The sequence below is a fragment of the Anomaloglossus baeobatrachus genome, chromosome 1 (genome assembly GCF_048569485.1).
Source record: "Anomaloglossus baeobatrachus isolate aAnoBae1 chromosome 1, aAnoBae1.hap1, whole genome shotgun sequence".
NCBI lineage: Eukaryota > Metazoa > Chordata > Amphibia > Anura > Aromobatidae > Anomaloglossus > Anomaloglossus baeobatrachus.
In genome coordinates, this window is record NC_134353.1 from 7,518,140 (window position 1) to 7,590,228 (window position 72,089).

The 72,089-nt window shown below is 49.0% G+C and overlaps 1 protein-coding gene across 1 annotated transcript; it reads left to right on the plus strand.

Moving 5' to 3' along the window:
* Nucleotides 1-10,087: 10,087 nt before the first annotated feature.
* Nucleotides 10,088-51,285, plus strand: LOC142252901 (vomeronasal type-2 receptor 26-like). The gene is made up of 3 exons (XM_075325061.1): nucleotides 10,088-10,498; nucleotides 37,635-37,758; nucleotides 50,372-51,285. Exons 1-3 carry the CDS (start codon nucleotides 10,088-10,090, stop codon nucleotides 51,283-51,285), a joined length of 1,449 nt encoding a protein of 482 aa, XP_075181176.1.
* Nucleotides 51,286-72,089: the final 20,804 nt, after the last annotated feature.

Below are 72,089 nucleotides of genomic sequence, written 5' to 3' on the forward strand. Positions count from 1 at the left end.
GGCATCAGTCCATTTTCTTTACCCAGCCTTTCCTCAGCTCCCGCCCTCAGGAATTTCTTGCATTCCCACTTCAGATGTCCGGGTTGGCCGCAGAAAAAGCACTGAATATTGCTCTTTCTGTTACCCCCCCCTGAATTCTTGTTTTTAGAATTCAACACCGGTTTCTTGTTTTTGATCTGTTTTTCCTGGGATACTAATGTGTCAGTGTTCCCTTCTATCATGGCTATTTTTGACTTTACCTGATTTTGCTTCATTCGTCTACGTATTCTATCAATAAATGACGTGGCCTCTTGTAGACTTTCCATCCTAGAAGCTATTTCGAATGAAGCAGGGTCCAAATATTTAAACTTTTTAACAAAGGCCTTGACCATGGAAGGCGGTTCTTGATCAGATCCGATTTTCCATTATCAAACGATACCCTTGTTCAAATTTGACTAAAAAGACAAATGGATCCTCCTGTATGTGTGTTTTAAGGTTTTCTAACAATTCGACTGTTGGGGTAGACTCTCCTGTGGTAAAGAGAATTAACTGTCTCAGCCTATCTTCCTTTGTGTCATCGATCAGGTCATCGTGTTCGTTTTGCCTAGGTGTTGCTTGTAACCTTTTTGCCATGTGGGAGGGAAGCCATACCCTGAAAATCTTGTTTCTCTGTTCATTCGTTAGATTATATTTATCTGAATGTGACTCAAAAATGTCCGCATTATGAAAGGCGTCCATTTTATCATCATATTTGGGTATGTCTTTAATGATTTTCATTAATTGGTCATGGATTTTAATGTTAAGACGGGCGGCCTTATCATGTAACTTCTTTTTCCGAAGTTCCTCCTCATTCAGACTCTCGTCCTCGGCCGTATTCAGCCCGTCCGGTATGTCTGAACCTGAGGCAGGTGACTGGGAAGCATCTGTCTTGTTCTGTCTCGTATTAACAGATACATATTTAATATCTTTCCGTAATTTTGATATTAAATCTGCTCTTGTTTCCAACTGATCTTCCAGATGTTCGATATGTTCTGCTAATATCGAACAATTTGGACAATCTGTTGTTTCTGCATCTGTGATGTGTGTATCTGTTGTATTGGATGTGTCTATTGTATCAGTCACCATGCAGATGGTGTGTGCATATGGCTGTGCCCCACCCACCATGGAGTTGTAAGTGTAAACCATACCCAATACATTCTGTATCTTTTTCTGTAACCGTTTAACAGTAAAAAACTTCTTATCTAACTTAGTATTCTCAAGTTCACATTGCCGGTACAGATTTGACCATAACTGTGCGTCAGTGTGCCTCTGGTCAAATGTATACTCTACATGACTGTTACTAGAATAATCATGAATAAAATCCATTTCTCACCAATATGTGATGCGTTGTCCTGGAATGGCTCCAATCGTCTATGGATCAATTGTCCTGGAATGGCTCCAATCGTCTATGGATGGATGGTCCTGGAATGGCTCCAATCGTCTATGGATCAATCGTCCTTGAATTGGAAGTCCTCAGATGTCCGTCAAGGCTTTGACACATACGACCTCCGTGCAGCTTGTCACGTTAAACCTCACCAAGGTTCGTGATGTAGACACAGTGTATCGTCTTTGCCTGCAGCACTTGGACAGAGATTACTCACAGAACTCACAAACCCCCCTTCTCGGACAAAGGGCAGGGAATGACGTGAGAAAAAAAGTCTTCCAGCAAAAGGCAGCGTGAAAGAAAAAAAAAATCACCACGCACAGAAAACAGCTGTGCCTCTCAATCATTCAGGCTGATGCTCGCCAAATATGTTAAAAAACGGTTTGACGTGACAAATGCAAAGCCAGTATATTAATGATTGGAGCAAAATAGGTGCAAAAACATATTATGGATTTATTCAGATTAAAGTTGAAGTTACAGTCATTACAGAAAAGTTACTGGCTTGGCTTGAGTTACAAGATGGATAGACAGATAAGTAGAGAAAAAAACAGTTCATTTGTCTTACATAGCTGTGATGTAGTAAGCCGTCTCTCTCTGTGGATCGTCTGGTCCTCCCTTCTTCCTCCTCCTTCTCCTTCCCTTTGAAGTGTGGTCTGCTTTTATAATCCAAACCCCACCTCCTGATTGTCCTTATCTCTTTACATGGTGTTACAAAAAGTAACTATCCTTTTTAGTTCTAACTTATGTCATAGCACGTATTCTTATTTTCTGCTTAATAAGTGTCTTGCGCAGTAGAGACTTGTAAAACTAAACCTACTTCGACATATATATAACTCTTTTGAAGCTCGCTGAACTTTGACCCTAGTGTAACAGAAAGAAGATTCTCAAAGCTAATTTCAGTTCTTCGCACAAATTCCAAACAGAATATAGCAGTATGCTGAAAGCTTTGACAAACAATAGCAGATGGCTTTGGTTCTACCTTGTCAAAAGACCTTGGCTAGTATTTCCAACATTCACAAAGTCACTCTTAAAGGCATGGGCAAAATACATATATTTTATGAATATATGTACTCCAGTTTATGAATCAAATCTCCATAAACTCACTATTTTACAGGGTCCACTCTCAATTATCGTTACTGCAGCAGTAACGAATTTGTTCCTCGTTCCTGCGGCAGCATACATCGCTCCGTGTGACACCGCAGGAACAAGGAAGCTCTCCTTACCTGCCTCCCGGCCGCTATGCGGAAGGAAGGAGGTGGGCAGGATGTTAAGTCCCGCTCATCTCTGCCCCTCCGATTCTATTGGGCGGCGGTTCTTTGACGCTGCTGTGACGTCGCTGTGACGCTGAACGAACCGCCCCCTTAGAAAGGAGGCGGTTCGCCGGTCACAGCGACGTCGCAGGGAAGGTAAGTAGTGTGACGGGTCTGGGCGATGTTGTGCAACACGGGCAGCGATTTGCCCGTGTCGCACAACCGATGGGGGCGGGTACACATGCTGGCGATATCGGTACCGATATTGCAGTGTGTAAAGTAGCTTTAAGTTCTTTTTCATTAAACAAGCCATTAAAGGTTGGAAAAGGCTTCAACCGAGTCAGGAATGTCGTCGCCCCATGTCATTGAAATTACTACATGACATTATGGCAATATCCCCCCTCAGTATGCAGGTCTCAATAGGAGGCGACCCTCATATCAACAGCCTTCGCTATCAATTTTTTTCGGCGCACTGCGCATTGGTGAATTATTACCGAGCTGAAAAGCAGCATCTGAAGGCGGGTTACTCAACGAAGATTTAGTCATATGCAGCAACACCCAGCACATTCGCGTGCGTAAATCCAAATTCGACCCAGCAGATGGCCCAGTATGCCCGCTAAAAATAGTCAAACACTACGCGCTGATAAGACACTCAAGCAGATTTTTGCTTTCCTATGCGGACGGGTCCCCGCTTACCAAACATCAATTTCAAGCAATGTTTAAGCAGTGCTTAGCAAAAGCTGGGGAGAATACGAAGGAATACGGGACCCATTCTTTCCGAATCGGGGCAGCCACCGAGGCAGCTAGGGCAGGAGTAACGGAGGCTGAAGTGCAGAGAATGGGTCGCTGGAAGTCCGCTTGCTTTGCCAGATATATAAGACCGGATTGATTTGCTGAAATAACACGTTTATCTATTACATGCGAATGCACCAGCAGTCTGGGTAGTTGGTCCTTCTTATGTTTACTGGGCAGCAAAAAGGACCGTGAATCGTCAAGGAGGAAAGAACCTGGGCTTCAAAAATGTAGAGGTCAATTGGACAGGTTTTCCCGGAGGTGGTCGACATCTCCAGCACGGCCACGGGGTTGTTAGTATTCGTGATTCATGCTGGTGGCAATGATTTGGTGTAACGCAGTACGGTTGAACTACTAACTATGATGAAGATGGACATCGAACGTTTTACCTACCTCTACCCGGTGTGAGGCAGTGACAGGGGTAATATTTGAAGACCGCTATGTGTCCCCCAGAATGTGTCTGGAAACCCTCTGAGTTTGCTATAGCTATTACTGGGAGTATAGCACAAAGGGTAACAGGGAGACAGATCCCTCCTCCCAGTCCAGGTTTTGTAGCAATCCTCATGTCCGGCATTTTCGTTTAAATCATGCAGAGCACAGCAGGGTGTGTCTCAGTTGAGAGCCAGGCTTGGTGAAGCTAACACATGCGGTGTGAGCTGGGCTGGCTCTGTGTGGAGTGAACACAGGCCAAGAGAGTGAGCCTAGGAGAACCTTACACAGATCCCTGCGGTTATCGGGGTCCTAAGGTAACAAGACTTTTTGATGCAAAGAATTTGTCTATATGCAACGGCTGTGATCCGGAAGAGACTTTGACAGTGGGAAATTGGATCTATTTATGCTGCAACAATAAATAGACTGTTGGTGTGAACACGCTGCTGCCTCACTGCCTCACGTTTTTGCCCAAACAACGCTGCTACCTCACATTATGGTGGAGAATGAGGGCATGGCAGCCTGGTTGCTAAGGGCAATGGCCTAAGAGGTACTTACCCGGAAAAAAAAAAAAAAAAATTTCTACTGACTGTTTGCGGTGGATCGGCGGGTCCACGAACGAAGCCTGCAGGCGTTGCAGCCTGGTTGCTAGGGGCAACAACCCAGTTTTCACATGCTTATGATCAAGCCTGCAAAGTTACAGTTCACCTCAGCAGCCACTATGGAGGATCTTGTAAAGCAGCTGGCCCAGTCTACTGCTCAACTACAGCAGGTTTTTGCACAAACCAGTGCACAACAGCAACAGGCTAATGCTCAGCACCAGCGGGCGTTAGCTCAGCAACAGGAGACAAACAGCTTGTTGATTAATCAGCTTTCTGCTCTGCGAGAAGCGCTCCCAGCGGTAACTCCAGGTCATCCAGTCCTTCCTGTGGCCCAGGACAGAGTAAGGGCGGCACTTACGAAGATGAGTGCAGAGGACGACCCAGAAGCCTTTCTCTCCGTGTTTGAGAGGACCGCTGAGCGAGAGAAATTGTCTACCGACCGTTGGACTGATGTCGTGGCCCCGTTCTTGGTAGGTGAACCCCAAAAAGCCTACCTGGATCTCAGCACGGAGGATGCCAAGGACTATGGCATACTGAAAGGTGAGATCCTTGCACGAATGGGGGTTAACACTTATCTCCGGGCCCAACGAGTGAACCAGTGGTCCTTTGAGGAGGGAAAACCTGCACGCTCACAGGCCCATGTCTTACTGGACCTTGTAAAAAAATGGCTGCAGCCGGAGACCTTGAACCCCGGACAGATGATTGAGCGGGTGGTGATTGAATGGTTTGTGTGGACTTTGCCAGCCCCCATTCAACGGTGGGTGGGACAGGGGGACCCCGGTACCCTAGACCAGCTAGTGAATTTGGTGGAACGCTACGCAGCTACCCAGGAGTTAGTCCGGGACTCTGCTTCACGGCGGGCACTCCGTAGGGATACGCCCCCTTCACAGTTGGTAAAAGACTCCCGTCCCCCCTCGTGTGCTGTCCCACCTTCAGCCCTGGCAGAGAGTAAACCCCAGACTAAGGTTAGCCGGAGTCCCGGTTCTCCAAAGTCAGACACCCGAAACAGGGACACCTCTGCTGTTATGTGCTGGCGGTGCCATCAGCTTGGGCATGTGATGGCACAGTGCCCACACACATCAGACCCCATGGACTGCCGGTACGCTCGCCGGGTATCAATGTATGCCCATACTGTTTGTACCGCAAGCACTGTTACTATGGGGGAGGAGCCCCATCTCTGCAAAGTACGTGTTAATGGCTATACAGCAGAGGCTTTGTTGGACTCAGGAAGTGTAGTGACTCTTGTACATGCCTCCTTGGTCTCCGGGGAAAACCCTACGGGACATAAAGTAGGGGTACTTTGTATTCATGGAGACCTACGGGAATACCCTATGGAAAGGGTCACCATTGCTACCTCGTGTGGAGAGGTTCAACATGAAGTGGGGGTGATGAAAAGACTTCCATATGCTGTTATTTTGGGAAGAGACTTGCCCCTGTTCTGGACATTATGTGGGAGGCGACCTAGCCCTCCGAGGTGTATGATTGAACCAGGCCCTGAGCCGGACAATCCCGACTCAGGGATACCTGCCGTAGGGGTCACCAGTATAGGGACAGAGTGTAATCCTGCCAGGTTCCCCCTAGAGGTAATGGCAGGAGAGGTTGAGCCACCCGAGGCAATCCCGGAGTTGAACGTGTCTCCAGATAATTTCGGAACCGCACAGCTCCGGGACCCCACATTGGCTCCTGGACGTGGAAATGTACAGGTAATTGATGGGGTACCCCAGCGGCCTGGTGCCAGGCTGGAAACTCCCTACATGGCTCTAAAGCGAGAGTTGCTCTATCGGGTTGATACAATCCGAGGGGAAATAGTGGAACAGTTGGTGGTCCCTCAGCCGTACCGCCGTCAGACCTTGGAATTGGCTCATAACCACCTAATGAGTGGGCACCTAGGTGAACAGAAAACGCGGGAACGCATGTTTCAGCGGTTTTACTGGCATGGGGTCGGCGCAGAAATCAAGAGGTTCTGTGAGTCCTGCCCAGTTTGTCAGTTGACCGCACCAACGCACCGTTTCCGTAGTCCTCTGATACCTTTACCCATTATAGAGGTGCCTTTTGAGCGGATTGCTATGGATCTGATCGGACCCATTGTAAAATCAGCCCGTGGTCACCAGCACATCCTGGTAGTGATGGATTATGCGACACGTTATCCGGAGGCCATTCCACTACGTCACACCTCGGCGAGGCTTATTGCTCGGGAGTTGTTTGCTATGTTCTGTCGCGTGGGGTTACCCAAAGAAATCCTGACCGATCAGGGCACTCCCTTTATGTCTAAAATTACAAAGGAACTGTGCAAACTCCTCCAGATCAAGCAGCTACGCACGTCAGTGTACCATCCCCAGACTGATGGTCTAGTGGAACGTTTTAATAAAACTCTAAAGGCTATGTTGAAAAAGGTGGTCGCCAAAGAGGGGAAAGATTGGGACATGTTATTGCCCTATTTAATGTTCGCTATCCGCGAGGTCCCACAATCTTCCACCGGGTTCTTGCCATTTGAGTTACTGTATGGCAGACATCCGCGGGGACTGCTGGATATAGTTAAGGAAACTTGGGAACAGGAGCCCACCCCTCACAAAAGCACAGTGGAATACGTTATGGGTATGCAGGATCGTATCACGGCAATAATGCCCATTGTTAAAGAGCATTTGCTGGATGCTCAGGCAGCCCAAAGTACTCAGTATAATAGAAAGGCCTCCATTAGGTCTTTTAAACCGGGAGATCGTGTCTTAGTCCTAATACCTACTGCAGAAAGTAAGTTCTTAGCCAAATGGCAAGGTCCCTATGAGATCCGGGAGAAAGTGGGGGAAGTAAACTATAAGGTGTATCAGCCAGGTAGAAGAAAACCAGAGCAAATCTACCATGTAAACCTGCTGAAGGCGTGGAAAGACAGGGAATGTATGGTGGCTGACGTAACGTTGGACTTAACCTTTTCAGATGCTTTGACAACAACAAAGGAGGAGTCCCCTGATGATGAATTAGGAGTGAGGATAGGGGATTCTCTCTCAAAACAGCAGAGACGGGAGTCTCGGAGGTTAGTGCAGCGGAATACGGATGTGTTCTCAAGCCTACCAGGCCGAACAACTGTAATCCACCATGATATTGTCACCGAGCCTCAAGTAAGGCCATACCGGGTACCAGAGGCTCGTAGGCAAGCCATTGCGGAGGAGGTAAAAAAGATGCTCCAACTAGGGGTTATTGAAAAATCCACGAGCGAATGGGCCAGTCCCATTGTGCTGATCCCGAAACCAGACGGTTCTTTAAGATTCTGTAATGACTTCCGAAAGTTAAATGAGGTTTCGAAATTTGATATGTATCCCATGCCCAGGGTCGACGAGCTGATAGAGAGACTGGGACGGGCCCAGTACTTCACGACTCTCGATCTCACTAAAGGTTACTGGCAGGTGCCGCTGACAGAGGCGGCAAAAGAAAAGACCGCTTTTGTCACGCCAGGGGGGCTCTATCACTATGTCATCTTGCCATTTGGTTTACATGGGGCTCCAGCCACGTTTCAGAGATTAATGGACATAGTGTTAGAACCCCATCAACCATATGCCTCCGCATATTTGGATGACATCATCATCTATAGCAGTGACTGGAGCACCCACTTATCTCAGGTACAAGCGGTAGTGGATTCGCTCAGAACTGCTGGTCTGACGGCGAATCCAAGCAAATGTGCTATGGGTCTCAAAGAAGCCCGTTACTTGGGGTATGTGATAGGCCAAGGGGTTATCAAGCCACAAGTAAACAAAATCGAAGCCATTCAAAACTGGCCTCGTCCCCTTACCACAAAACAGGTAAGAGCCTTTCTGGGTATAATGGGGTATTACCGACAATTCATACCCAATTTTGCTGGAAGGTTGGCGCCTTTGACCGATCTCTTAAAAGGGAAGAAGTCGGTCATGGTCCACTGGACTACACAAGCAGAGGAAGCCTTTCAGGCGCTAAAGGTAGTCCTATGTTGTCAGCCTGTCCTTGTCAACCCTGACTTTCAAAAGGAGTTTATAGTACAGGCAGATGCCTCTGAGGTGGGTCTGGGTGCAGTTCTGTCCCAGGAGGTAGATGGAGAAGAGCATCCGGTCACCTATTTGAGTAGAAAACTCACCCCGGCAGAGAAGAACTATAGCATAGTGGAGATGGAGTGCCTGGCCATAAAATGGGCTCTGGAATCCCTACGCTACTACCTGCTGGGGCGACACTTTCGCCTGGTGACAGACCACTCCCCTTTGGTCTGGATGAGGAATGCTAAGGAGAGAAATGCTAGAGTCACCAGGTGGTTTCTCTCCTTGCAGAACTTTCACTTTTCTGTGGAAAACCGGGCTGGTAGGTTGCAGGGCAATGCGGATGACCTGTCCAGAGGTCCCTGTATGTTGGCAAAAGTTCAACCCCGCCCGTTTGAACTGAGGGGGGGATATGTGAGGCAGTGACAGGGGTAATATTTGAAGACCGCTATGTGTCCCCCAGAATGTGTCTGGAAACCCTCTGAGTTTGCTATAGCTATTACTGGGAGTATAGCAAAAAGGGTAACAGGGAGACAGATCCCTCCTCCCAGTCCAGGTTTTGTAGCAATCCTCATGTCCGGCATTTTCGTTTAAATCATGCAGAGCACAGCAGGGTGTGTCTCAGTTGAGAGCCAGGCTTGGTGAAGCTAACACATGCTGTGTGAGCTGGGCTGGCTCTGTGTGGAGTGAACACAGCCAAGAGTGTGAGCCTAGGAGAACCTTACACAGATCCCTGCGGTTATCGGGGTCCTAAGGTAACAAGACTTTTTGATGCAAAGAATTTGTCTATATGCACCGGCTGTGATCCGGAAGAGACTTTGACAGTGGGAAATTGGATCTATTTATGCTGCAACAATAAATAGACTGTTGGTGTGAACACGCTGCTGCCTCACTGCCTCACGTTTTTGCCCAAACAACGCTGCTACCTCACACCGGATACAGTATTGGTGTGGTCAGAGATAGTACCACAAGCTGTATGGCATGGAGCAATAAATGCAAAAGCCATAGAGTGTTCAAGGAGAAAGATCAATGTGAGGATGGCGAAATTTGTAAGAGGAAGATGTGGTATCGTGGTTCATCACCAGCAGTTGGAAGGCGATAACTCTGCACTTTTAAGAGCAGATGGAGTGCACCTTATGGACATTGAACAAGACATTTTATTGTCGGGGATACAGGATGGAGTGAATCAGGCCTTCAAGGTGATGGGTGGGGTCGAAGTCCTGTGAAGGCGGTACACATGATCCTCCGTGGCGGAAAAGGTGGAGACGGGCGAAGGTCGTACCCGCTCGTTGGCTTTTCACTTGTCGGTTGCAGACAAGGTTGCGGCGACGAGCTTGTAATTATATTGAAGTGTCCTTCTCTACCTATGAAATTAATAAACTGTGACCGACCTGTTTTCACCCCATCAAAGCCTGGCCATATTTTCATTTTGGGGACTGGTGGGAGGAGGGGTAGGCACCGTTTCAGACATGCGGGTCTCCACAGTCGCGGAATTCCCCATGCAGTTTTACAATTGCCGGCAGCGTCCCAGGACAGCATCCAGGACTATGCCTTGAGGCTACAAACTGCCCTGCGCACCCTGAGGCAGACTCCATTACTGAGCCGGAGAGCAATAAGATGCTGGTAGAGCAGTTTCTGCAGGGGCTGGGGTCAGCCGAAGACCGTAAACCGCTCCGTCTGCAGGCCCTAGAACATCAGGACTTAAACTTTACGTTTCTTAAGGACCGGGCCATTAAAGCTTTACAAACATCAGAAGCTAGTGACCATATACCATCACCCTGGCTGGCTGATACTTCTAACGTGTCTGTGAAGCCTCCTCTGTTGGCCCTACCGGCACCCGAAGCACCTCCCGGAGCCCCTGATGACCTGTCGTCCCAAGTTCAACGCCTAAGTAAGGAAGTCGCTAGGATCCTCGCGACCCTACAGCTCCAGCCAAAGACCAAGCCTCCGGAAAGGTTCCAGCTCGCCGACAGCCCGGAAGACGTCCTGTGGATGCAGAGAAGGAACAACAAACGGTATGGAAAACCTGTTTGTTGCAAATGCAATAAGACTGGCCAATATTCTCGCCAGTGTCCTTTAAACGAGCAACCCCTGAGGCCAAGGCCCAGCTGATTGGCGTGAGCGGTATATTGGAGATCGCCCCATTATCTCCCTCGCTGTGAACGGTATCCCGACGTTCGCACTTCTGAACACTGGCTCGCAGGTAACAACCATACCCTATGTACTGTATAAGCCCTACTGGTCTGGTGATGATCTCACCACACCAGACTCTGGCCTTACTATCATTGCGGCCAATGGACTCCCCATGACCCAAGTGGGGTTCAAAGAGGTGACTCTGAAGGTGAGGCGAGTGGAGCTAGAGCATCAAGGACTCATTGTGGTGCAGAATGACCCTAGCAACCGTAACCCAAAAATGGTCCTAGGGACTAATGTTATTGAGAATTGCATGGGAGAAGTGTTGCATTTGCTACAACCGCTGTCTGCAACTGCAAGAGCGGGCCGGCAGTGGGCTCTGCAATCTTAAATCTGGGCCCTCCTGCAGCGGCAACAGGTGAACTTGTCTGGTGGAGAGATTGGTGGTGTACAAGTGATGGATGTAGCGCCTCTAGGGCAGCAGTAGGTATCCGTGGACAGGATTACCTGGCAGTAGTAGTGCCTCTGCTGTCAGAGCACTGGCTCACAGTAATGGCAGCCAGAGGAATAATTGATGTCCAGAAGGGGAGAGTGCCCGTGAGGTCTCTTCTCCACTTGCGATTTCTATGTGCGAGTGCGATCAGATAGAAAATCGGATCTCACTCGCACGAGTGTTAATCAATGAGGACGTGTCCTCTTGCTAAATGTTTTACGGCACGTCTCGTGCTCTCGGTGAAATCGCAGCATGCTGCGATTTCAGAGTCTCAGCTCTTGCACTCCCATGCAATCCTATGGGAGCGAGAAAAAAATCAGAATCCGGGTGGCATGCGCAAGTCATACAGATGGCAAACGCATGTCACACGGATCCTTGACACTTGCATACCGCATCAGACTGGCTACCGGAGGAATCTCCAGTAATACCAGGCCTGGCCGCGGTTACATGCACTGAACTCCGGAGCTGTCACTTGAGCTCCAGAGTGCAGCCTGAACAGCGAGCGCCGATTGATGGATTTCCCGGCGATTGCTGTTCAGTTCAGCATAGCTGCAGACAGACCGGGCTGATCTCTGGAGCTCAGGTGACAGATCCAGGGTTCAGTGCAGGTAACCGCAGCCAGGCCTGGTATTACTGGAGATTCCTCCGGTAGCCAGTCTGATGCGGTATGCATAAACACTCACATAACACTCGCACGACGATCGCATGTCATACGGATGCTATGTGAGGAAAAAAACACACACTGTACGCAGACCACACGCAGGACACTCGACTCACATTGTATCCGAGTGTTGCTATGAATTCGTAAACGCAAGTGGAGAAGAGCCCTGAGAGTGATGAATTGCGGAGAGGAAGAGGTTAAGCTACCCCGATATGCCACCATTGCTATGTTATTCACAGTAGACACCCATGTCATCCAGACAACAGCATCCACCATCACTGCATCCCAGTCGACCAGTGATAGTTCACCAGAGCACCTAGAGGACTGGTGTCAAGAACTACATGTAGGCACTGACTCCACACCTGCACACCACAAGGGGTTTACAGGGTAGTGCAGGAGTATGAGCAAGTCTTCAGTAAACACCCGTTAGACTTTGGGAGGATCAAAGGGGTCCAACACCACATTCCCACAGGTGCGCATCCACCCATCAAAGAGAGATATAGGCCCATTCCACCCACACATTACCAATGCGCCAAAAACATGTTGAGGAACATGAAGGAGGCAGGGGTCATCTGTGATAGCTGCAGCCTCTGGGCCGCTCCATTGCTCCTAGCGAAAAAGAAGGACGGCACAATGAGGATGAGTGTGGATTACCGGAAGATTAACCGAATAACTCATAAAGATGCATACCCTCTTCCCCGTATTGAAGAATCCTTGGCTGCCTTGAGGACTGCTAATTACTTTTCTACTCTCGACCTTACTAGTGGTTACTGGTAGGTGTCTGTTGCAGAGGAGGACCGGGAGAAGACCGCTTTCAATACTCTGATGGGTCTGCGAGTTCAACAGCATGCCCTTTGGGTTGTGTAATGCACCAGGAACCTTCCAGAGGCTGATGGAGTGCTGCTTGGAACATCGCAATTTCGAAACGGTCATGCTATACTTGGACCATGTCATCGTCTACTCCAAGACATATGAAGCACACCTGGAACATCTGGCCGAAGTATTCAAGGCCCTCTACAGGTACGGGATGAAACTGAAGCCATCCAAATGCCATCTGCTGAAGCCCAAAGTTCAATATCTCGGGCATGTGGTTAGTGCAGAAGGTGTAGCAAAGGACCCGGAGAAGATCACAGCCATCCAGGGCTGGCCAAGACCTACAATCGTCAGACAAGTGAGGCAGTTCCTGGGCCTGATGGGCTATTACCGCCGCTTCATCAAAGGCTACACAAAGATGGCAGCTCCCATGCAAGATCTCCTGGTGGGGCAACCCAAGCATGGCAAGACTTCTGGTTCCCCATTCGTCTGGAATAAGGAACAGGAAGAATCCTTTCAGCAGATGAAGTCGGCCTTGACCGGAGAGGAGATCCTGGCCTACCCCGACTACGGTCTTCCATTCTTCTTATACACGGATGCCAGCAACGTGGGCTTGGGTGCTGTCCTGTCCCAGATGCAGAATGGCAAAGAGAAGGCAATAGCCTGTGCAAGCAGGAAGCTCCGTCCCACGGAAAGGAATCCTGAGAATTATAGTTCCTTTAAGCTGGAGTTCCTGGCCCTCGTCTGGGCAGTGACCATACAGTGGTAAGCAGAAGGCAGCCTTCAACCCATTACCCCACCATGAGTGGCAAGAGGCCCAGGATAACGATCCGGCAGTCAGGCTGGTTAAGGAGATGATTTCTCAAGCTGATGCCAGATTGGGGCCCACTGCCCCAGCAGAAGCCCAGTGGCTTTGGAAGGAAAGGCTGGCTGTATCTGCAATAAGGCAAATTGTATAGAGGGCTCATTAACCCCAAGATGCATGAGAGGATCTGCCAGATTTTGGTGCCACAGACATACGTACCCATGGTCCTAGAGGCTTATCATAATGGATCTGGACATTTCGGCTGGAAGAAGTTGGAAATGCTGCTGAGAGAGCGCTTTTACTGGGCTGGGATGAGAGGATCCATTGATATATGGTGTAGGGATTGTAGTCCCTGCATGCTAAGAAGAAAGGATGGCACCAGCCAGAAAGCCCCGTTACAGCCAATTGTCTCCCACCAGCCACTGGAACTTGTCGCTCTGGATCATGTTAAGCTCACGCCGAGTAGGAGCAGATATACCTACACTCTCACGATAGTGGATCATTACTCAAGGTTCATGGTGGTGGTACCCATCAAGGATTTGACAGCTCGCACGGCGGCAAGGGTCTTCCAGGCATATTTATGCGGCCACACAGCTACCCGGAGGTGCTTACCGATTAAGGCCCTGTCTTTGAAGCCGAGATCTTCCAGGAGTTCTGGAGTTTGTATGGGCATAAGAAGATCCGTACCACATCATATCATACCCAAACCAACGGTATGTGTGAGAAGATGAACCATTTGGTCCTCAATCTGCTTAAGACTTTACCCTTAGAAGAGTGGAGCCTGTGGCCTGAAAGACTGCCCGATCTTGTGGACATGTATAACAACATCCCTAGCAGTTCCACCAAGTGTACACCAGCGTACCTGGAAGGTTGCTGGTGGATGTGGACATGGAAATAGAGGTTACTGAGACCATTTCGCGAACCACGGACTGGGATACAAAATGCCAGATACAGTTTCGGCAGATCCAAGAGTATGGGGAGAAGAATCTGAGCCAGAGCAGAGGAAGGCAAGAGCAGCGCTTTAATAGATAGGCACAAGCTGCCCTATTTGCGCCCGGAGATGTGGTGCTGAAGAGAAAAAGAAGACTGCACAAGCTGGATTACCAGTGGGAGGGAACCCCCTATGTAGTTCAACCCACTGACTGGGAGAATCGGAAGACTTACATTGTCAGCCGTGACCACGAGAAGACCACGGCCACCACTCAGGTACAGAGAGACCAGAATGTAGTGAGTGGTGTCCGTATGTTGTGTATATAGGCAGAAGCTAATCAACCGTGCCTTTAACCTGATTGCATTACAATTAACCCCGTTTTCCATTTGCAAATGGACCAAGACCTCGGGACTGGTGAGGTCACCCCAAAAACTTTCTTGGGTTCTGTAAATACCCCTACCTACCTTCTTGTTATTCTTCACCTGCACGGCCTCTATAGAGGTAGATTGGAGATAGTGCCTGCGGTGGAGTAGGCCGAGGCCCAGCGACTACTGAAACCAGTGGCTAACCTCCAGGCCAAGGGTCCCCGGACTTGGGGCCCTTGAGATAGACTGCCTGGTAAGGAACTTTTTACCCGGACTGTGTAGGTGTTACCCGGAACCTCTGTGGACTGGGAAAAGGGGTGCCCACCATTCTTAGCGGTGGCACCATGGAACCAGGTTGTTTGGGTGGCAGATGAAGAAGAAGGGAAAGTAATGTGTTTTATGTTTGGCAACGTTAAAAAAATGTGCCTCCCATAAAGGGAAGAAATGTTTGTTTTTCTATTTTCCCGTTTCTTATAGAGCAAAATAAATGTCAGTGGTCGGACAGCCCGCGGACAGGCTGTATTCGACCAAGGGGGAATGTGACGCCCTGGCGCCGCCAAGTGGTCACAGAAAAACATTCACCCAATATAACATCATCCCACAACAGGTACCATCAGCCACAAAATCCTAGCCACCCCCTTAGGGTAAGAAGGACACACCAGTGGGCAGGACCAGGCGGATTGGGGCGCCCAACTAGGGGTCTTGAGGATCCAGGGGTGGGAACACAGTCAGTTGATTTGAGTTCAGGTTGGAGTTCAGTGTAGAGTCGAGATCAAGACTGTGCCTAGTGGAGGGTAGCAAGGGTAGGGGCCCTGGCCTACTGGCTAGGTAGCAAGCAGTGGACCATGTCCAAAGGCAACGGGAGTCCGGTTGAGGGAAATCAAAGTGGACCAGGACAGGGTTGGAGCCCACCAGTACTGTGGCGCCCTGGACTCGCCAGGTCATCACAGGTACTGCAACACACACACCCCCACCCCGAGACAGGCACATCAGCCAAACACAAAACCCTTGTTGCCTCCCTCCAGGGGCTGATGTCCACACCAGGTGGGGTGGAGCCAGGCAGTTGGCCCCACCCACTGAGGAGTTCACAGTCCTAGAGGCAGGAACAGCAAGCAGTTTTAGTTCAGGAGGTCGAAGTGGAAGGAGTGCCTGCTGGTGTCTGGGTGTGTGGCCCAGGCACTGACAGCAAGGTTGGCAAATGGTGGTGGCCGTCTGCAGGAGAGGCGAATCAACGCGGAACCGTAGGACCGGGGTCCGGCGGTGGCCCGCCAGTACCGAACCAGGGAGCGAAGTGAAGCCAGCACACACAGGCAGGGCCTGCGGACCCCGACCAGGCTTGGAGCCGCCGAAAAGGTCAAATTCGTTAGTGACCGGAACCCCAGGGGTTACCTAGCAGCCAAGACCCGATAGAAGGCAACCTTCCAACCAGCAGAAGGAAATACAGCTACCGCCAAAGCTAGGATTCCAAGGGTCAGAGCCTGCGGGCAAAAGAGCTCCTCCGGCACATATACACTGGGGAGCGGGTTACCGGTGGGAAGCCACCGAAGCCGAACAAACACACAGGTGCAGGAAAAGGCAGCCATCACCAACTGTCCGGGAGAAGCCACAGCAGCCGGCTGCGGGACCCGTCCATCCAGCCGTTTGGTTTACCAGAGACTTTGCGTGTATTTGTGGCTGAGTGAGTACAACCGTGCCATCCGGCACCTCGCTGCGCAGTCCCTGCGACCCTGCACCTCGCCAACCCTGCCTCCCCGTCACCTCACTGGGCCCCGGGACCACCAACCCCTACCCACGGAGGGGGAAAACAACATCCCAGCTGCTCCCTACCATCGCTCCCGGGATCCCCGTCACCAGCAGCGGTGGTGCCCATCTTCACCACAACCCGTGGGTGGCGTTATGGACTCAAATCCCCAAACAAACTACCCCTTTCACTCACGGGCGAGGAGCGCCGCGCGAGTCCCCAGATCCGGCCAACGCTCAAGCCACCGAGCAGCAGCAGCTCCGGACATGAGCATTAGCGAGCGCAGCGCCCCGCCGCCCGCGACAGTACCGACAGCAGAGATCCGGTCCGGAGACCATCCACAGGCGGGGTACCTGGACCCTAGTTAGAAGAGTGTTGCAAGCCCCTTCTCTAATTAACCAGGCCGGGAGCAAGGTTCCATACATTGTTTCAGAAATGGTAGCCCAGATAGAGTGAAACAGCAGCCCACCACGGGGGATAGGGTATCTGCAAACACCCACTGAGATCCCAAGGGTCAGTTTTCGCGGGCACCACTCCCAACCACAACAGCACCGGAAGTGGACTTCCCCGTTCCATATGGAGTTGTCCAGAATTGAGAAAATTACAGAGTGCCAGAGAAAGGAAAATCAGTACACCAGCTGGGTGTGGGACCCGAGTACACCCGGACGTGGCAGCCGGCCACTTACACCATGGTTTACCAACAGACTTGAGTACAATTATTCAACAGTGACTACACCAACATTTCCCAGTCCGGCCCGGCACGCCACCTCCGGCCTACATCACTCCCTGTGTCCTGGACACTGAGCCCCGGGGCATCCACTCCTACCCACGGAGGCGTTAAACAACCAGCTGCCACTCCATCGCCCCCGGGTGCTTTCCAACAGCAGCGGTGGTACTCCATATTACCACACACCGTGGGTGGTGTAACAAAGTATCCACAGCAATCCCCGTACATATATGCCCCCTTTTATTTGAGTGTCTGCGCGACCCCCGGGTCCGGAAACCCCTTGAGCCACTGCGGATCTGGATCTGAGCAGCACGGCTGCTGCTGACATGGGGGCAGCACATAAATATTCCTTCTTTTCAAAAAGCACCCAGGGCACGGGAGCGGACAACGGCCACCAAAGTGACATTCCCCAGTGATTCACCGACCGAGACCGAATACCCCATAGCCCTGGGCGACACACGTCCTCCTGCTCCTCGTCATCAGGCCATCCACGATGAACAGTCTGGATGTAGCTGGTGTAGATAGATCCTTCTGTAGCGCAGGCAGCGAAGAAGTGCACAGTCACACCAGCCAGCAATCACGTCATAGTCTGAACACACTGCTGTTCTATTACTGTCTTTCCTTAGTATTTTGCTCTTGTTTAGGGTATATTTATATGTACCTGCTGATTCTGTTATTAATATAGCAATGTGCTTGCATTAAAGAGGACAAACCATCAGGATTTCATATATACAGTAAAGCCAGTGTATCCTGGTGCTCGGAGGCTGAATGTAAGCTGAGCTTTTATTCTGAGATTGGATGTTTTATTTCAGAAATATCTGCAAGTAAAGTTACAGAAATGCACTGCTGTTTGATTGACAGGAGCTGCTGAATAGCTAATACGTGGGTGGGGATTTGCTATCTATCCCCACCCGTGTCTGCTGCCCGGCCTTGGTAGATGTTAGACTGTATGGGCTGTGTTTTGAACACGCCCCTATCACATGACAGAGAGGACTCATACCTAGAAGGAGCCCATACAGTACAGCATCCACCAAGACAAATGGTAAGTTCTCTTTACCTTCTATTATAATGTGGCGGTGTCTGTGTTCACACTAAGCATTTTATAGCCGACAGCCTCATTCTATACAAATGCATTGCACTTTACACAGGCCCTGTAATAAGCTTTCTGCATATTGGGATACTCTGCTATATCCAGTGTTGTCGTTGTATAAGGTGAATGCATATACGTATAATGTGGCGGTGTTTGTGTTCACAGTAAAGGCTGCTTTACACACAGCGATCTCGTTAGTGATGTGACATGCCCAGATCGTTGTTACGATTTGCCGAGATCGCTCATAGGTCGTTTTGTAGCGGTCACACGTACACATCTCACAATTGACGCTACATCGTTCAGCGATATATTGTTTGACCAAGGCGGTCATGTGGATGTTGTTCGTCGTTGGCAGAGTGTCAAACATAGCAATATGTCTGCTGCGTTCCAAATGACGAACAATATTTTGAAACTGAACGATGTGTCAACGATCAATGAATTTCACCCTATTTGCGATCTTTCGGAATTGCACGTAAGTGTCACACGCAACGACGTCGCTAACGATGACGGAAGTGCATCACGAAAACTGTGACCATGACAACATATCGTGAGATAAATCATAGCGTGTAAAGCGGCCTTAAGTATTTTATACCCGACAGCCTCATTCTATACAAATGCATTACACTTTACACAGGCCCTGTAATAAGCTTCCTGCATATTGGGATACTCTGCTATATCCAGTGTTACCGTTGTATAAGGTGAATGCATATACTTATAATGTGGCGGTGTTTGTGCTCACACTAAGTATTTTATACCCAACAGCCTCATTCTATACAAATGCATTACACTTTACACAGGCCCTGTAATAAGCTTCCTGCATATTGGGATACTCTGCTATATCCAGTGTTACCGTTGTATAAGGTGAATGCATATACTTATAATGTGGCGGTGTTTGTGCTCACACTAAGTATTTTATACCCAACAGCCTCATTCTATACAAATGCATTACACTTTACACAGGCCCTGTAATAAGCTTCCTGCATATTGGGATACTCTGCTATATCCAGTGTTGCCGTTGTATAAGGTGAATGCATATACTTATAATGTGGCGATGTTTGTGTTCACAGTAAGTATTTTATAGATAACAGCCTTATTGTTTACAGATGTATCAGCTCTTTACAGAAAGCCTCTTACCCTCTGTACACAATTGGCTGATCCATATATGCGCCATAGACACAATTTGCCCCTTATATGCTTTAGCTTTATTTTACTCTTTCCAGTGTTGTTGATCTTATGGCATTCTGAAACTTCATGAAAGATGGCAGCTACATATAGCAAACACCTGTCTATACAACAAGATCAGACAACGCCTGCTTCACCATAATAACAGCGGGAATCCCTGCAGTAATTGCAGGAATCATGTGACTGTCTTTACCTAAAGAAAGTGCATAGCCTTTATGAGTTTAGCAGTCCCACTAGGTAACCATTATAACAGAATATGTATGAGGCCCTCATCTACGTCTCTTCCAGGGGGTATTGCAGTTGCTCTCTCTGTGGTTTGGCAGCCTTTGCACATAGTGCATATCCTTTTATGTGTGTCTCTGTCCCCCTAGCTAATCATTATAACAAGAGGTGTATGATGCCTGATTTATGTGTAATACAGGGTGTATTGAAGTCCCTCTTCCTCCTACTTTTTGGCAGTTCTTGTAATGCCCGCATAGGCTTTGTGAGGCTCAGAGTCCGTCCTTCAGGCCCAGATAATTGACGAAAATGTTACAATTATATTTAACAGTAACTACCAGTGGGTGTACTTATATTTACACCTATATTATGAAATATACTGTAGTCATAAGTGACTGGGAATTACGGCACGTAATGACTTGATGATTAACGCTATGTTCACCCTTTGCATTTTTGCTTCAGTTTTTCCAGCATTTTTTCATGACTTTTATGCAAAATAAAAGCTGAAAATTTATGGGATTTCATAAACCTCATGCACACAATTCCTTTTTTCGGAGTGAAATGGAAAACTGCTGCATTTTCTAAAGGAGCAGCATGTCAACTCTTTCAGTATTTTGCAGCTTTTTTGCAGCGTTTTTCCCCTTTGAAAGCAATGAGAGAGTAAAAACGCTACATGTGAAGGGCTGGAGGAGGAGGAGGAGTCATTTTTTCTGCGTCCCCTATGTCATTAGTGTGAAAGTTAGAATGCGTACTCCAAAACACTTTACAGAGCTATTACCAATGTGGCCATTTGGGTGTTGGCCTTGGCCTCCTCCTCCTCCTCCACCAACACCACCGGCTCCAGTGGCCCTCTATTCAAATAATATTCAAATTACCCATCCTTAAAAAGCCCTCTCTTGACCCATCCTCTGTGTCTAGCTACCTACCAATATCCCTTCTCCCCTATGCCTCAAAACTACTGGAACAGCATATCCATCTCCTAATACCTCTCCTCCTGCTCCTTCTTTGACCAGATATAATCTGGCTTCCGACCACATCACTCTACTGAAACTGCCCTAACTAAAGTCACCAATAACCTACTAACTACCAAAGCCAAGTGACACTACTCTGGACCACTCCCTCCTATTACACATTCTCTCCGCTCTGGGCATCACAGACTTGGCCCTATCTTGGATTTCGTCATACCTAATCGACCGAACTTTCAGCATCTCCCATTCTCACACCACTTCCTCATCCCACCCTCTAGCCGTTGGTGTCCCCCAAGGTTCAATTCTTTGACACCTGCTGTTCTCCATCTACACCTTCGGCCTGGGACCGCTTTTAGAGTCACACAGCTTTCAGTATCATCTCTATGCCGATGATACTCAGATCTACCTCTCTGGACCTGACGTTACCTCCTTACTAACCAAAATCCCACAATGTCTCTCTGCTAGGTCATCCTTCATCTCTGCGCGGTTCCTAAAGATTAACATGGACAAAACAGAATTCATTGTCTCTCCTCCTCCTCATTCAACTCCTGCACCAATCCTATCCATCAAAGTTGATGGCTGTTCACTCTCCCCAGTCTCACAAGCTCGTTGCCTTGGAGTAACCCTCGACTCTGCACTATCCTTTTAGCCGCACATCCAAGCCCTCTTCACCTCATCCGACGACAACTCAAAAATATCTCCCAGATCTGTGCCTTCCTTAACCAAGAATCAGCAAAATCATTAGTACATGCCCTCATCATCACCCGCCTCGACTACTGCAACCTCCTACTTTCTGGCTTCCCTTCCAGCAATCTTGCACCCCTCCAATCTTTCCTGAATTCTGCAGCCCACTAAATCCATCTTTCCTCGCTATTCCACAGACTCCAGTTCAAAACATTAACCATGACCTACAAAGCCATCCATAACCTTTCTCCTCCTTACATCTGTGACCTAGTCTCCCAGTACCTACCTGCGCGCAACCTCAGATCCTCACAAGATCTCCTTCTCTGCTCCTCTCTTATCTCCTCTTCCCACAATCACGTACAAGATTTCCCCCGTGCCTCCCCCATACTCAGGAATGCTCTACCCCAGCATATCAGACTCTTTCCTAGCGTGAAAGCTTCAAGAGAAACCTGAAGATCCACTTCTTATGACAAGCCTGCAACCTACAATAATCCTTAGTCCAGTAACCACTGCGCAACCAGCTCTGTCCTCACCTATTGTACCCTCACCCAATCCCCGTAGACTGTGAGCCTTGCGGGCAGGGTCCTCTATCCTCCTATACCCATCTGTTTTGTACTGTTAATGATTGTTGTACTAGTTTTTATATATACCCTTTTTCACTAGTAAAGCGCCATAGAATTAATGGCGCTATAATAATAATTATTCAGTAATGTATGTTTTATGGACAAATGAACGCCACGCTGGGACATCAAAGCTGATGTCGCTGATGATGATTGCATCTGGCTAAAAGCAGGTTGGGAGCAGGCGGCATCATCCCGTGCTTCCTAGACCGCAGTTTGTGAAGCATGCAGCACCGTGGAAGTGGCAGTTGTTTCACTCTGGAACTCAGGCTTTATTCCACTAGCTAACACCGAGGATTTAAAAAAAATCAGTTTAAAAAAATTTCAAAATTCCCCAGGGGGTAATGGTTCAGACACCATGGAGCACAGCATCAGAAGGTACTCCCAACTGCTTTTTTTTAAAATGGGAGAATTTGCAACAGGGCATAACATGCCAAGGAGTTAAAAAAGTTCTGATTCCGCAGGGGGCCATGTGTAAGGGTGGAAACACATCTATGCGAGTAAAATCGGTCCGACTGGGCTGAAAAAAACTCGGCTGATTTTAGTTCACGTTAGGTGCGAGTGCAACGCAAGTGCGATGCTATTTCTGAGATTTTACTAGCGTGTGTAATGCGTGTGTAATGCGTATTTTTTACTATGTCATCTGCCATTCAGCTCTGCTACATGGCCGCTGACAGCAGACACAGACAGCCATGTAGCAGAGCTGAATGGCAGATGACAGCAGATACAGACAGAGCCGCACAATCAGAATGAACTCGGGTGAACTTCACCCGACTTCATTGTCATGCTGCGGCTCTGTCTGTGCCGCGTCCTGATTAGCGGTCACCAGTGAAGGACTCACCGGTGACCGCTAATCTCCTAAGTTACTGAAGTTAGCAGCCCTCTCTCATACTCACCGATCCCCGGCGCTGCACGGCTTTCTCACTGCTCCGGCGGCTTTTACTATTTTGAAAAAGCCGGCCGCTCATTAAAGAATCTCGTATTCCTGCTTTCCCCGCCCACAGGCGCCTATGATTGGTTGCAGTGAGACACGCCCCCACGCTGAGTGACAGGTGTCTCACTGCACCCAATCACAGCAGCCGGTGGGCGGGTCTATACTGTGCAGTGAAATAAATAAATAAATAATTAAAAAAAAATGGCGTGCGGTCCCCCCCAATTTTAATACCAGCCAGATAAAGCCATACGGCTGAAGGCTGGTATTCTCAGGATGGGGAGCTCCACGTTATGGGGAGCCCCCCAGCCTAACAATATCAGCCAACAGCCGCCCAGAATTGCCGCATACATTATATGCGACAGTTCTGGGACTGTACCCGGCTCTTCCCGATTTACCCTGGTGCGTTGGCAAATCGGGGTAATAAGGAGTTATTGGCAGCCCATAGCTGCCAATAAGTCCTAGATTAATCATGTCAGGCGTCTATGAGACACCCTCCATGATTAATCTGTAAGTTACAGTAAATAAACACACACACATGAAAAAATCCTTTATTGGAAATAAAAAACACAAACACATTCCCTCATTACCAATTTATTAACCCCGACAAACCCTCCATGTCCGGCGTACTCCACGGTCCTCCAGCGTCGCTTCCAGCATGAAGGTGACAGGAGCTGCAGAAGACACCGCCGCTCCGGTCACCTCCAAGCAGCAACTGAGGTGAGTAGCGCGATCTGCTGAGGTGTCACTGAGGTTACCCGCTGTCACCGCTGGATCCAGTGACAGCGGGTAACCTCAGTGACACCTCAGCAGATCGCGCTACTCACCTCAGTTGCTGCTTGGAGGTGACCGGAGCGGCGGTGTCTTCTGCAGCTCCTGTCACCTTCATGCTGGAAGCGACGCTGGAGGACCGTGGAGTACGCCGGACATGGAGGGTTTGTCGGGGTTAATAAATTGGTAATGAGGGAATGTGTTTGTGTTTTTTATTTCCAATAAAGGATTTTTTCATGTGTGTGTGTTTATTTACTGTAATTTACAGATTAATCATGGAGGGTGTCTCATAGACGCCTGACATGATTAATCTAGGACTTATTGGCAGCTATGGGCTGCCAATAACTCCTTATTACCCCGATTTGCCAACGCACCAGGGCAAATCGGGAAGAGCCGGGTACAGTCCCAGAACTGTCGCATATAATGTATGCGGCAATTCTGGGCGGCTGTTGGCTGATATTGTTAGGGTGGGGGGCTCCCCATAACGTGGAGCTCCCCATCCTGAGAATACCAGCCTTCAGCCGTATGGCTTTATCTGGCTGGTATTAAAATTGGGGGGGACCGCACGCCATTTTTTTTAATTATTTATTTATTTATTTCACTGCACAGTATAGACCCGCCCACCGGCTGCTGTGATTGGGTGCAGTGAGACACCTGTCACTCAGCGTGGGGGCGTGTCTCACTGTAACCAATCATAGGCGCCTGTGGGCGGGGAAAGCAGGGAATACGAGATTCTTTAATGAGCGGCCGGCTTTTTCAAAATAGTAAAAGCCGCCGGAGCAGTGAGAAAGCCGTGCAGCGCCGCACCGGGGGATCGGGGAACGGTGAGTATGAGAGAGGGGTGGAAACTGACCGACAGACTGTGAGAGAGGGACAGAGATAGTGACGGACCGACAGAGAGAGAATAGAGACCGAGAGGGAGAGACCGACTGACAGGGAATAGTGATTGACAGACATTGGGAGACATCGCTCGTTTCCAGTGTTTTAGGAAACATGCGAGAAATGTATTTAGAAAATCGGATGTCACTAAGATGGTGTGAGTGCCGTCCCGTGACATCCGATTTTTTACACGCTCCCATAGACTTGCATTGGAGAAACTCGCAGTAGAAACTCGCAAAAAAGCAGCATGCTGCGATTTTTTTCTCGGTCCGATTTGGACTGAGAAAAAAATCGCAGATGAGAGCTGAATCATTCACTAACATGTGTCCGATTCCAATGCGAGTTTTTCTCGCATTGCTCTACTGCGAGAAACTCGCAAGTGAGAAGCAGCCCTAACACACTGTGGAGCACAGCATCAGAAGGCACTTCCAACTGCTTTTTAAAAAAAAATTGGGAGAATTTGCAATAGTGCATAACATGCCAAGGAGTTAAAAAAAAAATCTGATTTTGCAAATTCCAACTTCAAAGACCCTCCTCCCCATCGCCATTTGCTATGAAAAAGTACAGAGGTACTGAATAGCCAATACCTGTAAAATAACCGATAAATCCTTACCGATCTAATGGAAATTATTATTTATTTTTTTTTAGTTAACGTGAACAGGATGAATTTTCCAAAAATAGGGAGGGTGGGTGGGAGATTTCTCCGTTTCTGTGCCTAAAATGAATGACCCCACTAACTGACAAATCCTTATAAATCCCCTAATATTCCCTCCTCCTCTTGACTACGCCCCCAATTCTATTTCAAATCCCTTATTTCCGCACCCTCTAAATATCTTTACCCCTTGCCTAACCACAATCACTTGTTCCCAATTTAATTCCCGTCCTAACCCAGTCATGTTGGCCTCCCTTTTAAGGCAGGGCCCAGTACGGACTCTCTGGAACGCTATCACAAGGCACTGCACTGTCACTGGCCCTATAGCTGGGTCCGCATTCACAGAGTTGCGGTCTGGCGATTTATAGAACTGCTAGCAGCTACTGGACACTGTCTTTAGCCCTTAGAAGGACTATTTATTAGTTGGATCTAAGAACGCTCTGCCACACACAATACAGTCTATCTACAGCGCCAGCTCCCTATCACTGCGTGTTCACAAAATGGCGGCAGCCTTATATAGTCCCTATGACGCTGTGCGGCCAAGTCAATCACAGTAACACCACAACAAAGATGCCTGCGGCATTACTGTGAGGGCAAGCAACGTCAGATGTGTTCATTGGCTGGAAAAAGGCGCCAGGAAGTCAGAAATGAAAATGGAAGTATTGGAGCGGATGTTGTTTATTAGTTGTTGACTGAATGGTGCGAATAGCCTGTTATCCATCAGGTACCGAATAGTGGCGAATACATTCGCTCATGCCTAGTAATAATCTGACAACATTTCCCAGCAGCGACCTGGGTGTCAGAGATGTGTCCAGGCATCTTCCCCATTTTGTTCTCATTACATTTTCACACTGTCTCCATCCATTTCAGTGATTTCCCGGCCCCCCTGAGACCTCCTGGGGGGTCTGTCTGATAAATCCTCAAGTTCCCCATTGACTTCCACTATACTCGTTCCTCTAATCGAGCCCATCAGAGCGCCTGGCCTGCTGGATTCGAGTAATGAGCACCCAAGAATTTTACGCTTGCTCATTACTACTGTTTTTTAAAAAATGAGACACTCTCTTATATTATTTTTTTCCCCCAAAAAAGCGCTAGGGCTTATATTCCAGAGAGGGCTTACTATTGGAGAAACATGGTAGGGGCTAAGCTTAGCCCCCCAGAAAGGCAGATCCACCCCCCCTTCCCAGGAGAATCATACTTACCAGACTTTGGACATCTGCGTGCCTCCCAGCTCCTGCTGCGATCTTCGGCGGGTGCTCCCAGCAGGAATGCTTCACGTGGTCCTCCCCTGTTTCTTCTCGACATACATCAGATCGCAAACACACTCATACACATGTGCCGTCCCCGCGTCAGCAGCTGGGCTGCTCGGATCTGGATCCGCGGTGGCTCAAGGGATCTCCGGACCCGGGAGCTCGGTGTTGGGGTCGCGCAACCACTCGGAATAAGGGGGGGGATATTTACACAGGGTGTTAAGTTTGAAGTTCATGACACCACCCGTGGTGTGTGGTAAGGTGGAGTACCACCGCTGCAGTTGGGAGTACCCGGTGGCGATGATTTGGAGAGCCAGGTGTTTAACCCCTCCATGGGTAGGGGGAATCCCCTGGAACTCGATAAGGGGACGGTAAGGGTCACTTATGTACTCACTCAGTCCCATAATGCTGACACCGACAACTGTGGTAAACCAAAGATCTTGACACCGCTGCTGCTGGGAGGGAGCACGCCTGGATCCCGTGCCCATTGGTGTTGCCTGTTAGTCTGTGACCTTTGTCCTTGGCACCTTGTTTTTCTGATTGGTCCCTTGAGTATAAAACTAGTCTGGTCCCGCTCACCAGTATGGCTAACTGGGTGAGCTTGCTCTCAGGGTTCACGCGTGGGATTTTCTGGACCGTATAGTGGAAAAGTCCTATCCCTCTCATTGTGCTAGTACCCCGATTTTGGAGCGGATGGAGAACGGATCTTGAAGGCTCCGTCCTCATCGATTAAATTGTCAAGATGCCTGAAGCTACTTCCTGACCCAGGGTCCACGTACCCCGTCGTGCCCTGGACCCTACGCGGTGATGGCACAAGGCCGCCGGCTGTCCTCCTCGACAGTCCGTGCCCCTTGTCACAATCCCCTGCGACCGGGGTCCAGCTCCTACCTGGCCCAGACCAACGTCTGCCACCTAGTAGTTCCAAGGAGCTCAGCTCCTGATCTCTCATCTCGAAAATCACTGCTCAACTCACTGTCTACTGACATCCTGACACCCCCTTACCAACACCCCAAGTGGGCGACCCTATTCCACTCAGGCCGTCCACTAGTGTGTCTGGTGGGTGTGGTGCAGAGTGTTCCTAGGATTTTGATAAGCTGGTTTTTGGCAACACCAAAGGTCAGGGACCCGTAACCAAGGAGGAGGTGGATACTGTGCAGAAGGGCAGATTGCACAATACCCTGTGATGACCTGATAGGCCAGGGCGTCACACACACACATCAGATCACAGCCACAATCACACATCAGATTGCACACACACTCACACATCTGGCTATACTGATTGCTTTCAGCCAGCAGGGGAAGATGGGATGCATGGCAGTGGAGTGTGAGGAGCTGTGGTGGAATGCATAAAGGATCTGCAGTGGAACGCATAGAGGACCTGCAGTGGAATGCAGAGAGTACCTGGGGTGGTAAACATTAATGTGTTCCACCGCAGGTCCTCTATGTACCACCTTGCATTACCCCATGCATTCCACCGCAGGTCCTCGAGCTCCACTGCACTGTTTCCCAGGTTCACCTGCTGGCCAGAAGTTATCGGTATCACCGGATGTGATGAGTGTGTGCTATCTGATGTGGGATTGTGTGCGGGATCTGATGTGTAAGGGGTGCCTTGCACGTTGCGACATCGCAGGTGCGATGTCGATGGGGTCATGTCAAAAGTGACGCACTTCCGTGCATCGCTCCCGACATCGCAGTGTGTAAATCCTAGCTGATACGATTAATGAGCGCAAAAGCGTTGTAATCGTATTATCGGTGCAGGGTCGGGGAAAACCATAATTATGCTGCTGCGACGGTACGATGTTGTTCGTCGTTCCTGCGGCAGCACACATCGCTGTGTGTAAAGCCGCAGGAGCGAGGAACATCACCTTACCTGCCTCCAGCAGCTCACGCCAACTATGCGGAAGGAAGGAGGTGGGCGGGATGTTTACGTCCCGCTCAGCTCTGCGCCTCCGCCACTATTGTCCGCCTGCCGTGTGACGTCGCTGTGATGCCGCACGACCTGCCCCCTTAATAAGGAGGAGGATCGCCGGCCAGAGCGTCGTCGCACGACAGGTGAGTGCATGTGAAGCTGCCGTAGCGATAATGTTCGCTACGGCAGCTATCACAATGATATCGCACCTGCGACGGGGGCGGGGACTATCGGGTTCGGCATCGCAGCATCGGCTTGCAATGTCGCAGCGTGCAAAGTACCCCTAAGTGTGCGATCTAATGTAGATATATGTGATCTGATGTGTATGAGTGTGTGATTTAATGTGTATGTGTGATCTGATGTGTGTGGTTGTGCAATATAATGTGTGTGGGTGTGCAATGTGTGTGGGTGTGCGATCTGATGTGTGTAGGTGTGCGATCTAATGTGTGTGGGTGTGCGATCTGATGTGTGTGGGTGTGCGATCTAATGTGTGTGGGTGTGCAATCTGATGTGTGTGGGTGTGCAATCTGATGTGTGTGGGTGTGCGATGTGATGTGTGTGGGTGTGCGATCTGATGTGTGTGGGTGTGCGATCTGATGTGTGTGTATAGGTGTGCGATCTGATGTGTGTGGGTGTGTGATCTGATGTGTGTGGGTGTGGGATCTGATGTGTGTGGGTGTGCGATCTGATGTGTGTGGGTGTGTGATCTGATGTGTGTGTATAGGTGTGCGATCTGATGTGTGTGGGTGTGTGATCTGATGTGTGTGGGTGTGGGATCTGATGTGTGTGGGTGTGCGATCTGATGTGTGTGTGTGTGCGATCTGATGTGTGTGGGTGTGCGATCTGATGTGTGTGGCTGTGCGATGTGATGTATGTGGGTGTGTGTGGGTGTGTGATCTGATGTGTGTGGGTGTGCGATGTGATGTGTGTGGGTGTGCGATCTGATGTGTGTGGCTGTGCGATGTGATGTATGTGGGTGTGTGTGGGTGTGTGATCTGATGTGTGTGGGTGTGCGATGTGATGTGTGTGGGTGTGCGATCTGATGTGTGTGGCTGTGCGATCTGATGTGTGTGGGTGTGCGATGTGATGTGTATGGGTGTGCGATGTGATGTGTGTGGGTGTGCGATGTGATGTGTGTGGCTGTGCGATGTGATGTATGTGGGTGTGTGTGGGTGTGTGATCTGATGTGTGTGGGTGTGCGATGTGATGTGTGTGGGTGTGCGATCTGATGTGTATGGGTGTGCGATGTGATGTGTGTGGGTGTGCGATGTGATGTGTGTGGCTGTGCGATGTGATGTATGTGGGTGTGTGTGGGTGTGTGATCTGATGTGTGTGGGTGTGCGATGTGATGTGTGTGGGTGTGCGATCTGATGTGTGTGGCTGTGCGATCTGATGTGTGTGGGTGTGCGATGTGATGTGTGTGGGTGTGCGATGTGATGTGTGTGGCTGTGCGATGTGATGTGTATGGGTGTGCGTTCCACTGCAGATCCTACTGTTCAGCGTCTGGTGAGTGTAATTGGGGGTCTTCAATCTTCTTCTTCTCTCTTTTGGGGGTGTCTGCTTTCTATGATGGTGTCCTGTAGAATTCTGTAATTTTTTTAGCAGCGTGAACAGTTTACTATTGAACCACGACTAAGGCTTATTTTCGGGGTAGGGCCTATATTTAAGCCTTAAGCGGGCTTTTCACGCTGCGACATCGCTAATGCGGAGTCGTTGGGGTCACGGATTTTGTGACGCACATCCGGCCGCATTAGCGATGCCGTTGCGTGTGACACCAATAAGCGATTTTGCATTGTTGCAAAAACGTGCAAAATCGTTAATCGGCGACATGGGGGTCCATTCTTAAAAATCGTTACTGCAGCAGTAACGAAGTTGTTCCTCGTTCCTGCGGCAGCACACATCGCTGCGTGTGACGCCGCAGGAACGAGGAAGCTCCCTTACCTGCCTCCCGGCTGCTATGAGGAAGGAAGGAGGCGGGCGGGATGTTACGTCCCGCTCAGCTCCGCCCCTCCGCTGCTATTGGGCGGCGGTTCAGTGACGCTTCAGTGACGTCGCTGTGACGCCGCACGGACCGCCCCCTTAGAAAGGAGGCGGTTCGCCCGTCACAGCGACATCGCCGGACAGGTAAGTATGTGTGATGGCTGTTGTGCGGCACGGGCAGCGATTTGCCCGTGTCGCGCAACAGATGGGGGCGGGTACCCACACTAGCGATATCGGGACCGATATCGCAGTGTGTAAAGTAGCCTTTAGGCTAGGGCCCCACTTTGAGTTTTTACCTGCGTTTTAGCTGCTTTTTAGGTCCGTTTTGAGAAGCACCTTTTTCATGCCAAAAGGCATGCGTTTTGATTTTCCAACAAAGTCTATAGAAAAAGGTGATTTCTAGACCGCACTTTGCGTTTTGAAACGCTGCGTTTAATTTGCATATTTTGTGGCAAAAACCATGCGTTCAAAGAAGCAGCATGTCAATTGTTTTGGCCATTTTGGGTGCGTTTTGCTAACATTGAAGTCAATGAGGAATGGCAAAAACCAAGATTCCATCAAATTCCTGCGTTTTACCTGCTTTTTCAGTGCAGAAAACGTGCTTTTTGGACATCAAAATAATGATTTCATATGTCCCTTTACACACATAATCCGACAAATTTAATTAAAGAAAAATATTAAGTTATTGCTATTTTTTCGTTAAATATTGAATTTCCGCTATAATTTAACCCCTTCAGCCCCCGGGCACTTTCCGTTTTTGCGTTTTTGTTTTTTGCTCCCCTTCTTCCGAGAGGCGTACCTTTTTTATTTTTCCATCAATCTTGCCATATGAGGGCTTGTTTTTTGCGGGACGAGTTGTACTTTTAAATGAAACCATAAGTTTTACCATATAGTGTACTGGAAAACGTCAAAAAAATTCCAAGTGCGGAAAAATTGCAAAAAAACTGGGATTGTACAATAGTTTTTGGGATATTTTATTCACCGTGTTCACTATATGGTAAAACCGATGTGTGAGTATGATGCCTCAGGTCGGTGCGAGTTTGTAGACACCAAACATGTATAGGTTTACTGGTATCTAAGGGGTTAAAAAAAATTCACAAGCTTGTCCAAAAAACGTGGCGCACGTTTTGCGCCATTTTCCAAAACCCGTAGCGTTCTCATTTTTCAGGATCTGAGGCTCAGTGATGGCTTATTTTTTGCGTCTCGACCTGACGTTCTTAACGGTACCATTTTTGCGCAGATGCTACGTTTTGATCGCCTGTTATTGCATTTTGCGCAAAATTTGCGGCGACCAAAAAACGTAATTTTGGCGTTTGGAATTTTTTTGCCGCTACGCCGTTTACTGATCAGATTCATGGATTTTATATTTTGATAGATCGGGCATTTCTGAACGCGGCGATACCAAATATGTGTGTATTTTTTATTTTTTTAACCCTTTAATTTTCAATGGGGTGAAAGGGGGGTGATTTAAACTTTTAGGTTTTTTTATTTTTTTTTAATTTTTTAAAACTTTTTTTTTTACTTTTTTTTTTTTTATTTTACTAGTCCCCCTAGGGGGCTATTGCGATCAGCAATCCGATCGCTCTGCACTATCTGCAGATCTCAGCTACAGAGCTGAGAACTGCAGATTTGCTGCTTCACTTTCAATGCCGGCTGTATTCCGGCATTGAGAGGAAGTGACTCATGATAGCTGCAGGCGTCATCACATGACCCTGTGCTATCATGGCAACCGCCGAAAGTCACGTGATCATGTCACGTGACTTCCGGTGGGGGCGGGGTAAGTTACTGTCATGGCGGCGCCCATGTACATATCGCTGCCAAGACTTTGGCAGCGAAATGTAAGGGGTTAATGGCCGCGGGTGGAAGCGATTCCACCCGCGGCTAGCAGGCACACATATCAGCTGTTGATAACAGCTGATATGTGCGCCGATCGCCGCCGCCCGCCGGCGGCAGGGGGCGGGGCTTACCGGCACACGATCCATGACGTATCTAGTACGTCATGGGTCGTTAAGGGGTTAATGAAATAAATCTATTTTCATTATTTTACTTTGAAATATAGATTTGTTTCTTTTTTTTCTTTTTTTTCATTCTGTTTGACTGCTTAAACTTTATTTAGCTGTGTCTTGATGTTCAAAACGCAGCTATCAAAACGCAGGTCAAAACGCTGGTAAAAAGCGCTGAAAACGCATCAAATACGCGGCAAATACGCATGCGTTTTCAGCGCTAAATTTCTGAAAAAGGCAACTTTGGTCAGATCAATTAAGGCAAAAATGTGCGTTCTAAGCTGCAAGTAGGTGAACGCAAAGTGGGTCCCTAGCCTTACACCATGACCAGCTGAGGGAGGATTCTCCAGTCGTGATGTCTGTGTTGCCAACCATTAAGATATGAATATAAACACACGGACTGCATGCGACTTGGTTCAAATGGAACATAAAAAGTAAAAATAGGCAATACAATTCAACATGACCCCCCAGGGCAGGCCCAGTCCATGAACTACTACTCCCCTATCCCTGTCCGCAACACACCGACCCAGAGATGAGGTACCAATCACCCATGGATTGATACCCCACACTTTAGCAGAACCCCGTGCCTGGAACATCCCGGAACCGAGAGTCACCATACCAAGACAATGACTCCCGGTCCAGTTATTAATCACTTCAAACCTCTGGACCAGACCTACCCCCCACCACAGGACAGACCACGTGACACCTTACGTTGCCTGGACCCGCCACACACCAAAAGCTCGCTCCACACCATCCTGCAAGCCCAACGCCCATAAATCTCAACCGATGGGGTTGAGATGCACACCAGTCCACCTTCCGAAACTGCCAATTTGGCGACTCCAACTCCCTGTGCCTCACCACAATCCCACCATTTCTGGTCACAAACCACGCCACCACCCGGTTCACCTGAGCCCTGGCCTTCATAACCTTGTCCACCGACCAAGCCCCCCTCCACGAAAAGCTGGCCACTAAGTCGGACCACACAACAAGCAACCCCGGGTACTGCCTCCACAATCGCAGCAAGTCAAATTTTATATCCCGTATCAAATCCGGCGATGCCCGAACACCCAAATCATTACCTCCCACATGTAACACCAGCACATCCGGATGCCGTTCCATCTTACAATAAAATCGAAATTCCGGGACCACCCTGCACTACTCCATGCCCCGGACGCCGATCCACCTAACTGCTGTCTGCGAACGATCCAGACCCAGCTGCCGACCGTTCGGGCGAGTCTCAGACCGACGGGCACCCCAAAAGACGAAGGAATGCCACAAAATGCATATCAGGCACACCCCTACAACAAAGTAAACAAAACAAGGTTATAGCATCCATAAAATAAAATCCTCATTCCCCTCTTTTTTTTTTTCAACATATAACTTATTCAAAACCATCAGGCCACATTCACCTAAACCCAAACTACTTACTGTTACAACAACTGTGGCCGCACATTCCGCCAAAAACAAGAAGATTCCCACCTGCCAATGCGCTTCACCACCTCATCTCCAAGTCCCCACCGAGAGGCCTCCGTAGCCCCACCAATCCTGAAGGAATGTGATCCAAAATCCTACGGGCGCTCCCTCACCCCATGTAAACTCTTCCACAGAACCGCCACAAACTGATATCTTGACAAGAAAGACCCATCCATATGCCGCAAAAACGGTCCTAGTAGGCCCCCCCTCACAGCCTAAAATTTCTCCACTAAACGCACCGGGCACAATTCCTCCCCTGAAACTGCGTATAACACAACCAACCTACCGTGACCCAACTGATCCGTTTTCAACCGGCGAATACGGCACTCCACCAGTCTGCTACCCACACACATGTCCTCAAGCATCAGACCACCACCCGTCATCCTGGACGGGCTTACCAGCTCTCCTATCCGGAAAGCCCCATAAAAGGCAAGGCCGAAAGCTGCCATAAACAAAACCGTCTCATAATCTGACACACAAATGTCACTTAGGCCACCCACCAACCTTCTCAACAAACCAAACGATATAGGGCGCCTCTCATCCCTGTCCTGTACGCCGCGGCGAAAATTCTTCAAAGCCTGCTGAACCCTAAAATCCTGGAAAACATCCTGCTCCCCTCTCATCTTTAACCAAAATGCAACCGCTGCCACCCGATGAGCCACGGCAGATGCCGATCGTCCAGCTGAGAAATCATTACTCACCATCGTCAATAACGCCACCAAATGATCCACCCTCTCCCTTACAAACATCGATTCCAACAACTCCTCAAATTCAGCCCACACATTGGCACCTTCTTTGCCGCTTTCACCCCTTCCAAATCAGCCCTCAAATACCGAACCTTCTCTTCCGGCAACCTACATTCCATAGCTATGGAATCAATCTCAATCCCTAGAAAACGCATCACCGGCACTGGGCCTTCTGTCTTGTCCGGCGCCAATTGAATTTCGAAGCTGCTCGCAACTTTCTGCAACAAAAATAGCAACCTGCACAAACCATCAAACCCGCCGGCCCGACACAAAAGAAATCGTCCAACTAATGAATAATGGACGTAAGTCCGGACACATCAAGAACCACCCACTCTACAAACAAACTAAACGCTTCAAAATAAGACCACGAAATTGAAGATCCCTTTGGCAAACATCGATCAACATAATAACTGCCATCCCACCAGCAACCCAACAAATGCTGACTATCCGGATGGACCGCTAACAACCGAAAGGCCACCTCCACATCTGCTTTTGCCATCAATGCTCCCCGACCTGCTGCCCTGACCAAGTCCAACGCCTTGTCAAACGACACATAATACACCGTCGACAGTTCTGGCCCAATGCCATCATTCACCGACAACCCCTCCGGGTAAGATAAATGATGAATGAGCCGAAATTTGTTCTGCTGCTTCTGCGGTACAACTCCCAGCGGCGAGACCACCAAATCTAAACACGGCGGGGCGTCATAAGGGCCGCCCATCCTACTCAACTCCACCTCCTTTCCAAGTTTCTCAACTACCACCTCCGCATGATCCCTAGCAGAATGCAAATTTCGATATGGCGGAACCGATGAACTAACAACCGACCGAATACGAAACCCGTCTGAAAAACCAAACCATAACAAAGCTGCCGACTCACCGTCCGGATATCTATTTAAAAACGGAGCCAGCACTTCTACCTTCACCGGCGTCCTCCCTCTTACTAGCCCCGTCCCCAGCCTTTCCTTTCCCTTTCTTAAAGCATTTGGACAGACTATGTCCCCCTCCACATCCCGAGCATTCATGCTTAAAGTGACAGGCAGCTCCAAACCTGCACTGCCCCTCATTGCACTGCCAACAGAGACCTTTCTTCTGGCTTCTCGGGGACCCGACGCCCGGTCCCCTGTCATCCCCCCGAAAGGGCTGAGTCGGTGCCGACATCAGACGCATCCATAAAGAGATATCCTTATGGTACCACCGCATACCCGGCCGCAACACCTTCCTCTGCCTAAATTGCTCATCATAACGCAGCCACACCAAACCGCCGTAAACCCTATAGGCCTCTCCTATCGCATCCATATAGCCAAACAAAGCTGAATAATGCTCCGGCTCCTTTTCCCCAATAACACTCGCCAAGATTGCAAACGCCTGCAGCCAATTCGCAAAAGTCTGAGGAATAAGCTTATAATGGCGTTTTTCCTCCTTGTCCTTCTCCTTCTTGGAGTCGCTCGGCTTGACCCTATCTAGATTAAATTTTTCCAGGGGCAGCTGCGAAAATATCTCCACATATTCCCCTTTCCAAATCTTGTCCCTCACCTCCTTTTTTAAATGGGCCCCCATCGGGCCCTCAAAACATACACATACCTTGCTTTTTGCCCTATCGTCTAGCCGCACCACTTTGTCCTCCTTCTCCTCTTTCTCCTTCACGCCCCCGGCCGCACTCACCGCCTCGACCCCGCCCCCTGCCTCACACCCCCCCTTCCGCCCGCCGCCACCATACCCTGACCTGCCGTCCCCACCCACACCGCCAATGGCGCCTCAGCCCCCCCCCGCTGCCCCGGAAGCCGCCACCAACCCCTGCAACAATCCCAACAATTGGCTACACACTGCCAATCCCCCGCGCACTGCTGTATCCGCAGCCACCCCCCAGAACATACCGCCTGCACCAACCCTGATGACACCGCAGCCGTCTCACCCAACCGCTGCTCAGCATCCCCCGGAACTGCCGTCTTGCTGTCTTCTGCCCTCCGTCCGTCAGACTCGTCTGACAAACCGATGTCCTCTTCCTCCTTCCTTCTGACTGCGCCTCCCCCTTGCCGATTGCCAGGGGGTCCGCACACAGTCGTGCCGATGCCCGGCTCTGGGCCCCAGCTGTTGGCACCTCCGACCCTTCAGGGCCACCGCAGGTCTTCTGCCGCCGGGACCTCCCTCCCCTAAGGGAGACCGCTGCTACCGGGGGCTGCACAGCAGATATGAGTGACCGGGCGGTCACCGCAGGGCTTCTGCCACCGGGACCTCCCTCCCCTAAGGGAGACCGCTGCTACCGGGGGCTGCACAGCAGATATGAGTGACCGGGCGGTCACCGCAGGGCTCCCGCCGTCACTCCCACTCACCGCCACGCCAGGATCCGGCACCTCCGACCTCCTCCTGGCACCGGACCCCCTGCTGTCTGCAGCCCCGCGGTCCCCCCGCCAACTGCAGGTGGATATGCTAGCCTCCCTCTGCTGCTGAGCACGCTCCCGGCCAGGAGCCGCTGCCGTCTCTCGAAATCCAGACCGGGGGCCGGGACCGGAAGTAGGCCCCGTGCTGGCCACTCCCACCTCCCGGCCGCCGCGGCCAGAATGCAGATTCCTCCCGCCGGCTGGAGCAGCCGCCAGACTCTGCTGCTGCTCGGCCCGCTGTGGAGGGTCTCTGGAGGGACTCTGACATCTCCTCCTTGCCCCCCCCCCCGCGTCCGGGGAATATCTGCGAGGGGCCGTGACTGCCGCCCGCTGCTACTGGGGGAGCGAGGGGAAAGTGCCGACGGGTTAACCCCGGCAGCCCTGATGTGGGACTGCACTGCAAGTGGCCCGTGTGCTGCTACTGCTGCCCGGATCAGCCGCTCAATCTCCTGGAGGTCCGCCATCTGGATTCCACGTGTAGCTCCTTCAGCGTCCGGAAGTCAAGAGGAAGTAACCCTTTCCTGCAACAAAACTAACCCTTTCCCTACTCATCCTCTTCATCCCCAGCTAAACCACCCACTAATGCCATATTTGGCATCCCCGCAACTACTGTCCTTATTAACCCCATCACTCCTTCACTTTCCCCCTGGTCATGTCGCCCCTCCACCCCAGGGGGTTCCATGGCTTTCTAAAATGCTGAAAACTTCTGCTAGGGCTTATTTTTGGGAAAAGACAGTATTTCTTATCTTTTCCTTCAGATCCCGGTGTCCCGCTGCTCAGATCCATGTTCACCTGGAAGCTGGAAAAAGGCAGGACGGACAATTCATCCCTGCTGCTACGACTGCGTCCCGTGTTCAGAAGGAGAGATTTCCAATATGACCGGTAGGTACAGTAAGAGGCTGTACACGTTTGTTTTTTTTAGCAGAAATTAAAAAAAATGTATCTGCTCAGTCACAGACTCGTTGCTACATCACATGCTTCTTCACTTCTGTGGAGACACGAGGGTCAGTGGGTGGTCTCATCTGCTGGCTGGCTGTCTTCAGAAAGACCTCACGGACCAGGGCTCATCCCACTGAACGCTCGCGCTCCATCGCGGGCAGAACACTACTCAGACAGTACAGGGTGAGGGCAGAGGTGTATCTAGGCTTTCCAGCACACGGGGCAAGAATTCAGTTTGGCGCCCCCCTAATCAATCAGTTTGGGTGGTCGTCATGTGACCAATCATTCATATGTGATTTACACACTAAGGCGGGCTTTGCACGTTGCGACATCGCAAGCCGATGCTGTGATGTCGCACACGATAGTCCCCGCCCTCGTCGCAGGTACGATATCTTGTGATAGCTGGTGTAGCGAACATTATCGCTACGCCAGCTTCACATGCACTCACCTGCCCTGCAACCGTCACTCTGGCTGGCGACCCGCCTCCTTCCTAAGGGGGCGGGTCATGCGGCGTCATAGCAACGTCACATGGCAGGCAGCCAATAGCGGTGGAGGGGCGGAGATGAGCAGGATGTAAACATCCCGCCCACCCCCTTCCTTCCGCATAGCCGACGGCGGCAGGTAAGGAGATGTTCCTCGCTCCTGCGGCTTCATACACAGCGATGTGTGGTGCCGCAGGAACAAGGAACTACATCGTACCAGTCGCGGCAGCGTAATTATGAAAAAGTCAGAGCCTGCACCGATGATACGATAACAACGCTTTTGCGCTCGTTAATCGTATCATCTAGGCTTTACACACTACGATGTCGAAAGTGACGCCGGATGTGCGTCACTTTCGATTTGACCCCACCGACATCGCACGTGCGATGTTGCAACATGCAAAGCCGCCCTTACAGTCATGTGATGACAAACTTCTCTTAATAATTCTCTGAATGTTCAATGAGAAACGTAGAAAAAAAAGCTAATTGTCACATGAAAGTATGAAAATCACATATGAGTGGAGCAGCCATGTGCTTGAACCAGCGAGCAGAGTTGAATTGTGACAGTGGGTACGGAGCACCCCACAGGGCCTTGGGGAAATAATCGTCGCCGGGCCAGTGGAGGGTCAGGGGATGTCATGGGTGGTTCTGTCCGGTTTCATGACCCCGAGATGTGTGGCCAGGGATTAGCTGCCACTGCGGGTGCTGTTCTCTGGGCAAATGGTGTCACAGATCGGATGGTTCGGCTCCTCTCAGGTAGAGCTAGGCCCCAGGGAGGATGATGGGGGTGACAATCTATGGTAGTGTAAGCTGGGGTGCAGGGCTGAGGACCCCGACAGTAACTGGACAACACAGGCCGGTAGTTATTTTAGCTTTTATTGGTCAGTTGTTATGATCCCGAATTTACAGTGCTCCAGTCAGCCTGGTAGCAGTTGGGATCTTTCCTTGCCAGGTAGTTTGGAGGCCTTCCTTAGTGCGCTCTGTGCGTTGGTCACTGTGGCCTGAAGCAGCACAGCGCCCCCCTTCTGGAATACTATATGCCTTGTGCCCTGTGGCGGGCAGCGCAAGTCGGATGTAGGGCACACTTGTATTTTTTCGGGCCCGGGCTCTTTGATGCTACTATGCCTTTGGAGTCTCTGTTGGGCCAGGAGATGTGGAATCTCCTGATCTCTGGGTTTTACTGCTGCGCCGTTAGCACCCAACAGTCGAGGACCCCGGTGTCCTGATTCCTGCGCTCGGTCCTGGAAAGCTTACACAACAGCTATCTTACAGTGACCATTCTCCTTTCTCGCCCCTCATGTTCTGAGGTCCTTTTCCTGTCTGTCAAACCCCTCGCCAGCCCAGAATGCACAAGGAAGTTCGTCCCAATCAGGACTTGAGCTCTCACTTCTGGCCTGAGTTAGGAAGTGTTGTGTGTGACTGTACCTGACATAGAGATTTCCCCACTGCTTCCAGGCATAGCATTGCCCCCCGGTGAGAAGAACAACGCCACTGTGGCTCCCATGACCATTGGGGTGCCACAGGTATATTACTTTTACTTTTACTTTTATTAATTTTTAACTCAATGGGTTGTTCAGGTTTGATATGAAAGTTTGCAGTGACTGTTCGTGCATGCTCTGCACACTGTTAGGATTCTCCGGTGCCAGTAACGAGAGTGGACGATCATGTGAGCAAAAGTATGCGATTTGTATATGTAGCGCCCCACAGGGCAGGTGTTTTAACCTACTCGTCGCCGGGCCAGGAGTGCAGATTAGAGATAAGCGAGCCTCTAGAGGCTCGAGTTCGGCTCGGTTCGTCGAACGGAGGCCGCATTCGAGTTCGGTTCACCGAGCCGTTCGGCGAACCTCTCGAACCCCATTAAAAACAATGGGAGGCAATCACAAACACATAAAAACACATTATAAATGTACACATACAATTAATAAACAATGCCATAACACTTACCTGTCCCCGTGATGTGTCCTGCTCTCTGTCTCACGCCGATTTTCCTTCCAATAATCGCTGTGTCCTCCCGGTAACCAGCACTGATGATAGGACCTACCGTGACGTCAAAATAGAATGTAACCAGTCACGTGTCTATTATCTATAGTAAACGGAGAACAGTGAAAACTTGGCACTAATCACTGACCACGGCCTTGTAGTTCTGTAGCTGCTGTCTGCTTTCTTGCATACACTAGTGAATGGAGCATGCTGAGCCTTGTTGTTCTGCAGCTGCTGTCTGCTCTCCTCCATACAGACAGACAGCAGAAATCAGCTTCATAGTATCATAGTATCATAGTTTTTAAGGTTGAAGGGAGACTCTAAGTCCATCTAGTTCACCCCGTAGCCTAACATGTTGATCCAGAGGAAGGCAAAAAAAAACCCCAATGTGTCAAACAAGTTCCAATGGGGAAAAAATGTCCTTCCTTCGTCCACATCCGGCAATCAGACTAGTTCCCTGGATCAATACCCTGTCATAAAATCTAATATACATAACTGGTAATATTACATTTTTCAGGAAAGGCGTCCAGGCTCTGCTTAAATGTTAGTAGTGAATCACTCATTACAATATCATGCGGCAGAGAGTTCCATAGTCTCACTGCTTGTACAGTAAAGAATCCTCATCTGTGATTATGATTAAACCTTCTTTCCGCAAGACGTAGCGGATGCCCCCGTGTTCCAGTCGCAGGCCTAGGTGTAAAGAGATCTTTGGAAAGGTCTCTGTACTGTCCCCTCATATATTTATACATTGTGATTAGATCCCCCCTAAGCCTTCGTTTTTCCTGTCTTGGTATTGCAGCCCCCCATTCCTCTAATAATCTTTGTGGTCTTCTCTGCACCCTCTCCAGTTCAGCTATGTCCTTCTTATATATCGGTGACCAGAATTGTACACAGTATATAAGTGCGGTCGCACTAGTGACTTGTACAGAGGTAGAACTATATTTTTTTCATGAACACTTCTACCTCTTTTAATACATCCCATTATTTTATTAGCCCTGGCAGCAGCTGCCTGACACTGTCCACTAAAGTGAAGTTTACCATCCACCCATACACCCAAGTCTTTTTCTGTGTCTGTTTTACCCAGTGTTCTACAATTAAGTACATAATCATAAATGTTATTTCCTCTACCCAAGTGCATGACCTTACATTTATCTACATTAAACTTCAATTGCCACTTCTCAGCCCAATCCTCCAATTTACATAAATCTCCCTGTAATATAAAATTATCCTCCTCTATATTGATTACCCTGCAGAGTTTAGTATCATCTGCAAATATTGAAATTCTACTCCGCATGCCCCTGAAGCGACTAGCCAGGGAGGCCTCTGGCTGTGTAGTCGTGACAGCACTGCATTCACGGCACATCCCTGGCTTCATCACTTCTTTAATGTTGAGAGAGTGTGTGTCGGGATCTTCATCGGCCGATGCACAGAGAGTCTGCAGGCATAAGTCCAGATGCAATAAAAACGACATTTATTCACAAAGATAAAACACTCCGGGCAGCAGATTCCGGCAATATTAGTGGAGCTGGGGACAACCTGCCCAAACGCACCCTCTGGTGGGGATATGCCCTAGATACTCTTCTTCTCCGGGCTCCCACTCTCCGGTCAAGCACACACTGGACCCACACCAGCGGAATAGACCCTGAGGTTGCGTCCACCTCCTGTTCTCCGGTGTCCCTTGATGGTACGCTCACACACACACTTGCCGCCGCATATGCTCCCTGTCTGCTGTCCCGGATCCTCTCTCTCTCACACCAACAGACTTAGCCTAGATATCCGGCCGACTCCTCCTCCCCGGTGGCAACAGCCGTCCCACCCGGCCACTAGGGGTGCCCTAACACAACACATACAATAATAAAAATCAACACTTTTAATAATCACAATGCCGGGTAACTATGCTAAACTAGTAGGGGGTATGCCCACCCACTACACCCCCAACAAGGTCATTTATAAATATGTTGAAAAGAAGCGGGCCCAATACTGACCCCTGTGGTACCCCACTATGAACTGAGACCCAGTCCGAGTACGTACCATTAATAACCACCCTTTGTTTCCTATCACTGAGCCAGTTTTTAACCCAGTTACACATATTTTCCCCTATCCCCATTATTCTCATTTTATGTACCAACCTTTTGTGTGGCACCGTATCAAAAGCTTTTGAAAAGTCCATATACACAACATCCACTGCACTTCCCTGGTCCAGGCTTGAACTTACCTCTTCATAGAAGCTGATCAAATTAGTTTGACAGGATCTATCCCTCATAAACCCATGTTGATACTCTGTCATAAGGTTATTTTTCTTGAGATACTCCAGTATAGCATCTCTCAAGAAACCCTCAAGGATTTTACCAACCGTAGAGGTTAAACTTACCGGCCTATAATTTCCCGGCTCAGTTTTTGTCCCCTTTTTGAATATTGGCACCACATTTGCTATGCACCAGTCCTGCGGTACCGACCCTGTTATTAAGGAATCTGAGAAGATTTAAAATAATGGTCTATCACAGAACTCAATTCCTGTAGTACTCTGGGGTGTATGCCATCCGGGCCCGGAGATTTGTCAACCTTAGTGATTTCGAGGCGGCGGCGTACTTCCTGCTGGGTTAAGCAGGTAATACTCAAGGGTGAATTTATGGTATCACTGGTCATGTCATCTGCCATGGCATTTTCTTGTATAAAAAGCGTAGAAAAAAAGTCATTCAGCAGGTTGGCTTTACCCTCATCCCCTTCCACCATTTCACCAAGACTATTTTTAAGGGGGCCAACACTATCGCTTTTCAGTTTTTTACTGTTTATGTAGTTAAAGAATATTTTAGGATTATTTTTACTTTCTATCGCAATGAGTCTCTCAGAACTACAAGGCTCAGCATACTCCATCCAGGACTGTATGCATGAGTTTTTTGCCCCCCCCAAAAAATTACTTGGGCTTTGCCATGTTTTTGTATGCTAGCTAGGTACATCAGGCATCTACGGGCTGCCCCCAACCCCCAGCCGCCTATATGTAAACGGCTGGGAACCAAAAATATAGGGAAGCCCTTTTTTATTAATTATTTCATGAATTTCATGAAATAATTTTTAAAAAAAAATGACGTGGGCTTCGCTTAATTTTTGTGTCCAGCCAGGTACAACTAGGCAGCTAGGGATTGGAATCCGCAGCTCAGGGTGACCAAGCTTTCTGGGCATCCATGCTGCGAACTGCAGTCCGCAGCCATCCCAGAAAATGGCACTTTCATAGAAGCGCCATCTTCTGGCACTGTATCCAACTCTTCCAGCTGCTCTGAATCCGGGTGGCTCACTGGATAATAATGGGGTTAGGGCTAGCTGTATATTATCAACTGGCCCTAAGCCCGAAATTCATGGTGTCATGCCAATATTAGACATGGCCACCATGAATTTCTAGTACTGATAAAAAGAACCACAACACACAGAAAAAATATTTTTATTATAAATAAAACACAACACAATTAGTGACTCCATCTTTATTGAAATAAAGACCCACGCTGAGCAGTAATCCTGGGTCAAGGGTCCCCCGTCGTCCAATCCGGACCCAATATCATCTGATTGGTTTGCTGGAAGGCAAAGCGATCAGATGATGTCTCAGGTTAAAGGGCCTGAATCACATGACACAGCAGCTGATTGTATAAACGGCTTTTATACAATCAGCTGATGCATCAGTGCAAAAACAAACTACACACTTCAGTGAACACTCCTGTCCGACAGCATCAGCTGATAGTTTTGCCGGCTGGGCGGTTAAAAGACGGTCTCACCCCTCGACTTAGTGTCAGCTGATGCCGTTAGGTGACCGCATCAGCTGATCATCGCCAGGTCTGAGAAAGAGAGAGAGAAAGAAGAGAGAGAAAGAGAGAGAGAGAAAGGAGAGCGAGAGAGAGAAAGGAGAGAGAGGAAAGAGAGAGAGAGAGAGAGAAAGAAGAGAGAGAAAGAGGTGAACAGAGAGAGAGAAAAAGAGAGAAGAGTAAAAGGAGAAAGAAGAGAAAGAGAGAAGGAAGAGAGAGTGAGAATGAAGAGAGAGGAAAAAGAAGAGAGAGAGAGAGAGAAGAGAGAGAGAAGAGAAAGCAGAGAAAGAGAGAGAAAAAAAGGAGAGAGAGAGAGAGAGAGAAAGGAGAGAGAGAAAAATAGAGAAAGGAGAAAGAAGAGGAAGAGAGAAGGAAGAGAGAGACAAGAGAGAGAAAGAAGAGAAATGAGAGAGAAAGGAGAGAGAAGGAAAGGAGAGAGAGAGAGAAAGGAGAGAAGGAAAGGAGAGAGAGAGAAAGGAGAGAGAGAGAAAGGAGAGAGGAAGGAGAGAGAGACAAAGAGAGAGAAAGAGGAGAAAGAGAGAGAAAAAGAGAGAAAGAAGAGAGAGAGAAGGAATAGAGAGAAAGGGAAAAGAGAGAGAGAAGAGAAAGGAGAGAAAGAAAGGAGAGAAAGAGAGAGAGTGAGAGAGAGAGAGAGCTCACAGCTGATGTCTGGCTCCTCCTCTCAGTGCATAATTAAATTATAATTATAAATATATTATAAATATAATTAAAATAAAAAATAAAAAAAGCAAAACATTCTTTACCGGGACTAGAACTCGCAACCTCCACCTATAAAGATAGGTGGATTTTGTAATCTTGACTTCTGCATTGCTGAAGTCTCTGCTGACCACGCAATTCACTTCATTGCTACATGAGCTGATCAGAGCATTCATGTTCTGTAGCAGAGCTGACAGTGTCGTGTGGATTACGTCGGACCTAGAGGGGTATTTGTCGGTTAATAAAGGGGTTAAAGAGGGTTATTTTTTGTCTTTTATTCCAAATAAAGTATTTTTCGTCGTGTGTGTTTTTACTTTCACTTTAAGTTTAATTCTGGAAGGTGTCTCGGGGAGACGCCTGGCATGATTAAACTCATTATTACCCCGATTGCCACCGCACCAGGGCAATTCGGGATGAGCTGGGTAGAGTTCCCCGGGACTGTCGCATCTAATGCATGCGGCTATTCCGGCCGGCTGCTGGGTGATATTGTTAGGCTGGAGGGCTCCTGATAACGTGGTGCTCTCCATCCTGACAATACCAGCCTACAGTCGTGTGGCTTTATCCTGGCTGGTATCAAATATGGAGGGAACCACATTTTTTTGTATTATTTATTTATTTATTTTACTGCACGATATAATTAAAAATAAAAAAAAAAATTCTTGACTGGGACTAGAACTTGTGACCTCATGCTTCATATGCAAGTGCCCAATCCACTGAGCTATTGGTCTAGAGGTCTATTGATAAACATAGGCAGATTTTGTAATCTTGAAGCCTGCAGTGCTGACTGAAGTCTCTGCTGACAGCGCAATTCACTTCATTGCTACATGAGCTGATACAGCGCAATGGTGTTCTACGGTGCTGCTACATCTTCAGGGACAGAGCTGACAGTGTCGTGTGGATTACATCGGACCTTAAGGGGTATTTGTGGGTTAATAAAGGGGTGAAAGAGGGGTTTTTTTTGTCTTTTATTCCAAATAAAGGATTTTTCGGTGTGTGTTTCTTTACTTTCACTTTAAGTTTAATCATGGAAGGTATCTTGGGGAGACGCCTGGCATGATTAAACTCATTATTACCCCGATTGCCACCGCACTAGGGCAATTCGGGATGAGCTGGGTAGAGTCCCCCGGGCCAGTCGCATGTAATGGATGCGGATTTTCCGGCCAGTTGCTGGGTGATATTGGTAGGCTGGAGGGCTCCCCATACCATGGCGCTCTCCATCCTGACAATACCAGCCTCCAGCCGTGCGGCTTTATCCTGGCTGGTATCAAATATGGGGAACCGCATTTATTTATTATTTATTTATTTTACTGCACAATATAGAACCGCCCGCTGGCGGCTGTGATTGGTTGCAGTGAGACAGCTGTCACTGAGCTTGGGGACGTGTCTAACTGCAACCAATCATGGGCACCGGTGGGCGGGGAAAGCACAGAATAACTAATTGAATAATGAAGCGGCAGCCATTTTCTAAAGAGGAAAAGACACAGCAGATTTGTGACAGCTGTGCAGCGAGACGCCCGTCATCGGTGAGTAGGAAAGAGAGAAGGATTGTGCTGAGGACTCAGGACGCATGCAGATAGCAACACGTGCACATAGTCTTACTGTGAAAAGCCACGTTTATGCTGATCGAACCGTTTTCGAACGTAACTCGAACTGTCGAGCTTTTAGCAAAAGGCTCAAGTTCGAGTTCGATCTCGAGCACCCCCCAAAATCACTCGAACATGAAATTGGCGAACCTCGAACATCACTCAACTCTGGTGCAGATCCTCTACATCATCACGGGGTGGCTTGGCCTTGTTCAGTTGCCCCAAGGCGTACAGGAAGGGAAGGATGGCGGTGGACGGGAGGCAGAAATGGAGGTCGAGGGTGGTAGTTGGAGGTGGAGGATGGGGGTGACTTCTAGGAAAGTCTATCAGATGATCAAGACGCCACTTGTAGTATGCAGCCCGGTATGCGGCCGCCGCTGCAGAGTCTCTCAATGGGGCAGATGTTAGGTGCAGCCGGGATGGTGTCACTCCTCTAAGGCGGAGCAGGATTACCCTGGGGAGGATGATGGAGGAATGACGGGGGTAGTATTAGTCCCCAGTGGCGCCGCAGCACTGGGCGCTGGCAAATGAGAGGCATGGGCTGCGGTTCCAGGTGTCTGGAACCCGGGCTGTGCCTCTAGCTCCAAGCCACGGGCCCAAGTTGAGAGAGGAATGCTAAACTCCAGTTGTCAGTGCTAGGTGTTATCCCAAGCTGTGCCCAGGAAGGTTCTATCTCAAGTGTGTTGGTTGTGCCAACTTCTACCAATGTGGTGCCCACCCCCAGTGGTTGTCCCAGTGACTGGGAAAGTCCCATGCTTCGTGATGGCTAACTATCCTGTCTGCCCTAGTCCACCCACCTGTGAGTAAGCGCCTTACTGTTGTATATGTGTATTTTGTGAAGGCACCAGCAGGGTAACCTCCTCCTGACCCGTGATAGACATTACCCCTGTAAAATGGAATAATACCCTGTGGTGCCTGAAGCCCAGGGGTGCCACATATACTTCTATATGGGGAGATAAGGTATGCACACCAGTGACTATGTAAGGGGAATACATGAAATAGCAGAAACTGCTGTGTGAATACTGACTTGAAAAATCCAATAGCTATATGTAAGAGTGAAAATGTGAAAAATGGAATCTGCATTACTGCCATGAACATATGAATCAAGAGAAATGTAGCTACTGAATTGATCAATGCAATAGAGCCCCAACACTGCGCCAAAGTATTTCTCTACGTTGGGGTCCCTAGCTTGTGTGTGTCCTCTCATGCAGTTAAAAAACTTACCGTGTATGGGAAGCTGAGACCCAGGCTATATATGCGTATGATATGGATTGGCAATAGGTGTGGTTGGGGAGGGTTCACAAACGAAAAAGTACTAACAAATAGGAATAACGTTTGGAACACCATTCTAAGTCCGAACTGGGTGCAAAAACCTAAAAAAACATCACTATGGGGAGATAAGGTATGCACACCAGTGACTATGTAAGGGGAGACCCCAACGTAGAGAAATACTTTGGCGTAGTGTTGGGGCTCTATTGCATTGATCAATTCAGTAGCTAAATTTCTCTTGATTCATATGTTCATGGCAGTAATGCAGATTCCATTTTTCACATTTTCACTCTTACATATAGCTATTGGATTTTTCAAGTCAGTATTCACACAGCAGTTTCTGCTATTCCATGTATTCCCCTTACATAGTCACTGGTGTGCATACCTTATCTCCCCATAGTGATGTTTTTTTAGGTTTTTTGCACCCAGTTCTGACTTAGAATGGTGTTCCAAACGTTATTCCCACATATACTTCTGGCCACATTCTGATTTGATGTGCCGAGCCTCAATCAATTCATTTTCATTGAACATGTATGTTCAGCTCGTGACCACATCTATGTAAATGTCTTACTTGCAGTTTTAAAACCTCCCACTCTCACCGCCAACACTAGAGTATCCTTACAGCGTGCAGTGTGCGCACTGTGAGAATTCAGAAGTCTGTAGTCACATAGAGTGACATAGAGTCACTGCAGACTCATCACTAACTTGGATAACCTCTTTAATGCTCCTAACAACATAAATAAAAACATAGTAACTCTTAACTTGTCAGACGGCAGAAGACTTTATTAAAGAGATTGTCCACTACTTTAACATTGATAGCCTTTCCTTACAATAGTTCACCAATGTCTGATTGGTCGGTGTCCGGCACCTGGTACCCCAGCCAATCAGTTGTTCTAGGTGCCGTGCCGGTGGTGGCAGGTGACCGGAAGTGCTCAGTTCTGGGTCTGCTCTGCCTTCTGATAGTGGCATCAGCGGACACCATCAGAGGATGGAGCAGATCCAGAAATAAACATTTCGGCCACCTGCACCAAGAACAGCTGATCAATGGGGGGACCAAGGCCTAATTATGGGACATAGTATCACAAATAAAAATTTACATTCAGGTACCTTATAGATGAAGTTGTCTCTGTGTTGTTTCTTTATATTCTTCATATTGTCCTGATGTCATGATGAATTTTCACATTCATATATGGTCTCTGCAGATTTCCATCTTCTCCGATCTTCTGCAGCACATCCCGACATGATGACCCTAAAAATAGCAGAAAGATTATAATACTTCTGTTTAAAAATGTGTGCCCTACACTGTGCAACAGAATAAATAATGGCCTCTCACTTTGTTCTCTGCAGAAAATATGACCCACACCTTGTCCCTTTTATGGCACATGCCCTACTCACTTCCTTCTCCGTTCCATACTTATCCCACTCTTCATGCTGTCCTCTACACTGTGTTCCCCCTATACTGTCCAGTCTTTATACTGTACCCTCTCATCACACACCTGTCCTCGCTTTGGCCTCACACTGTCCCCTGATCCTGATGCTACCCCCTCTCCATGCCGCCCCCCTCCACTACCTAATCTGTGGGATTCTGTTCTGTGCCCCCTCACCATTTACTTTTCCCTTACAGTCTCCTCACTACCTCCTTTGTGTCCATATACTTTTCACCCTCACTCCCCATCTTACTCACTTGCTCCTCATACCATGTCACTCTTTATTCTGTGTTTTCAAAATTTCTTTCCTGTTTGCTCCTCATACTATGTCCATATACATTCCCCCAATCGCTCCACATGCTATGTGATACTACATTGCGCATCGAATATTCGCGAATAATTGAACAATGGCGACTTATTTGTTGGATATTGGCAAAGTCGAATATTTTGGTAATCGATCAGCCTTATTAGCAAACTTTTTGGATGGGGTTTTGAGTACTTTGAGGGGTGCTGTTTTGAGAATGGTGTCACCTTTGGGTATTTTCTGTCACTTAGGCCTCTCAAAGTCACTTCAAATGCGATGTGGCCCCTAAAAAAATGGTTTTGTAAATTTTGTTGAAAAAAAATGAGAAATTGCTGATGAACTTTGACTCTTCTAACTTCTTGACCCCAAACATTTTTGGTTCAAAAATTGTGCTGATGTAAAGTAACATGTGAGAAATGTTAATTATTAACTATTTTGTGTGACATAAGTCTTTACTTTAAGGGCATAAAAATTAAAAGTTTGAAAATTCCGAAATTTTCTAAATTTTCATCAAATGTCTTATTTTTTTTTTCAACAAATAGAAGCAAAAAATATTCTTAATGCACCACTGTCATGAAGTGCAATATATCTCGAAAAAACAATGTCAGAATCACTGGAATTTGTTGAAGCGTTCTAGAGTTATAACCTGTCAAAGTGACATTGGTCAGAATTCTGAAATTTGGCCTTGCCATTAAGTACAAAATTGGCTTCGTCTTTAAGGGGTTAACAAACAAAAAAGCTCCAGTCAGTCTGACATGAAACAATGGCCAACTTGTCTTGATTTACCGATCAAAGGAACAATATGTCTGGCCTAATTAAGAGGAGTTCACTCCACACACAAGTGGCCAGATGCTGATTTGTCACACATCTGCTAGATATTTCTATAGAACAATGATCAGTAACCAGTGGATAATGATGCAGAGAATAGATAGATAATAGATGAATAATAGGTAAATAGATAATTTTTACTATTATATATGTAATATTTTATGAAATGTTCTTACAGACACTGACAAATGCATTAAATGCCAAAGTGATGAATGGCCAAATGAGAAGAGTGACCAGTGTCTGCCCAAAGTGATTGACTTCATCTCTTACCAGAAGGATCCCATTGCTTCTGTATTTTCCGGTGTTTCGCTCTTTGGATGTCTTGTGACCGGCTTCATATTTGGAATATTTATCTCCTTCCGGGACACTCCTATTGTTAGAGCTAATAACCGGAACCTGAGTTATCTCCTCCTGGTCTCCATCTTCCTCAGCTTCCTCTCAGGCTTCATGTTTCTTGGTCGTCCCACTGATGTAACTTGTAGATTACGTGAGACCAGTTTTGGGATTTTCTTCTCAGTCGCTATCTCTTCACTTCTCGCCAAGACCATCATGGTTTGTGTGGCTTTTAAGTCCACCAAGCCCGGAAGCCCCTGGAGAAGATGGCTGAGTGTGAAACTGCCCTATACCATAGTGTTGTTGTGTTCTTCTCTTCAGGTTGTGATCTGTGCTATCTGGTTGTCTATTTCTCCCCCATTCCAGGACCTGGACACCGAGTCTTACCCTGGGACAATCATCATTCAGTGTAATGAAGGCTCAGATCTCTGGTTCTGCTCCATGTTGGGTTATCTGGGGCTCCTGGCAGCTGTCAGCTTTGTTCTGGCTTTCATGGTGAGGACATTACCGGACAGTTTTAATGAGGCCAAGTACATCACCTTCAGCATGCTGGTGTTCATCAGCGTCTGGATCGCCATGATCCCGGCTTATCTGAGCACCAGAGGGAAGTCCATGGTGGCTGTGGAGATATTTGCGGTCATGGCTTCCAGTGCTGGGCTCCTGGGTTGTGTGTTTTCCCCAAAATGTTTTATTATTTTATTTAGATCTGAAAGGAATAGAAAAACTGATCTGCTCCGGAAAAGTAATGAAAGACTGTGAGATATTAGCCGTGTGGTGATAGTGACTGATTCTGTACATTAGAGGAGGCCATATTACAGTAGAGCTTCTCTATCGGCTCGTGTATGAAGGACACATATAAACATGTAACAAATACATGTAATATCTCCGGTTATCAGTGCAATTATTAGAATATCACATGTTTATAAAGGAATAAATATGAGTAAATACAAAAAGCTGCTTCTTGTAAGGACATTATTCCAGGCTCCAGATCTATGCAGAGAGGGAGAAACTGTGCAATGGGTTTTATCTGAGGAAATAGAAATGATCATATGTGCTCATCTCGGGGGAAATAAGACTTATAAATGACTGCAGCTGCAGATCCACAGGATCAAAGAGCCGATAAGAAGGAGAGAAGGATGATTAGTGGTTATTCCGCGCTGGCGGTCAATAACGATGCTGTGCGCCATTCAAACAACGGGTCCATCGATTCAATGTGCCTTTAAGCTGCCTCGGCTCTGCAGACACCACGGCTAGACTGTAAAACACAGGCGGCTCCTGCACATCTCCTGTGCTCCAGGACTGGGATGTACAATTACTGTAGTTTACAGTAAAGGGTCTTTGATGAAAACAAGTTATCATCGATCCACAGGATCCACAGGATCCACTGGTTCGGTAGGAGATAACTTATTGATCGGTACAACCAGACAAGTGGAAACGGCACCGATCAGAAGAATGTGGCACTTTTATCCCCATTATATAATGCTCTGTGGGGTGGGGTGTGTGACCGCAGCTCCATTCATCCTCTGTGAGGTGGGGTGTGTGACCACAGCTCCATTCATCCTCTGTGGGGTGGGGTGTGTGACCGCAGCTCCATTCATGCTCTGTGGGGTGGGGTGTGTGACCGCAGCTCCATTCATCCTCTGTGAGGTGGGGTGTGTGACCGCAGCTCCATTCATCCTCTGTGGGGTGGGATGTGTGACCGCAGCTCCATTCATCCTCTGTGGGGTGGGATGTGTGACCGCAGCTCCATTCATCCTCTGTGGGGTGGGATGTGTGACCGCAGCTCCATTCATCCTCTGTGTGGTGGGGTGTGTGACCGCAGCTCCATTCATGCTCTGTGGGGTGGGATGTGTGACCGCAGCTCCATTCATCCTCTGTGGGTGGGGTGTGTGACCGCAGCTCCATTCATCCTCTGTGGGGTGGGGTGTGTGACCGCAGCTCCATTCATCCTCTGTGGGGTGGGGTGTGTGACCGCAGCTCCATTCATCCTCTGTGGGGTGGGGTGTGTTATCGCAGCTCCATTCATCCTCTGTGGGGTGGGGTGTGTGACCGCAGCTCCATTCATCCTCTGTGGGGTGGGGTGTGTGACCGCAGCTCCATTCATCCTCTGTGGGGTGTGTGACCGCAGCTCCATTCATCCTCTGTGGGGTGGGGTGTGTGACCGCAGCTCCATTCATCCTCTGTGGGGTGGGGTGTGTGACCGCAGCTCCATTCATCCTCTGTGGGGTGGGGTGTGTGACCGCAGCTCCATTCATCCTCTGTGAGGTGGGGTGTGTGACCGCAGCTCCATTCATCCTCTGTGGGGTGGGATGTGTGACCGCAGCTCCATTCATCCTCTGTGGGGTGGGATGTGTGACCGCAGCTCCATTCATCCTCTGTGGGGTGGGATGTGTGACCGCAGCTCCATTCATCCTCTGTGTGGTGGGGTGTGTGACCGCAGCTCCATTCATGCTCTGTGGGGTGGGATGTGTGACCGCAGCTCCATTCATCCTCTGTGGGTGGGGTGTGTGACCGCAGCTCCATTCATCCTCTGTGGGGTGGGGTGTGTGACCGCAGCTCCATTCATCCTCTGTGGGGTGGGGTGTGTGACCGCAGCTCCATTCATCCTCTGTGGGGTGGGGTGTGTTATCGCAGCTCCATTCATCCTCTGTGGGGTGGGGTGTGTGACCGCAGCTCCATTCATCCTCTGTGGGGTGGGGTGTGTGACCGCAGCTCCATTCATCCTCTGTGGGGTGTGTGACCGCAGCTCCATTCATCCTCTGTGGGGTGGGGTGTGTGACCGCAGCTCCATTCATCCTCTGTGGGGTGGGGTGTGTGACCGCAGCTCCATTCATCCTCTGTGGGGTGGGGTGTGTGACCGCAGCTCCATTCATCCTCTGTGGGTGGGGTGTGTGACCGCAGCTCCATTCATCCTCTGTGGGGTGGGATGTGTGACCGCAGCTCCATTCATCCTCTGTGGGGTGGGGTGTGTGACCGCAGCTCCATTCATCCTCTGTGGGGTGGGGTGTGTGACCACAGCTCCATTTATCCTCTGTGGAGCAGCCAGAAAAGAACAAATGCAGCGCTCACAGCCACTGAGGGAATAAATGGATCAGGGGTCGAGTCGGACATGACTTCCAGTGTAATGGGGATACATTTTACACATTTTGCGATCGGTGCAAGCCCCAGTAGTCGGACCCCACTGATTAATACGTTATCACTAATCCTTAGGCCCCGTTCACACTTGTAGATATTGGTCAGTACGTTGCATCAGTATTTGTTGGCAAAACCAGGAGCGGGTGAAAATGCAGAAGTGCTGCCGTGCTTCTATTATGCTTTTCCTCTGATTTTACCGCTCCTGGTTCTGGCTACAAATACTGCTGTAAAATACTGACCAAGTGCACGTGGCCTTAGAATAGAGGATTGCTTGATTTCAGCAGATAACCTCTGTAAGTGCATATTTGCTACAGTGTAATAGTTACAGGAAAGGGAGGGGTTAAACATTTAAGTATTTAATCTCTACTGGAAATAAAGAATTTTCCTCATATTGCTAGAGAATAAAAAGTGACCCCCATACACAGCACAATCCACTATACCAAGACCAATAATACCACATACAGGGGAATTACCGCCACACCGTGACCAGACAACATAGTTTCCAAATAATACCACATAAAAAAGAGAAATACCACCACACTGTGATAAGACCACATATTACCACCACATAGTGACTGACTACGACCACATACAAGAGAGAAATACCTGTGGTACATCCGGGGCGGAAGAACTGAAGGCACAGTGCAGCCCCCGCTGACATAGAAACAGGTGGCTCCGTGGCCTTGGCAAGGCCGCTGGTGGAGCTGGGCAGGGGCATACATAGAAATCATGGGGCCCCATAGCAAAAGCGTGAATTGGGCCCCCCACTGGATAAAAAATACAATAAAATCTTAACATAAACAGAAAACACGTTACTGGGGGCAGCATACAAGTTACTAGGGGGGCTTACATGTTACTAGGATGACAGATACATTACTGGGGGCGTATATACAGTGCTGGGCAAAAGTATTAGCACCCCTGCAGTTCTGTCGGATAATACTGTTTCTTCCTGAAAATGATTGTAATCACACATTCTTTGGTATTCTCTTCATTTATTTTGCTTGCAATGAAAAAACACAAAAGAGAATGAAACAAAAATCAAATCATTGATCATTTCACATAAAACTCCAAAAATGGCTCAGACAAAAGTATTGGCACCCTTAGCCTAATACTTGGTTGCACAACCTTTAGCCAAAATAACTGCACACAACCGCTTCCGGTAACCATCAATGAGTTTCTTACAATGCTCTGCAGGAATTTTAGACCATTCTTCTTTGGCAAACTGCTCCAGATCCCTGAGAATTGAAGAGTGCCTTCTCCAAACTGCCATTGTGAGATCTCTCCACAGGTTTTCTATGGGGTTCAGGTCTGGACTCATTGCTGGCCACTTTAGTAGTCTCCAGTGCTTTCTCTCAAACCATTTTCTAGTGCTTTTTGAAGTGTGTTTTAGGTCATTGTGCTGCTGGAAGACCCATGACCTCTGAGGGAGACCCAGCTTTCTCACACTGGGCCCTACATTATGCTGCAAAATTTGTTGGTAGTCTTCAGACTTCATAATGCCATGCACACGGTCAAGCAGTCCAGTGCCAGAGGCAGCAAAGCAACCCCAAAACATCAGGGAACCTCCACTATGTTTGACTGTAGGGACCGTGTTCTTTTCTTTGAATGCCTCTTTTTTTCCTGTAAACTCTATGTTGATGCCTTTTCCCAAAAAAGCCAGGCTGGAGTTTGCCAAAACTTACCTGAGAAAGCCTAAAACGTTTTGGAAGAATGTTCTCTGGTCAGATGAGACAAAAGTAGAGCTTTTTGGGAAAAGGCATCAACATAGAGTTTACAGGAAAAAAAAGAGGTATTCAAAGAAAAGAACATGGTCTCTATAGTCAAACATAGTGGAGGTTCCCTGATGTTTTGGGGTTGCTTTGCTGTTTCTGGCACTGGACTGCTTGACCATGTGCATGGCATTATGAAGTCTGAAGACTACCAACAAATTTTGCAGCATAATGTAGGGGCCAGTGTGAGAAAGCTGGGTCTCCCTCAGAGGTCATGGGTCTTCCAGCAGGACAATGAACCAAAACACACTACAAAAAGCACTAGAAAATGGTTTGATAGAAAGCACTGGAGACTACTAGAGTGGCCAGCAATGAGTCCAGACCTGAACCCCATAGAAGACCTGTGGAGAGATCTCACAATGGCAGTTTGGAGAAGGCATCCTTCAGATCTCAGGGACCTGGAGCAGTTTGCCAAAGAAAAATGGTCTAAAATTCCAGCAGAGCATTGTAAGAAACTCATTGATGGTTACCGGAAGTGGTTGTGCGCAGTTATTTTGGCTAAAGGTTGTGCAGCCAAGTATTAGGCTAAGGGTGCCAATACTTTTGTCCGGGCCATTTGTGGAGTTTTGTGTGAAATGATCAATGATTTGATTTTTGGTTCATTCTTTTTTGTGTTTTTTCATTGCAAGCAAAATAAATGAAGATAATAATACCAAAGAATGTGTGATTGCGATCATTTTCAGGAAGAAACAGAGTATTATCTGCCAGAATTGCAGGGGTGCCAATACTTTTGGCCAGCACTGTACACATTATGAATTAATCTACAGTATAGCCAGGCTATACATCTACCAGACCAGTAAGCAGACTATTACCAGACCCAGCTCCGCTTGCAGAGGACTAGTCCAGGTAGGGCTGTGTGCCTGTTTTGTTATTGTGTACAATGCACCCGTCTGAGCCTCTGCCGGGTGCAGACGCCTTGATGAGCCACCTGTGAGCAGTACAACCACCAATGGCTGCTGCCTATCCTCCTCCCTCCAAAGCTCCTCTCTCTGGCTGTAACGCTACATCAGCAGGGGACGTGCCGGCAGAGCCAGAGAGAGGAGCAACAGAGCAGGAGCAGCTTCTAGGACACTGCAGTGTACACGGTGTGCAGACGCTGAGCTGCTGACTCTGACAGCACTCAGGTTCGCTGGGAATCAGGAAGTGGCTGAGAAATTTTGACCTTGGGGTCAAGCACAAAGCAATGACCTCTGATAAGCGGCGTATACTTATGGGCTCTGATTCATTAGAGAGGCGGACCAAAGCTAAATGTTACTTTACTCCTAATTCTCTGTTATAATCCAATCTATTTTCTAATATACGTTAATGATAAATTCCCTCTTCTTCCCTCAATACTCTGCCTTATATTTTATTATTATGCCACTTCTCTGGTGACTCTTCATTTGAAAATCCCCAATGCACCCTGGGATACTCGATCGTCAGTAACCTACCAAACAACTACAATGATGCAATCTTTAGAAAATCTTTATTGAAACATTAAGAATGTATAAAAATAAATAAAACATGTGCACAGCAACCAAATGACAATGGAGGAACAACAATACACGGGGAGATGTAATGGTAAGAACTAGGGAAGAGTGAATGTATTCGCTACTATTAGGTATCTGACGGATAACAGGTTATTCACACTATTCGGTATCTGACGGATAACAGGTTATTCGCACTATTCGGTATCTGATGGATAAAACAACATCCGCTCCGATACTTCCATTTTCATTTCTGACTTCCTGGCGCCTGTTTTTCCGCCAATGCACACATCTGACGTTGCTTGCCCTCACAGTAACGCTGCAGCCATCTTTCTTGTGGTGATACTGTGATTGGCTGGCTGCACAGCGTCATAGGGGCTATATAAGGCAGCGGCCATTTTGTGAACACGCAGTGATAGGGAGCTGGCGGTGGTGATACCCTGTATTGTGTGTGGCAGAGCGTTCTTAGATCCAACTAATAAATAGTCCTTGTAAGGGCTGAACACAGTGTCCAGTAGCTGCTAGCAGCTCCATAAATCGCTTTTTTGACAAACAGAACACAGGACTTTCGGTTTCCCTTTCTGTCTGTCGGTCTCTCCCTCCGCCCCCCTCTCTCGTACTCACGATCTCTGACCAATCACTGGCGCGGCGCTGCACGGCTGTCACACTGCTCTGGCAGCTTCTGCTTTTGAAAATGCCAAACGCTCATTATTCCATCTCGCATTCCCTGCTTCCCCCACCCACCGGTGCCTATGATTGGTTGCACTCAGAGATGCCCCCACACTGAGTGACGGCTGTCTCACTGCAACCAATCACAGCCGCCGGTGGGCTGGTCTATGCAATGCAGTAAAATAAATAAATAATTAAAAAAAAAAACGGAGTGCGGTCCCCCCCAATTTTGATACCAGCCAAAGTAAAGCCATACGGCTGAAGGATGCTATTCTCAGGATAGGGAGCCCCATGTTATGGGGAGCCCCCCAACCTAAAAATATCAGCCAGCAACCGCCCGGAATTATCGCATCCATTAGATGTGACAGTCCCGGGACTCTACCTGTCTCATCAAGAATTGCCCTGGTGAGGTAGCAATCGGGGTAATCAGGAGATAATGGCAGCCCATAGCTGCCACTAAGTCCTCGGTTAATCATGGCAGGCATCTATAAGACACCCCCCATGATTAACCTGTAAGTAAAAGTAAATAAACACATACACCCAAAAAATCCTTTATTTGGAATAAAAGACAAAAAAACCCACCCCCTTTCACCAGTTTATTAAAATCCCTAAATACCCCTCCAGGTCCGGCGTAATCCACAGGAGGTCCCACGATGCATTGAGCTCTGCTACATGAAGCTGACCGGAGCGGCCGTAGAACATCGCCGTTACTGTGAGCTCCATGCAGAAACAGAAGTGAGTTGCACTATCAGCGATGACATCACTCAGGTTACATGTGACCACCGCTCTCAGGTGGAGGACTCCAGCTGGCCACGGGTAACCTAACGGCACCGCTGATCGTGCGGCTCACTTCAGTTACTCAGGGGATTTTCGGTCACCGGTGAGTCCTTTACCTGTGATCGCAAATCAGGCCGTGGCACACAGACAGAGCCGCGCGATGACCATGAAGTTGGGTGAAGTTCATCCATGTTCATTCTGATTGTGCGGCTCTGTCTCGCAGCCAGCCGTGCTCTATGGGGAGGTAACAGTGCTATGCACCCCAATTTGGGATGTATTCCATCTGTCTAGATTTTGGCGGTTGGTGACTGTTCACATCAGTCATCAGTAGAGATGAGCGAACCGGTCGCGGTTCGGCTCGAGGTTGGTTCGCCGAACGGACCTCCCGTTCGAGTTCGGTTCGTCGAACGTTCGACGAACCGAACTCGAACTGCATAGGAAACAATGGCAGGCAATCACAAACACAGAAAAACACCTAGAAAACACCCTCAAAGGTGTCCTAAAGGTGACAAACAACTCAAACACATTGGAAAGTGACAAGGACATATACTCATGCGAAAACAAAACAGCTGGACAAGGAAAAAGAGGAGGACACACAGATATAGGCATGGCACGCCCTTCTAAAATCATGTAAAACACCGCAAGGTGACTCCAAGCGGAGTCTCCCTTTTTTCCAAAAATTGGGCCACACACACACCCACCCCTTCAGTGGTAGCACTTGTGCCCCAGTTGCACACTTCACAGCTAGATTTGCATCAAGCACATTCAAAAATACGCCATAATTAACCGTCCCCAGGATGACACCGGGGTAGGTAGCTAAGTCTTTCCTGATCCCAGCTCTGTGCAGCTTGGATCATTTATAAAAAACACAGCAATCAAGGGTTACTCCAAGCGGAGTCTCCCTTTTTTCCAAAAATTGGGCCCCACACACACCCACCCCTTCAGTGGCAGCAGTTGTGCCCCAGTTGTACACTTCACAGCTAGATTTGCATCAAGCACATTCAAAAATACGCCATAATTAACCGTCCCCAGGATGACACCAGGGTAGGTAGCAAAGTCTTTCCTGATCCCAGCTCTGTTCATCTTGGCTTCTTTTAAAAACAATGTAAGCAAGGGTTACTCCAAGCGGAGTCTCCCTTTTTTTCCAAAAATTGGGCCCCACACACCCACCCATTCAGTGGCAGCAGTTGTGCCCCAGTTGTACACTTCACAGCTAGATTTGCATCAAGCACATTCAAAAATACGCCATAATTAACCGTCCCCAGGATGACACCAGGGTAGGTAGCAAAGTCTTTCCTGATCCCAGCTCTGTTCATCTTGGCTTCTTTTAAAAACACAGCAAGCAAGGGTTACTCCAAGCGGAGTCTCCCTTTTTTTCCAAAAATTGGGCCCCACACACTCACCCATTCAGTGGCAGCAGTTGTGCCCCAGTTGTACACTTCACAGCTAGATTTGCATCAAGCACATTCAAAAATACGCCATAATTAACCGTCCCCAGGATGACACCGGGGTAGGTAGCAAAGTCTTTCCTGATCCCAGCTCTGTTCATCTTGGCTTCTTTTAAAAACACAGCAAGCAAGGGTTACTCCAAGCGGAGTCTCCCTTTTTTTCCAAAAATTGGGCCCCACACACCCACCCATTCAGTGGCAGCAGTTGTGCCCCAGTTGTACACTTCACAGCTAGATTTGCATCAAGCACATTCAAAAATACGCCATTCTTATCCATCCCCGGGATGACACCGGGGTAGGTAGCAAAGTCTTTCCTGATCCCAGCTCTGTTCATCTTGGCTTCTTTTAAAAACACATCAAGCAAGGGTTACTCCAAGCGGAGCCTCCCTTTTTTTCCAAAAATTGTGCCCCACACACACCCACCCATTCAGTGGCAGCACTTGTGCCCCAGTTGTACACTTCACAGCTAGATTTGCATCAAGCACATTCAAAAATACGCCATTCTTATCCGTCCCCAGGATGACACCGGGGTAGGTAGCAAAGTCTTTCCTGATCCCAGCTCTGTTCATCTTGGCTTCTTTTAAAAACAATGTAAGCAAGGGTTACTCCAAGCGGAGTCTCCCTTTTTTTCCAAAAATTGGGCCCCACACAGACACCTTATCAGTGGCAGCACTTGTGCCCTAGTTGCAAACAGGATGTTTTGATTTGCATCAAGCACATTCCAAATCAACAAGCATTTACTCTCCCCAGGATGACACAGGGGTAGTAAATTCCTTCTGGATCCATGACTTGTTCATTTTGATGAACGTCAGTCTGTCCACATTGTCACTGGACAGACGCGTGCGCTTATCTGTCAGCACACACCCAGCAGCACTGAATACACGTTCAGAGACAACGCTGGCAGCTGGACACGACAAAATCTCCAAGGCGTAAGTTGCGAGCTCTGGCCATTTTTCTAGGTTTGAAGCCCAAAAGGAGCAAGGCTCCAGTTGCACAGTCATGGCATCGATGTTCATTTGGAGATACTCCTGTATCATCCTCTCCAGCCGTTGACTATGTGTCAGACTTGTTGTCTCTGGTGGCCTTGCAAAAGAGGGTCTAAAAAAATTATGAAAAGATTCCATAAAATTGCTGTTACCGGCACCAGATACGGTCCTACTGGTACGGGTAGACTGTTGAAGATGACGAGACCGTCCCATGTTTGTCAAGTTACAACTGGGAGATTCACTCCCTGCACCTGCACGGTTGTTTGGTGGAAAAGCCGAGCTAAGATCTAGTAACAGCTTCTGCTGATACTCCTGCATACGTGCGTCCCTTTCTATGGCTGGAATTATGTCACAAAATTTGGACTTGTACCGGGGATCTAATAGTGTGGCAATCCAGTAGTCATCATCACTTCTAATTTTGACAATACGACTGTCATGTTGGAGGTAGTGCAACAAAAAGGCACTCATGTGTCTTGCGCAGCCATGCGGACCAAGTCCACGCTGTGTTTGTGGCATAGAGGTGCTACCCGTTCTTTCTTCCTCTGACATCTGACCCCAACCTCTTTCAACTGAAATTTGACCAAGGTCTCCCTCATCCGCTGAGTCTTCCATGTCCATGGACAGTTCGTCCTCCATTTCTTCATGTTCTCCTGCACCTTGCTCAACATTTCGCCTGCTACTATGCGCCCTTGTCGATCCCTGTCCCCCATGGTCCCATGCCTGCTGCGTTGGTGATGATGAACGTCTGGACCTTGGTGATGTTGTTGTCCCTTGCGCATATGAATCCTCCTGTATTTCCTCCCCTTCCTGTTGTACCACCCCCTGACTCCGAATAGTGTTTAGCGTGTGCTCCAGCATGTAAATGACTGGAATCGTCATGCTGATAATGGCATTGTCAGAGCTAAACATATTCGTCGCCATGTCGAAAATGTGCAGAAGGGTGCATAGGTCCTTGATCTGAGACCACTCCATTAGGGTGATCTGCCCCACCTCTGCATCTCGTTGGCCCAGGCTATACGTCATGATGTATTGCACCAGGGCTCGGCGGTGCTGCCACAGTCGCTGTAACATGTGGAGAGTTGAATTCCAGCGTGTCGCCACATCGCATTTCAGGCGATGAACCGGCAGGCCGAAAGACTTCTGGAGCGATGCAAGTCGCTCAGCTGCGGCGCTTGAACGGCGGAAGTGAGCAGACAGTTTTCGTGCCCTGTTCAGAAGGCCATCTAGGCCGGGATAGTGTGTTAAAAATTGCTGCACGACAAGGTTCAACACGTGAGCCATACAAGGTACGTGTGTCACCTTGCCCAGGCGAAGGGCCGCACCCAGGTTTGCAGCATTGTCGCACACGGCCTTACCAGGCTGCAGGTTGAGTGGAGACAACCATTTATTAAACTCGGACCGCAGAGCTGACCACAACTCCTCAGCTGTGTGACTCTTATTACCAAGACATGTCAAGCTAAAGACCGCCTGATGCCGTTGCGCTCTGCTGCCAGCATATAATGAGGGGTGCGTGATTCCTTCTGCGCAGTGAGAACGCTGGTGGCCTGACCAGGCAGGCTTGGGGCGGAGGTGGAGGACCCAGATGAGGTGGAGGATGCAGAAGCAGTGGCGGAACTTGGACAGACAGAGGATTGACACACAAGTCGTGGGGACGGCAAGACTTGTGCAGCAGACCCTTCACCATCTATCACCATAGTTACCCAGTGCCCAGTCAGCGACATGTAACGTCCCTGTCCATGCTTACTGGTCCAAGTATCGGTGGTGAAATGCACCCGTTCACACACAGAGTTTCTCAAGGAAGCGGTGATGTTGTGTGCGACATGCTGGTGTAGCACAGGCACACCTTTCTTAGAGAAGTAGTGGCGACTGGGCATCTGGTACTGGGTCACAGCGACAGACATAAGGTCTCTAAAATCCTGTGTGTCCACTAGGCGGAAAGGCAGCATTTCGGTAGCCAACAGCTTACAGAGGGATAGAGTCAACCTCTTAGCTTTGTCATGGGTCGGAGGAAGTGGCCTTTTATTTGACCACATCTGAGGGACAGAGATCTGGCTGCTGTGTGTAGACGGTGTTGAGTAGGGTGTCCCTGGAAAAATGCTGGTTTGTGAGGAAAGTGCAGGCGGAGACATGATGTTGCCTTCATCCAACGTTGGTGCTATCGATGTCTGAGAGAGCTGTACACACTCACTTGTTTCCCCTTCCAAACCAACTGACGACCTTACAAGCAAACTGCCTGTTGCGGTTACAGTGGTGGAAGTTTTGCGTGGAAAAACAGGTGTGACAGCTGTCCCCACAGTCCTAGAAGATGAAGAGCGCGCGGATGCACTGGAAGGGGCGGGCGGTGGATGGTTCGCTCCGCTAGGCCGCATTGCAGCACGGTGAGCTTCCCACCGGGACTTATGATATTTAGTCATGTGACGATTCATGGAAGAAGTTGTCAAACTGCTGAGGTTTTGACCTCTACTAACAGAATCATGACAAATGTTACATATCACATGAGTTGGGCGATCTTTTTCGATGTGAAAAAAGGACCAGGCTAGGCAAGGCTTAGAGGCCATGCGACCTGTTGATCCACCCCGAATAATGCTCATAGGCAGAGTGGTGACTGAGGATGCAGTTGTAGACGTGCTACCAGTGCTCCGACTCTGTCCAGGAAGGCGCAAGGTAACTTCGTCGTCGGTTGCATCCTCCTCCACCGCCTCTGTTGACCTCCTCGAGTGCCTGACTGGGGGTTGACAGTAGGTGGGATCTAGAACGTCATCATCAATTGTTGTGTTTGCACTCCCCTCCCCCTCAGACCGAGCCTCTTCTTGCCCTGACCGAATATTTAAGTTGTCATCCCAATCGGGTATCTGCGTCTCATCTTCATCAGTATGTTCCTCATTGTCTATAACCACAGGTGTTACAGTTTGTGACAAAGGGTCAACATTATGCTCAGAAACTTGGTCCTCACGGCCTGAATCTGAGTCACAAAGGTTCTGGGCATCACTGCAGACCATTTCCTGTTCTGTACTCACTGTAGCTTGGGAGCAGACCTCTGATTCCCAGGCTATAGTGTGACTGAACAGCTCTGCAGACTCAGCCATCTCAGTTCCACCATACTGTGCAGGGCTGATGGAGACTTCAGAGCTGGGAGAAATCAAGTGTGATTGGGATGACAACTCAGAGGACTGGTGTTTTTTGGATGCGGTACTTGAAGTGGCTGAGAGGGCACTTGTTGGACCACTTGAGATCCATTCAAGCATTTTCCTTTTTTGCCCATCATCTACCTTTGTTCCTCTTGTTCGTGTCCGTAAAAAAGGGAGCACATCGGATTGTCCACAATAAGTAGTAGACATCTTACTTTTGCTAGTAGATGGTCTATCTGCAGCAGATGATAATGGAGCTTTGCCACCTTCCCCACTGACAAAACCTTTTTTGCCTTTTCCACCACGCCTCTTCCCCTTTCCACCAGCATCTGTCATTTTGCCACTCATGTTGATTGCGACAAGATTGTGGACTGAAAATGTGGTAGTAAAAATTGAGAGGTGGTGAAGATTGCAGTGGTGGTCTAGCTTTATTAACAGCAGAATAATAAAGAATAAATATCCCTGACAATGTAACTTAGTTATAATTAGTTGGAGTGTGCAACGCAGGCAGACGTGCTGCAAATGTCTTGGCACTAGTGGGACTATAGCAAAGTCCAATAGCCACGTATAGGATGCCACTAGGTACACTGAGTGTTTGCTAGTATAATGGCTTAGTTATAATTAGTTGGAGTGTGCAACGCAGGCAGATGCGCTCTGCAAATGTCTTGGCACTAGTGGGACTATAGCAAAGTCCAATAGCCACGTATAGGATGCCACTAGGTACACTGAGTGTGTGCTAGTATAATGGCTTAGTTATAATTAGTTGGAGTGTGCAACGCAGGCAGATGCGCTCTGCAAATGTCTTGGCACTAGTGGGACTATAGCAAAGTCCAATAGCCACGTATAGGATGCCACTAGGTACACTGAGTGTGTGCTAGTATAATGGCTTAGTTATAATTAGTTGGAGTGTGCAACGCAGGCAGATGCGCTCTGCAAATGTCTTGGCACTAGTGGGACTATAGCAAAGTCCAATAGCCACGTATAGGATGCCACTAGGTACACTGAGTGTTTGCTAGTATAATGGCTTAGTTATAATTAGTTGGAGTGTGCAACGCAGGCAGATGCGCTCTGCAAATGTCTTTGCACTAGTGGGACTATAGCAAAGTCCAATAGCCACGTATAGGATGCCACTAGGTACACTGAGTGTGTGCTAGTATAATGGCTTAGTTATAATTAGTTGGAGTGTGCAACGCAGGCAGATGCGCTCTGCAAATGTCTTGGCACTAGTGGGACTATAGCAAAGTCCAATAGCCACGTATAGGATGCCACTAGGTACACTGAGTGTGTGCTAGTATAATGGCTTAGTTATAATTAGTTGGAGTGTGCAACGCAGGCAGATGCGCTCTGCAAATGTCTTGGCACTAGTGGGACTAAAGCAAAGTCCAATAGCCACGTATAGGATGCCACTAGGTACACTGAGTGTTTGCTAGTATAATGGCTTAGTTATAATTAGTTGGAGTGTGCAACGCAGGCAGATGCGCTCTGCAAATGTCTTTGCACTAGTGGGACTATAGCAAAGTCCAATAGCCACGTATAGGATGCCACTAGGTACACTGAGTGTGTGCTAGTATAATGGCTTAGTTATAATTAGTTGGAGTGTGCAACGCAGGCAGATGCGCGCTGCAAATGTCTTGGCACTAGTGGGACTATAGCAAAGTCCAATAGCCACGTATAGGATGCCACTAGGTACACTGAGTGTGTGCTAGTATAATGGCTTAGTTATAATTAGTTGGAGTGTGCAACGCAGGCAGATGCGCTCTGCAAATGTCTTGGCACTAGTGGGACTATAGCAAAGTCCAATAGCCACGTATAGGATGCCACTAGGTACACTGTGTGTTTGCTAGTATAATGGCTTAGTTATAATTAGTTGGAGTGTGCAATGCAGGCAGACGTGCTACAAATGTCTTGGCACTAGTGGGACTAAAGCAAAGTCCAATAGCCACGTATAGGATGCCACTAGGTACACTGAGTGTTTGCTAGTATAATGGCTTAGTTATCAGTTGGAGTGTGCAGAGGACAAGAGGGTACAGTGGCAGGATTGTGGTGCTCTGGGTAGAGGAATGGAAGCCTGCCTTTCTATTCCCTCCTAATGGTGAAATGCAGGTAGGAAATCCCTGACCTGGGCTACACAGACGCTGTTGCTGTTTGCAGGACCTGTCACCTATGGCTCTCTGACCCTGCCGCTTTGAGCCCTTAAAAGGACTGCTATAAAGTGCTCTCCCTATGCTGTCTAACGCTGTGTATGCAGCGCATACAGCTGTATCGGCGATAGGACTCAGGAGGACGGAGCTGCGCCAGTGATGTCTGACACCAAGGATGCAGAAGGCAGATAATGGCGTCCTGGAGGAAAATGTCCGGTTTTATAATGCAGGGACATGTGACATGCAGATCCTATCACACATGCCGTTGCTTCTCTGGCTAAAAGTCCACTTAGCTGTGTGTGTGTCTGTGATTGGCTGACATGCTGGCCCGCCCCACAAGACGCGCGCGCTTAGGGAAGGAAGACAAGAAAAAAAAAAAAAAAAAATGGCGATCGCCATTATAGATACAGCAGTGATCTGAAGGCGCTGTTCACGCACACTATACACTGAAATGTGATAATAGTGTGAGTCACAGAGTGACTTACACTATTACAGCAGAAACCAAGCTAAGATTTAGCTGTTTTTTGGCTGCTAGAACCGTTCTCGAACGTTTCTAGAACTACCGAGCTTTTGCAAAAAGCTCGAGTTCTAGTTCGATCTAGAACATGCCCCAAAATCACTCGAGCCTAGAACTGGAGAACCTCGAACCACGAACCGCGCTCAACTCTAGTCATCAGGCCTTGTCCACAGGCTATTTACTTCATGCAGCGTTTGCTTGGACCTGTCCCGCCCACAGCCATGACTCAGTCATGGGTACGGGATTGAAATAGACCAGGTGAGTGCTGCTAAGAGCAGTTCTACTATTCATATGTGAGGCCGTATGGCACATTTTATAAAAAGATTTTAGTGTAGGACTGCCCCAATAGAGATTTGCCGTGAAGTAGCGAGGCAGCTCAAGAAATTGCAATTTTTTGCCAAAAATCCCATATTTATAATAAGTACAGTTGCAATTTTTTAGTGCTGTAGTGCACATTTAGTGCTGGCTTTTTTGTTTTTTCTCTATGGGGAGGTAGCAGAGCCGAGTGGGACCACATTGTCAAAAATGCATCCAAATGCATTCAAAATGCATCCAAAACGCAGCATTTTGGGAAACGATGGGAAAGGAAACATAAATAAGCAGAGCTGCAGTGTAAAGCATGGGAAAGGAAATGTGAATAAGCAGAGCTGCAGTGTAAAGCATGGGAAAGGAAATGTGAATAAGCAGAGCTGCAGTGTAAAGCATGGGAAAGGAAATGTGAATAAGCAGAGCTGCAGTGTAAAGCATGGGAAAGGAAATGTGAATAAGCAGAGCTGCAGTGTAAAGCATGGGAAAGGAAATGTGAATAAGCAGAGCTCTAGTGTAAAGCATGGGAAAGGAAATGTGAATAAGCAGAGCTCTAGTGTAAAGCATGGGAAAGGAAATGTGAATGAGCAGAGCTGCAGTGTAAAGCATGGGAAAGGAAACATAAATAAGCAGAGCTGCAGCGTAAAGCATGGGAAAGGAAATGTGAATAAGCAGAGCTGCAGCGTAAAGCATGGGAAAGGAAACATAAATAAGCAGAGCTGCAGCGTAAAGCATGGGAAAGGAAATGTGAATAAGCAGAGCTGCAGCGTAAAGCATGGGAAAGGAAATGTGAATAAGCAGAGCTGCAGCGTAAAGCATGGGAAAGGAAATGTGAATGAGCAGAGCTGCAGTGTAAAGCATGGGAAAGGAAATGTGAATAAGCAGAGCTCTAGTGTAAAGCATGGGAAAGGAAATGTGAATAAGCAGAGCTGCAGTGTAAAGCATGGGAAAGGAAATGTGAATAAGCAGAGCTGCAGTGTAAAGCATGGGAAAGGAAACATAAATAAGCAGAGCTGCAGCGTAAAGCATGGGAAAGGAAATGTGAATAAGCAGAGCTGCAGTGTAAAGCATGGGAAAGGAAATGTGAATAAGCAGAGCTGCAGTGTAAAGCATGGGAAAGGAAATGTGAATGAGCAGAGCTCTAGTGTAAAGCATGGGAAAGGAAATGTGAATAAGCAGAGCTGCAGTGTAAAGCATGGGAAAGGAAATGTGAATGAGCAGAGCTGCAGTGTAAAGCATAAGAAAGGGGAGAGAGGAAACCGGAAGTGTAACATCTCCACAGTGTGTGGAGCAGCCCGCTAGCGGAGCAATGATTCCAGCTCATGGGTGGGAGGATTATTCGGGGGCTCCACACATGCCCATTGTGGAGACTGTGTTCACTTTACAGCATGGGCACAAAGCACAATAGACCACAAGAAGTATGGTTAGTAATGGTGTAATGTCGCCTATTATTGACCCATTCTAGACCCGTACCCCTATCACTATATCTATGGGTGGAAGGTAAACAATCTACACATGGCAGCACATAGCTTTATCTTCAGATGAAGGGATTAGTTATTTTGGCAATATACTGGCTATTAATATAGATGGGCGAATAATTAAATATTCGGGTTCAGAATATTCTAGCTGAATAATTTTTATTATTCATTTATTCGTCACAAATAATGAACCTAATTTAATGGGAAACTCGAGTAATTTTCAGAGCACCTTGTTACTCAGTCTGCGAGGACTATATAAATGCTGCAATGTATGTGTCGCGGGCGGGGAGGAGGGTGTCAGCACACCGCGCTCACCCCTTCTGCTCGGGTCCGGCAGCTGCTCCTGGTGGCTCGAGCTGTGGGCCGGATCCCAGGGTTTCTCGAGCGACACTCCTCGCCCGTGAGTGAAAGGGGGTTGTTGGGTGTGGGGAATTGTTATAGTTCGTGACGCCACCCACGGTTGTGGTGATTGCACCACCGCTGCTCAGTATGGGGGTCCCGGGGATGGTGATGCGGAGCAGCCAGGTGTTGTGTTGCCCCTCCGTGGGTAGGGGTTGGTGATCCCGGGGCCCGGTGAAGAGATGTAAAGTGTAGGGCCTGGAGGGCGCAGGGACGCGGGGGCAGCGCTGTGCCTTGCGGCACTATGGTACTCACTCAGCCTGACACACGGACACAGTTTGTACGGTAAACCAACGGCTGGTAGGACGGTCCCACAGACGGCTGCACCTGCACTCCCGGTAGGTGACGGTGATGTCCCTCTTCCTTGCACCTGTGTTGACTGATGGTAGCGGTGGATTCCCTCCGGTTACCCGCTCCCCGGCTGCAATCTGAGCCGGAGGAGCTCTACACTTTGCCCGCAGGCGCTGGCCCTGAGAAACTTGTGCCGTGGCAGTGGCGGTGTCTCTCCAATACCGGTTGGGCTGTTGCCTTCAATCGGGACTTGGTTGTTGGGGGATCTGCGTCCCCGTCACTGACGAATTTGGAAAATCTGGCGACTCCTAGCCTTGCCGGGGTCCGAGAGGCCCCTGCCCTGGTGCTGACTGTCCTTCGGAACACTGCTCCAGACCACCGGGCACACAGCCAACGGGGTCCTTCCAGGAACTTCCAAACGGTCCCCCTCCAGACAGTCACCGCTGTTGCTGACCTTGCTGTTCTGGCCCTCACAAAGCTGGGCCCTTCAGGCTGTCTTTCTCTTCTGTTACTTTACTTGCTTTCCTCCTTTACTACCTTCACTTTCACTTTCACTTTCACTTTCTTAACTCCTCTCCTTAACTCCACTTCACTCTTGCCCTGCCTGGGCTACTCTGCTGTTCACTCAAGCTCGTCCCTGAGCTATCTGCCTGGTTACTTCCTGCCTCCAGTGTTGTGAGCTCCTCGGTGGGCGGAGCCAACCGCCTGGCCCACCCCCTGGTGTGCATCATCAACCTCTGGAGGAAGGCAATAAGGATTTGTGGTTAGCTGTGATGTGCCTACCTGGAGTGTGGGGTGTGGTTGTGTTGTTGTGACCTGTGTCCCCTGGCTTGCCCAGGGCGACACATTCCCTCTTAGCAAAATGCAGACCGTCCGCGGGCTGCCGTCCTACACCGGTTTTATTTTTCTGTAAAAGGGGATAACAAGGGTTAAGCAAAACATAAATGACATTTTTCATCAAAACTCTTCCCAAGACGGGAGGCACATTTACTTAAACGTTGCAACGGTATACGGTCACGGTTTCCGCTCTCTCCCACCCAAGCAACCTGGCCCTGATGCTGCCCCTAAAGCCCAGGCAGCACCCCTTGACCCACAGTCCAGCACAAGTTACCCAAGCGGGATCTGTCCTTCCCCTCCAGAGGGTAGCCACCGGTTCCTTTGGTAGCTGGGCCCTGGCCTGCTCTGCTCAGGGCCCTCCCTCCAACCTGCCTCTCCGGAGACGGTAGTGCGGAAACGGTAACGGTACCCAACATATTTACATGCCACTTAACGTTTGTGGTTGCCCTGCAAAGTTCACGGGCTTGTCCATGGATAGTTCCCATGCATTTTTAAACGGTCCCCACGGGGACAACGGTGCCGGCTCCTGCCGGTTGCTAATCACACGGTGAATCAGGTGAACTTCGGATCATTTTCACTTATCATTTGCAGAACTTTGTCAAACAAACACACAACTTCAGTGATGGTCCCAACGGGGACGGTGCTGCGGGCATCCATTGCCCTACTCCGGTCTGTCAAGCGCTGTGGCTGCTGGCAAGGGGTAGAGGTCTGCGCTCGCTCGGGCCTCTGGGCCCCTCCTGAGATTAACGTCCAGCGCAAACCACCCTCGCTCCCCAAAGTGCCGGGTATAGTGCACAATATCTCCCGGCATCAGGTTACGGCCGGGATGTTCTTCGGGCAGGTGAGCATGCACATCCCGCCGGGCTACAAACACCTCGGCCTCCAGGCCTGGCTCGTAGATGAACCCGTAGCCCCGGCGGACATCAAACCGCCTCACCTGTCCCTCGTGCAGCGGTCCCCGGTCACGGAATGTCGCTTGCCGGAGATTCTCCTTCTCCCGGATCGCTCTGGCCACCAGCTCGGCCTTCTTCCTTTCCCTTTCGGCGATCTCCAGGCCCAGCGGTACCGGCTCCCTATCCCAGTATGGCGCTGCTGCCAGCGCCGGCGCACGGGTTGAGCCCCGCGGGACATCCAGCACGTTACCCACTGTCAGGAAGGTGGGCAGCGTATCCCGCGGTGTCACGGCCTTGGGCGCTGCCTTGCAGCAGCAACCCGGCGCTACCTCAGCCGAGGTGTGGGGGATGGGCATAGGGGCTTTCCGCTGCCGGGCCTTCGGCTCGGAACGGGTCTTCGGCTCCGGCTCGGGGAGTTTCTCAGGGGATGCCTCCGGTTCGGTCTTCGGAGTCTTCCACGGCAACACCGCTGACTGGCTGCGGGCTCCGGCTACAGGTTGGCCCGCTTGGGCGGGGACGCTGGGTACTGCTACCGGTTGCGGTGGTAGCAGGCCTAGTGGCGGGGTCACGGCCTCCGGGACGGGTGGCGAGGGAGGCAGTGAAGGGAGAGGGCTTGGACCGGGCCCCACAGCCGCGATGACCGGCCCCTCAAGGGCATCGGGACGTGGGTCACTCACCCTCCCTTTCTCCGCTTCCTCCTCGCGTCTCCGCACGGTGGCTACAACGTCCGCCATGTCGGCCTCCCACTCCTCCATGAGGAGCTGCATCTTCACCTGCAGCCGTTGGTAGAGCTGCGCGGTCCGGATCTCCACCCACGCCGCGGTTCCAGGCGCGGGGGGTACGGTGTCGCGGGACGGCATCCACATGACGGCTGGTTCGTTTGCTTCCAGGAACGGGATATTTGCAGAGTCCTGGCGTCCCTGCTTTTATAGCCGCAGCTACATGCGGCCGGCCGCCATCGCGTCCCCCTTAGCTCTTTCCGGCCCCTCCTCTCTCGGGGCGGGGTTTTGGCCTTCGCGCTTCTACTGCTCGAGAAGACGCTCGAGCGGGAACTTTTCGCGCCAAAGATGGCGGCTTCTGAAATTTTTCTGCCGGATGCCTCCGGCGGTAACAAGGCGCACCTCTACCTGACGGCAGAGCGGTAAGATCCTGTTCGTGACGCCAAGTTGTCGCGGGCGGGGAGGAGGGTGTCAGCACACCGCGCTCACCCCTTCTGCTCGGGTCCGGCAGCTGCTCCTGGTGGCTCGAGCTGTGGGCCGGATCCCGGGGTTTCTCGAGCGACACTCCTCGCCCGTGAGTGAAAGGGGGTGTTTGTTGGGTGTG

What these genes read in the sequence shown, in the direction of transcription:
- LOC142252901 (XM_075325061.1), top strand. Translation starts at nt 10,088, where the DNA reads ATGCTGGTAGAGCAGTTTCTGCAGGGGCTGGGGTCAGCCGAAGACCGT. An exon ending in ACAAACGGTATGGAAAACCT is followed by an intron (nt 10,499 to 37,634) that starts GTTTGTTGCAAA and finishes CTTTTCCTTCAG; the next exon opens with ATCCCGGTGTCCCGCTGCTC. An exon ending in AGAGATTTCCAATATGACCG is followed by an intron (nt 37,759 to 50,371) that starts GTAGGTACAGTA and finishes ATGTTCTTACAG; the next exon opens with ACACTGACAAATGCATTAAA.